Source organism: Phyllobates terribilis, unplaced genomic scaffold (genome assembly GCF_046119375.1).
Source record: "Phyllobates terribilis strain yellow unplaced genomic scaffold, ASM4611937v1 Scaffold_342__1_contigs__length_2020279, whole genome shotgun sequence".
Lineage (NCBI taxonomy): Eukaryota > Metazoa > Chordata > Amphibia > Anura > Dendrobatidae > Phyllobates > Phyllobates terribilis.
Window position 1 is genome coordinate 986,436 of NW_027363102.1, and position 72,089 is coordinate 1,058,524.

A 72,089-nucleotide genomic window follows, 5' to 3' on the forward strand; every position below is an offset into this window, starting at 1 on the left:
AGCTGGTCAGAGAGGAAGGGTCAAGGGAGGGCTTTTTGAGGATGGGTGTGATTGCGGCATGTTTGAAACATGAGGGGAAGACTCCGGTTGTTAGTGATAGATTGAAGAGGTGGGTTAGGGTTGGGATGAAGACTGAGGTGAGGTTAGTGATGAGGTGGGATGGGATTGGGTCAAGTTCGCAGGTGGTGAGGTGTGATTTGGAGAGTAAAGAGGAGACTTGACCTTCTGTAATGGTGGAGAAGTGGGGTTTGGAGGAGGATGGTTGAGAAGATATGAGGAGGGGTTGTGTGGACTTCAGGCCAAAGTTTTGTCTGATGGTGTCAATCTTCTGTTTGAAGAATGAGGCAAAGTCGTCGGCTGAGATGAGAGAAGAGGGAGGAGGTGCTGGGGGACGAAGGAGAGAGTTGAAAGTGTTAAATAGCTGTTTAGGGTTGTGAGATAGGGAGGATATGAGAGATAAGAAGTAGGTTTGTTTTGCTGTAGTGAGTGCGGACTTGAAATTAGTGAGGGATTGCTTGAATGCGATGAAGTGCTCGATGGAGTGAGACCTTTTCCATCTCCGCTCCGCAACCCTGGAGGCCCGGCGCAGTTCTTTGGTAAGTTTAGTGTGCCAGGGTTGCCTGTTGAATGTGCGAGGTGTGGTGTGTGTGAGAGGGGCGATCGAGTCTAGAGCTGCAGCTATTGTGGTGTTATATGAAGCAGCAGCAACGTCTGCATCGTGCAAGGAATTTATGTCTGTGAGAGGAAGGAGGGATTCAGAGAGAGAGTGTAGGTCAAGGTGTTTGAGATTTCTGCGAGGGTGTGTGAGTTTGTGGAGTGGGGACTGGTCCCCACCTTATAATGCCCCATGCAGGCTGTCACCCCTCCTCATTATAATGCCCCAAGCAGGAATCCCCCCCTCTTTATAATGCCCCATGCAGGCTGTCACCCCTCCTCTTTATAATGCCCCATGCAGGCTGTCACCCCTCCTCTTTATAATGCCCCATGCAGGCTGTCACCCCTCCTCTTTATAATGCCCCATGCAGGCTGTCACCCCTCCTCTTTATAATGCCCCATGCAGGCTGTCACCCCTCCTCTTTATAATGCCCCATTCAGGCTGTCACCCCTCCTCTTTATAATGCCCCATGCAGGCTGTCACCCCTCCTCTTTATACTGCCCCATGCAGGCTGTCACCCCTCCTCTTTATAATGCCCCATGCAGGATGTCCCCCCCTCTCTTTATAATGCCCCGTGCAGGCTGTTCCCCACCTTATAATGCCCCATGCAGGCTGTTCCCCACCTTATAATGCCCCATGCAGGCTGTCACCCCTCCTCATTATAATGCCCCAAGCAGGCTGTCACCCCTCCTCATTATAATGCCCCAAGCAGGAATCCCCCCCTCTTTATAATGCCCCATGCAGGCTGTCACCCCTCCTCTTTATAATGCCCCATGCAGGCTGTCACCCCTCCTCATTATAATGCCCCAAGCAGGAATCCCCCCCTCTTTATAATGCCCCATGCAGGATGCCCCCCCTCCCCTCTTTATAATGCCCCATGCCTCCATACATTAAAAAAAAAAAAAAAAAAATCAAATACTCACCTCCCTTCTCCTCACCTGCTACCTGCTGCCCGCTGCCTGCCGCTCGCTGCTCGGCTCCGAACTCCAGCGTTGTCGTTTCTTCCCGCTCAGCGCTCCCTGTGACGGCTCAGGGGAGGGCGCGGTGTAAAGACGTCACCGCGCCCTCTGACCTGAGACGTCACAGGGAGCGCAGAGCAGGAAGACAGCTGATCTGCGGAGGCACGGGGAGAGGTAAGTATCGGGCTGCCGGGGCCCTAAGCAAGCGGCGGAGAAGGGCGGGCGCTGACACCGCTCTCCTCCGCCCATAGCCCAGCGGGGTGCGCGACCGCCAGTGGGCCCCTCTGCCTGCTCAGAGCCCCGGCATTTGCCCGGGTGCTGACGCCGGCCCTGGTCAGTGGCGCCGCGGACCGGCTGAAAAACCCCAACGGCCCGGTCCTGGTCCGCGGACCGGCGGTTGGGGACCTCTGGTGTAGGGTACTCGTTATTGACAGATTTCAATTAATTCCTACATTTCCAGGAATGATAAAAGAGGAATGGAACGCTGCTGAGTTGCACTAAAATATGCTGCAGAATTGTTTTTCCATAGGGAATACATGTGGCCTCTGTGTTGCACTGTTAATTGCCGGCTGCAGAATGAGTTAAGTGAGATACTGTCAGTGAACTCGTTTTTGCTGGCTGACGGGGAGTTTGTAAATGTTTTATCTGTCTTTTTCTGAGCTCCTCTCAGTTTATTTATGACCACAGACCTCATCAAAATTGAATGTGCAGGGAATCAAAAAGCCGGTGAAAGCCAAGCGATGCAACGTTTTTAATAAAACCCAATTGTTAAAATGATTTTTAGCCTAAAATACATGTGTTTAAGTTAAAAATCAAAACTGTCCCATAAGATGAACAAGCTACGTGTTTAACAACTATAGTTTTGACACTTTTGCACAGATGAGATCTAACAAGCCAGGAACAGTAATGTGCAGAAATTATTTGCAAGTCTCTGTCTGCTACTATAAAATCATACAGCTCTAATTTTTGTGATCCAAATGCTTCTCGGTAAGATGGTAATGCTATCCTATACGAGATGTAAAGCGACCAACAGTTCAGAACTTACAAGAATATCTTCATTTTCATGTGGGAATTTCAGCTTCAGATTGCCAGCAGCGGTCAGCACAGCCTTTACTGCACGCATCCCATAATCATAATGGAACTGGGACGAGAGCGGCTCCGAGCACAGCCGGTAAGTCATTACCATCTTCACCGAGAGAGGTTTAGCGTGCGGAAAACCGTAAGAATAAAGGCAGATCTCCGCAATCAGAGCATAGTTGGGGACCATCATTGCTACAGTCCGGAAAAGAACCTGAAATGCGCAAACCAGATGGGTCAGTCAACAAATGAAACTAAATTACTGTAAACTAGGCATAGAGCCGGGGAACCCATTATGTCCATTTACACTATCCTCCACCCCAGACCTAAAAGTGATGTGTCTATTCCACATCAGAGGAAAGTCAGTCAAAGTGTGGTTAAAGGGGTATTCCCATCTCCAAGATCCTGTCCCAATATGTAATAGGTGTAATAATAATAATGTTTGCAAATATCTCCAATTAGAAATGTAGTATAGTTCTTCTGATTAGCTATGTTGCTTAAACCCATGCGCAGGACATTGCAGTAGCTTAGGTATCCATGGTTACGACCACTCATAGTAACAGTTAGTTACTTGCTAGTGGTCGTAACCATGGATACCTAAGCTACTGCTATGCCCTGCACATGGGTTAAGCGACATAGCTAATCAGAAGAACTATACTACATTTCCAATTGGAGGTATTTGCTATTAATATTATTATTACACCTATTACATATTGGGATAGAATCTTGGAGATGGGAATACTCCTTTAACACTTTCCAAATCTCTCTCCACACCTCTACTGTGTCCATTTTGGAAAATAGGAGAACGGGACATCAATATTAAGGAGCTTGCAGAAATGAGGGCATCAGGTGTTGTGATTATACATAGGAAATGTACAATCTCATATAGGTTTGGGGGAGAATAATCCCTTTGATGAAATCTTATGTTTCTTTTGTAAACCTAGTATTTACTTGAAAGTTTGTGAACCCCTCAAAAATTTCTGTATTACTGCATAAATTTGACTTAAAGCTACATCAGTCTGTGAGGTCACAAAGGAACTCAAGGTAACCTCTAAGCAACTAAAGGCCTCTCCTCAGATTAGCTAATGTAATTGTTCATGAGTCCACCATCAGAAGGACAATGAACAACAATGGCGAGCATGGCAGGATTGCAAGGAGAAAGGCAATGCGATTTAAAATGTCACTGCTAAAACTCACCTGGGCACATCAATAGGTAACTGGAATAATGCTTTGTGGAAGGATGAGGCCAAGATAGAGATTTTAAGTGAGAAGCTATATGTTTGCAGAAAGAAAATACTGCATTACAGCATAAGAACCTCCTATCATCTATGAAACACAAAGATGGTAATCGTAACATGCTTTGGGCCTGTTTTGCTGCACTTGGCCAAGGACGGCTGCCATCATTGATGGAACAATGAATTCTAAAATCTATCAGCAAATGCTAAAGGAAAATATCAGGATATCAGTTCATGTACTGAATCTCAAGAAAACGTGGGTCATGCAGCAAGACAATGGCCCAAAGACACAAGTCGTTCTACAAAAGAATGGTTGAATAAACATAAAGTTTTGGAATGGCCGAGTCATAGTCCTGAGCTTAATCCTATAGAAATGTTGTGGAGGGGCCCGATGCAAGGCACTGGGACTCTTTACCTTGAGGTTATCCGGCAGCTCAGAACGTCCCGCGGAGCCAGGATTCATGGTAATGGCTACGAAGCAATTTGGGTTAAACTTCAGTTCTGTTCCTTCGAAGTTGAACATGTCCATCTTCGTCTGGATGGCTCTCTGGATGCGGAGAATCTGTTGGGCCACCACGGACAACACCTCCAGCTCAATACGGTTAAACTCATCAAAACACGCCCATGCTCCCGATGATGCCAGCCCTTGGAAAAACTAAAAAAAAGTATATACAGTACAGACCAAAAGTTTGGACACACCTTCTCATTTAAAGATTTTCTGTATTTTCATGACTATGAAAATTGTACATTCACACTGAAGGCATCAAACTATGAATTAACACATGTGGAATTATATACTTAACAAAAAAGTGTGAAACAACTGAAAATATGTTTTATATTCTAGGTTCTTCAAAGTAGCCACCTTTTGCTTTGATGACTGCTTTGCACACTCTTGGCATTCTCTTGATGAGCTTCAAGAGGTAGTCACCGGAAATGGTCTTCCAACAATCTTGAAGGAGTTCCCAGAGATGCTTAGCACTTGTTGGCCCTTTTGCCTTCACTCTGCGGTCCAGCTCACCCCAAACCATCTCGATTGGGTTCAGGTCTGGTGACTGTGGAGGCCAGGTCATCTGGCGTAGCCCCCCATCACTCTCCTTCTTGGTCAAATAGCCCTTACACAGCCTGGAGGTGTGTTGGGGTCATTGTCCTTTTGAAAAATAAATGATGGTCCAACTAAACGCAGACCGGATGGAATAGCATGCCGCTGCAAGATGCTGTGGTAGCCATGCTGGTTCAGTATGCCTTCAATTTTGAATAAATCCCAAACAGTGTCACCAGCAAAGCACCCCCACACCATCACACCTCCTCCTCCATGCTTCATGGTGGGAACAAGGCATGTAGAGTCCATCCGTTCACCTTTTCTGCGTCGCACAAAGACACGGTGGTTGGAACCAAAGATCTCAAATTTGGACTCATCAGACCAAAGCACAGATTTCCACTGGTCTAATGTCCATTCCTTGTGTTCTTTAGCCCAAACAAGTCTCTTCTGCTTGTTGCCTGTCCTTAGCAGTGGTTTCCTAGCAGCTATTTTACCATGAAGGCCTGCTGCACAAAGTCTCCTCTTAACAGTTGTTGTAGAGATGTGTCTGCTGCTAGAACTCTGTGTGGCATTGACCTGGTCTCTAATCTGAGCTGCTGTTAACCTGCGACTTTTAAGAACCAAGAATATAAGACATATTTTCAGTTGTTTCACACTTTTTTGTTAAGTATATAATTCCACATGTGTTAATTCATAGTTTTGATGCCTTCAGTGCGAATGTACAATTTTCATAGTCATGAAAATACGGAAAAATCTTTAAGTGAGAAGGTGTGTCCAAACTTTTGGTCTGTACTATATAATCAAAAGATGTCAGCAGAACATCGGTTGGAGTCAGTTTATTATCTGCAATGGAGCAGCTTAACATTGTATGTACCTTTGACATTGCTATGTAGTCCAAACCATCAGAGCAGTTAAAGACCACACACTGCACGGCCAGCGCCTTGGCCAAATCTTTGGTGGTCTCAGTTTTTCCTGTGCCGGCCGGACCTTCTGGAGCTCCACCAAGATTTAGATAAAAAGCACCGATCTACCAATGAAACATGAAAGAAATGGTATGAAATATCAATAAACTTTCTAATAAGTTTCATGCATCATACAAAAGTCAAAAAGATTTCTGAGCATAACCCATCACATCATAGCAGAGTCCGCTAGCATCTGTCAGTGAGCGGAGTGATGACCAGGCGTGGGGAGTCGCCCAGGTACTCATAGGCGGACTTCACATTGCAGTTGATGATTCGCGCTCTCGCATTCTCATTCTCCCAGTAATAGCGGAGTTGGGCAAGCCACTGGAAGTCTGTTCATGAGAAACTCCTGAGCAATGTAGGAAAAGATAGTCAACCTCTAAGACACTGCAGAATCACAAGGGAGAGTTTCTAAAGGGAAGGCAAATGCACATACATTATAGGACAAAACTCCTAGTCACCGAATTCTGCTTTTTTCATTTAGTCCCATTGCCCACGGTGTATAACATCCGGACTCTCAGCCCCCAGTTTATAAAATCCGGCCTCTCGCCTCCCCCGGTGTATAACATCCGCCCCTCGCCCCTAGTTTAGTATAACATCCGCCCCTCGCCCCTAGTTTAGTATAACATCCGTCCCCTTGCCCCCCCGCCAGTGTATAAAATCCATCCCCTCAACCCCACTGTATAACATCCAACCCCAAGCCCTCCTTTGCATAACATCCGTCCCCCAGGGTATAATATCCGGCCCCCAGCCCCGGAGTAAAACATCCGTCCCCTCGCCCCCGGTGTATAATAGCCGTCCCCTCGCCCCCGGTGTATAATAGCCGTCCCCTCGCCCCCGGTGTATAATAGCCGTCCCCTCGCCCCCGGTGTATAATAGCCGTCCCCTCGCCCCCGGTGTATAATAGCCGTCCCCTCGCCCCCGGTGTATAATAGCCGTCCCCTCGCCCCCGGTGTATAATAGCCGTCCCCTCGCCCCCGGTGTATAATAGCCGTCCCCTCGCCCCCGGTGTATAATAGCCGTCCCCTCGCCCCCGGTGTATAATAGCCGTCCCCTCGCCCCCGGTGTATAATAGCCGTCCCCTCGCCCCCGGTGTATAATATCCGTCCCCTCGCCCCCGGTGTATAATATCCGTCCCCTCGCCCCCGGTGTATAATATCCGTCCCCTCGCCCCCGGTGTATAATATCCGTCCCCTCGCCCCCGGTGTATAATATCCGTCCCCTCGCCCCCGGTGTATAATATCCGTCCCCTCGCCCATGGTGTATAATATCCGTCCCCTCGCCCATGGTGTATAATATCCGTCCCCTCGCCCATGGTGTATAATATCCGTCCCCTCGCCCCTGGTGTATAATATCCGTCCCCTCGCCCCCGGTGTATAATATCCGTCCCCTCGCCCCCGGTGTATAATATCCGTCCCCTCGCCCATGGTGTATAATATCCGTCCCCTCGCCCCTGGTGTATAATATAAGTCCCCTCGCCCCTGGTGTATAATATCCGTCCCCTCGCCCCTGGTGTATAATATCCGTCCCCTCGCCCCTGGTGTATAATATCCGTCCCCTCACCCCGGTGTATAACATCCGCCCTCCCATGCTGTGTGCTGTTACTAACATATGACAGAACGGCTGGTGGTGCAGAGCTCTCTGATACCAGCGCGGTCCTGTAATAGGAGCCTCCGGGGTAACAAGTCTGGATATTACATTTCTTCCCTCCTAAATCTTCCTCCATCACATGTGAGTGATATTATTAAGGAGTAGAAGGAACTGCAGCAACTCAGGAGACCCCGGAACATTACAGAGCGGGGTCACTGAGTGCTGAGGAGCAGAGGGCAGAACGCTTTCCTGACTCCATTGGTAACAACATCACCACAAACACTGCGCCCCCGCCAGGAGCTTCATGGCCGAGCAGCTGCATGCAGCCTTACATCACCAAGCACGATGCCGAGCGTCAGATGGAGTGGTGTGAAGCCGCCTCCACAGGACTCTGGAGGAGACCTGTTCTGTGCAGTGACGGATCACACTTCTCTATCTGGCATCTGATGGACGAGTCTGGATTTGGTGAATGCCAGGAGAACGTTACCCTATTAACTGCATTGTGCCCGCTGTACAGTTTGCTGGTGGAGGTATGGCCTTGTTTTTAGGGGTTGGTCTAGGCCCCTTAGTTCCAGTGAAAAGATATCTTAATGCGTCAGCACAAGACATTTTAAACAATTGTAGCTTCCAACCCTAAGGGAATAGAAGAGCAGAACTGTTTCACACACGTTCTCAACCTCAACCCCACTAAACACTTTTAGGATGATTAATTAGAAAAACTACTGCACAATGGCAGCATAAATATGTCACCGCAACATAGGGAAGAACAATGTCAGTCACACATCAATTACATTGCCATATGTCTGCTCAGGCTTAGAATGGCTGACCATTCAGAGAATTACATAATACCTACAAAGAAACCGAACAAAAGGTCATTAAAGGAATTGACATAAAACCCCTTTATTAGTACATCCATGGTTATGGAAGGACACCGCACAGAGGAGGGCACACACACCATTGATAGAAAATATTACACACCGCACCTAGGCCATCCAAAACACTGACTATAAAGAATATCAATTGTGGCAATGAGTCATATACAGGGGATGCCGACACATACAGATGCAAAAACATTCCTATACAGTTATATGAAAAAGTTTGGGCACCCCTATTAATCTTAAGCTTATTGTTTTATAAAAATTGGTGTTTTTGCAACAGCTATTTCAGTTTGATATATGTAATAACTGTTGGACACAGTAATGTTTCTGCCTTGAAATGAGGTTTATTGTACTAACAGAAAATGTGCAATCTGCATTCAAACAAAATTTGACAGGTGCATAAGTATGGGCACCCTTATCATTTTCTTGTTTTAAATCCTCCTACCTACTTTTTACTGACTTACTAAAGCACTTTTTTTGGTTTTGTAACCTCATTGAGCTTTGAAGTTTATAGCCAGGTGTATGCAATCATGAGAAAAGCTACTTAAAGTGGCCACTTGCAAGTTGTTCTCCTGTTTGAATCTCCTCTGAAGAGTGGCATCATGGGCTCCTCAAAACAACTGTCAAATGATCTGAAAACAAAGATTATTCAACATAGCTGTTCAGGGGAAGGATACAAAAAGTTGTCTCAGAGATTTAACCTGTCAGTTTCCACTGTGAGGAACATAGTAAGGAAATGGAAGAACACAGGGACAGTTCTTGTTAAGGCCAGAAGTGGCAGGCCAAGAAAAACATCAGAAAGGCAGAGAAGAAGAATGGTGAGATCAGTCAAGGACAATCCTCAGACCACCTCCAGAGAGCTGCAGCATCAACTTGCTGCAGATGGTGTCACTGTGCATCGGTCAACTATACAACGCACTTTGCACAAGGAGAAGCTGTATGGGAGAGTGATGCGAAAGAAGTCGTTTCTGCAAGCACGCCACAAACAGAGTCGGCTGAGGTATGCAAAAGCACATTTGGAGAAGCCAATTTCCTTTTGGAAGAAGGTCCTGTGGACTGATGAAACCAAGATTGAGTTGTTTGGTCATACAAAAAGGCGTTATGCATGGCGGCAAAAAAACACAGCATTCCAAGAAAAACACTTGCTACCCACAGTAAAATTTGGTGGAGGTTCCATCGTGCTTTGGGGCTGTGTGGCCAATGCTGGCACCGGGAATCTTGTTAAAGTCGAAGGACGCATGGATTCCACTCAGTATCAGCAGATTCTTGACAATAATGTTCAAGAATCAGTGACAAAGTTGAAGTTACGCAGGGGATGGATCTTTCAGCAAGACAATGATCCAAAACACCGCTCCAAATCTACTCAGGCATTCATGCAGAGGAACAATTACAATGTTCTGGAATGGCCATCCCAGTCCCCAGACCTGAATATCATTGAACATCTGTGGGATCATTTGAAGAGGGCTGTCCATGCTCAGCGACCATCAAACTTAACTGAACTGGAATTGTTTTGTAAAGAGGAATGGTCAAAAATACCTTCATCCAGGATCCAGGAACTCATTAAAAGCTACAGGAAGCGACTAGAGGCTGTTATTTTTGCAAAAGGAGGATCTACTAAGTATTAATGTCACTTTTCTGGTGAGGTGCCCATACTTATGCACCTGTCAAATTTTGTTTGAATGCAGATTGCACATTTTCTGTTAGTACAATAAACCTCATTTCAAGGCAGAAACATTACTGTGTCCAACAGTTATTACATATATCAAACTGAAATAGCTGTTGCAAAAACACCAATTTTTATAAAACATTAAGCTTAAGATTAATAGGGGTGCCCAAACTTTTTCATATAACTGTATAGTGACCACCATCTCAATATGCAGAAATGACTACTGCCCCATAGACGTCATTGTAAGTACACCCCAAGATTGCTTTACTGTGACAAGATCAATTGTGTCCTATGAAAACTCAAAGAAAAGAGGGGGGAATATAACATCGATATGGAAAGAACATAGGAATGGGGTGAAATGTATGAAGGTGCTCGGCATATTGAGCTGTGATATCTGTAGAGGGACGGACTCCATATTAACATCCTGTATATGGATTTAGAATAGGAGGCCATAAAAGCCCCTGTAGGTGTAATGTGGAGGGGGCACAATACCTTTCTCCATGTAGTGTATGATAAATAGAACATGGTATTGGAAAGTTTGGTGCCAGCCATGATGTTTGCACAAACCTGTTTGGATCATTTCCATGCCCACGTCACGAGCGTGCCCCTCTATGGTGACGAGAGCCCCCAATGTGGTGCGAGTCTGCTGGGACAATTTGCCTCCTCGCACAAGCTCCACAATATCATTTAGCTGGAGCTGCAGATTATCATAGGAGTTTTTCAGGCCCTACAAGAAGGATGTAACGGTGAAATCATCTGCAGAAACATTCATAGAACATACATATTGCAAGGGGGCTGAAATCTATACAGATTATAAGCTGCAGACTAGATTGAGAACTCCACAATATGCAGGCACTTTTTAATGTACACAACAATTTTACAACATATCTTTATAGAAGTTGGAGATCTGGATTGAACCCAGAGCTCCAAATACCCAGATGTACCTCTATAAAACCCTGCCACAAACAGCATGGAAAACTCAATGCAGATGGATTCATTTTATGCTGGTATTATGGGAAATCCCATACAATGTCTTCCCTTATTGGTAGATATGACGAGAGTAGAGATGAGCGAATGGATTTGCAGGACTCTGGTCCAACAGTCGGGTCAGTATTCCACGGCCGCAGGACCGGAGCTCCATGAACCGGCATCTCCGGCTCCTCTTTTGATGTCGATGTCATAGTTGTGGTGTGAGGCACAAATGACATCACGCCTGGCCGGCTAATCAAAAGAGGAGCCAGGGATGCCTGCATGTAAGAGGCGTTTAGCAAGGCTCTCATCCAACAGCCACAGACTACTAACCTGCTCTCTTAGACCAAGGTCCTGCAAATTTAGTTGCTCATCTCTAGACAAGATGCATGAATCAATGCAAAATCCCAACAATACTATGGAGCCTTTCGGGTACCTTCAAGATATTGAGCCGCTGTACAACTGCAACCCCCAGGAGAAGACCCCTGGGCAAGAACAGTACATGGGCTCTTTGCAGTCTAATAACGTACTGTGAAATAAGCTACTTGCATCTTTTGATGTGAATGTGGGTCCCCTTACCTCTGTTGCACCAATGGTATATCCGCCCCTGGAAACTCCTATAAGCTGCGTCCCTGGGTATGACAGTCTATTAGCAGGAGAACACATGAAGTCTGTCTATGAATGTATATATATGTATTTCTCCCAGAAAATTAATACAATTACACATGTTTTGTTGTTCACATGTTTATTTAATTTGTGTGTATTGGAACAACACAAAAAGAAGATATTGGTCAACAATTTTGGTTCTCAAGTCCTCAGACAGTTCTCTTTTCCTCTTTCTGTTCTCCCTACTTAGTGTGGCACGTAACAACGCAAAGATTGAGTCAACTTTTCCCCTTTGTATCGGGTTTCAGGTGTGATTTTCATATTGCCCACACCTGTTACTTGCCACAGGTGAGTTTGAATGAGCATCACAAGCTTGAAACAAAATTGTTTACCCACAATTTTGGAAAGATGCCAACAATTTTGTCCGGCCCATTTTTGGGGTTTTGTGTGAAATTATATCCAATTTGCCTTTTTTTCTCTGTTTTTTTTGTGTTGTTCCAATACACACAAAGGAAATAAACATGTGTATAACAAAAAATACACACGCAATTGCAATAATTTTATGGAAAATACTTCAAGGGTGCCAACACTTCCGGCCATGACTGTTTCTAGTGAAGCAACCTTGATCAGTAAAGGAGCTTATGCCGTACCTCTGGGCCACTGCCGATAGCTTCATGCCCTTCACTGGTCCAGAACATCTGAGACACACAGAGCACGACCTGTCCCGGCCATTCCCTCACCCAGTCTTTTCTTGCAGTCTCGGGGTATGCCTTTTAAAAAACAAAGTTAAATTACATTGACAGAAGCATTTAAGAGAGGGACAACCTTACTAGTATTATCTAGCAAATTCATTTCTACCGATTGCTGGTAGAAGATCTGCTACCTGGCTCTATAGCAAGAGATACATCATCCACAAATCATTCACTGCTGCCAAATAATCTTATACAAATATAAAAGTACTAGATTAGTTCCAATTAATGCTTTTGGTCTGTAGGTAGATCCGTACCATTCGTGACCGAGCAATAACATCATGCACGCTCCTTAACATGACATCTTCCCCTTGGATGAGCCACTTCTCCACGGCCCCCCGAGCCTCGGAGGTGGAGATGGTCTGGATGAGCTCTACGCGTTCCCCCTCGGTGCTGTACATGGCTTTGATGTCCAGGTTAGGAAGGAACTCCAGCTTTGCGATGCCTTCAAAGCCCTTCTTTAGATGTGGTTGGACCCGCAGAGGATCTTTAGTCTCAGAGAGAATTTCTAGTATTTCGTCGTTGGACAGGAAGAAAAAGCTAAAGCGAAAATGCACAATATGATAAAGATGTCATTAAAGTATTGGGTCAGGAGCCATTTGTATTAGTGTCTATGTGAGAAAATAGAAAAGCAAAGCTTTAAAGTAAAGATTCAGTCCCCATACACATTGGATTAAAATAGTTTAAACCTGACGATTGCAGCAGGACCGGCCTACCCACTGATGTGTATGGGGGTCTCCTGACTCTCCCCCGATAGAGGATGTCAGGGCCAGAAGGATCGGGCAGATGGGATTTCAATACCCGGTCTTTTAGTTCTCAGGGGAGATAACCCGCTGCCGGAGGTGTCCAGTACCGACTTTCTCCTCTCTCCCCATTAAAAACACATGACTGTTCAGCAGAATATGTGGGAGTCAGGAGAAGTAGCCAAATAACCATTCAGACCACGGGTATCTCATATCTCATGCGTATGGCTAGCTTAAAGGGGCTATCCAGCTTTGGGAACTTTTTTTATTTAACTGAAATGTGTATTCCCATCTCCAGGATTCTACCTCAATATGTAGTAGGCGTCATAATAATAATATTAGCAAATACCTCCAATTAGAAGTGTAGTATAGTTCTTCTGATTTGCTTTGTCGCTTATCCCATGTGCAGGGCATTGCAGTAGCTTAGGTTACGACCACTAGCAAATAACTGTCACTATATGAGTGGTCGTAACCATGGATACCAAAGCTACTGCAATGCCTTGCACATGGGGAAAGCGACAAAGCGAATCAGAAGAACTATACTACACTTCTAATTGGAGGTATTTGCTAATATTATTACTACGCCTACTACATATTGGAATAGGATCTTGGAGATGGGAATACCCATTTAATTGCGAGTATTTGCGACAATTCAGTTTCATTAAAAATGTTGCACCGTTAGGCTTTTTGTTTCCTGCACATTCAGCTTTGATGTGATCTGTGGTCATAAATCGGCTAAGAGGAGCTGAAAAAAGACAGATTAAAAATAAGTCCAATAGCCAGCGCAACACAGAGCCAATAGAAGGCAAACAGTGCAAAATTATTAATGAAATCCAATTACAAAAATGATTTCAATGCGTTTAAATAAGAAAAAAAAAATTCTTTAAGGAGTATATAGAATCATTGCAACAAGTGAAAGGACTATACCGTGGGAAAAAAGCCTCTTCTTCTCCAGATAGGCATTCAGCCCTTTCATGATTTTATCCAGAAGCACATTGCTGTCCTGAAGTTTCTCCAGAAGTCCGGTCAGAGAAGTGGCGCTTAAAGCCTAAAACAAAGTAGATAGCCCATAAGTAAGATTCCATTATATAGTTATAGAAACTGAAAAAAGGTCACATTCATTGACTATTGTGCCAATAGTTCATATTAAAAAAATAATTACAACATACAGTTATATGAAAAAGTTTGGGCACCCCTATTAATCTTAAGCTTAATGTTTTATAAAAATTGGTGTTTTTGCAACAGCTATTTCAGTTTGATATATGTAATAACTGTTGGACACAGTAATGTTTCTGCCTTGAAATGAGGTTTATTGTACTAACAGAAAATGTGCAATCTGCATTCAAACAAAATTTGACAGGTGCATAAGTATGGGCACCTCACCAGAAAAGTGACATTAATATTTAGTAGATCCTCCTTTTGCAAAAATAACAGCCTCTAGTTGCTTCCTGTAGCTTTTAATGAGTTCCTGGATCCTGGATGAAGGTATTTTTGACCATTCCTCTTTACAAAACAATTCCAGTTCAGTTAAGTTTGATGGTCGCCGAGCATGGACAGCCCTCTTCAAATGATCCCACAGATGTTCAATGATATTCAGGTCTGGGGACTGGGATGGCCATTCCAGAACATTGTAATTGTTCCTCTGCATGAATGCCTGAGTAGATTTGGAACCGTGTTTTGGATCATTGTCTTGCTGAAAGATCCATCCCTTGCGTAACTTCAACTTTATCACTGATTCTTGAACATTATTGTCAAGAATCTGCTGATACTGAGTGGAATCCATGCGTCCCCATCCATCCATCCTGGGTAGGTGTATATGCCCCGCCATCCATCCATCCTGGGTAGGTGTAGATGCCTCTCCATCCATCCATCCTGGGTAGGTGTACATGCCCCTCCATCCATCCTGGGTAGGTGTATATGCTTCTCCATCCATCCTGGGTAGGTGTATATGCCCCGCCATCCATCCATCTTGGGTAGGAGTAGATGCCCCGCCATCCATCCATCTTGGGTAGGAGTAGATGCCCCTCCATCCATCCATCCTGGGTAGGTGTATATGCCCCTCCATCCATCCATTCTGGGTAGGTGTATATGCCCCTCCATTCATCCATTCTGGGTAGGTGTATATGCCCCTCCATTCATCCATTCTGGGTAGGTGTATATGCCCCTCCATCCATCCATCCATCCATCCATTCTGGGTAGGCATAGATGCCCCTCCATCCATCCATTCTGGGTAGGTGTATATGCCCCTCCATCCATCCATTCTGGGTAGGTGTAGATGCCCCTCCATCCATCCATTCTGGGTAGGTGTAGATGCCCCTCCATCCATCAATCCATCCTGGGTAGGTGTAGATGCCCCTCCATCCATCCATCCATAGTAGGTGTAGATACCACTCCATCCATCCATCCTGGGTAGGTGTATATGCCCCTCCATCCATCCTGGGTAGGTGTATATGCCCCTCCATTCATCCTGGGTAGGAGTATTTGCCCCTCCATCCATAGTGGGTAGGTGTATATGCCCCTCCATCCATCCATCCTGGGTAGGTGAATATGCCCTTCCATCCATCCTGGGTAGGTGTATCGGCCTCTCCATCCATCCTGGGTAGCTGTATATGCCCCTCCATCCATCCATCCATCCAGAGTAGGTGTATATGCCCCTCCATCCATCCATCCTGAGTAGGTGTATATGCCCATCCATCCATCCTGGGTAGGTGTATATGCCCCTCCATCCATCCACTCTGGGTAGGTGTAGATGCCTCTCCATCCATTAATCCATCCTGGGTAGGTGTATATGCCCCTCCATCCATCCATTCTGGGTAGGCGTAGATGCCCCTCCATCCATCCATTCTGGGTAGGTGTAGATGCCCCTCCATCCATCCATCCTGGGTAGGTGTAGATGCCCCTCCATCCATCCATTCATCCTGGGTAAGTGTAGATGCCCCTCCATCCATCCATTCATCCTGGGTAAGTGTAGATGCCCCTCCATCCATCCATCCTGGGTAGGGGTAGATGCCCCTCCATCCATCCATTCTGGGTAGGTGTATATGCCCCTCCATCCATCCATTCTGGGTAGGTGTATATGCCCCTCCATCCATCCATCCTGGGTAGGCGTAGATACCTTTCCATCCATCCATCCTGGGTAGGTGTATATGCACCTCCATCCATCCATCCATCCAATCTGGGTAGGTGTATATGCCCCTTCATCCATCCATTCTGGGTTTGCGTAGATGCACCTCCATCCATCCTGGGTAGTCTATTCTGGTAGGTGTATATGCCCCTCCATCCATCCATCCTGGGTAGGAGTATTTGCCCCTTCATCCATCCATCCATCCTGGGTAGGTGTAGATGCCCCTCCATCCATCCACCCATCCTGGGTAGGTGTAGATGCCCTTCCATCCATCCATTCATCCCGAGTAAGTGTAGATGCCCCTCCATCCATCCATCGTGGGTAGGGGTAGATGCCCCTCCATCCATCCATTCTGGGTAGGTGTATATGCCCCTCATTCCATCCATCCTGGGTAGGCGTAGATACCTCTCCATCCATCCATCCTGGGAAGGTGTATATGCACCTCAATCCATCCAATCTGGGTAAGCATAGATGCCCCTCCATCCATCCTGAGCAGTCTATTCTGGTAGGTGTATATGCCCCTCCATCCATCCACTCTGGGTAGGTGTAGATGCCCCTCCATCCATCAATCCATCCTGGGTAGGTGTAGATGCCCCTCCATCCATCCATGGTAGATGCGAATACCCCTCCATCCATTCTTCCATCCATCCATCCTGGGTAGGTGTATATGCCCCTCCATTCATCCTGGGTAGGTGTATATGCCCCTCCATCCATCCAGTGTAGGAGTATTTGCCCCTCCATCCATCCTGGGTAGGTGTATATGCCCCTCCATCCATCCATCCTGGGTAGGTGTATATGCCCATCCATCCATACTGGGTAGGTGTATATGCCCCTCCATCCATCCTGGGTAGGTGTATCGGCCCCTCCATCCATCCATCCATCCTGAGTAGCTGTATATGCCCCTCCAGCCATCCTGGGTAGGTGTATATGCCCCTTCATCCATTCTGGGTAGGTGAATATGCCCCTTCATCCATCCTGGGTAGGTGTATATGCCCCTCCATCCAACCTGGTTAGGTGTAGATGCCCCCTCCATTCATCCATCCTGGTTAGGTGTATATGCCCCTCCATCCATCCTGGTTAGGTGTAGATAACCAGGATGGATGGATGGAGGGGCATCTACACTTAACCAGGATGGATGGATGGAGGGGCAAGTGTAGATGCCCCTCCATCCATCCTGGGTAGGTGTATATGCCCCTTCATCCATCCATCCATCCTGGGTAGGTGTAAATGCCCCTCCATCCATCCTGAGTAGGTGTATTTCCCCCTCCATCCATCCATCCTGGGTGAGTGTGTATGACCCTTCATCCATCCATCCTGGGTAGGTGTATATGCCCCTCCATCCATCCTGGGTAGGTGTATATGCCCCTCCATCCATCCTGGGTAGGTGCATCGGCCCCTCCATCCATCCATCCATCCTGAGTAGCTGTATATGCCCCTCCAGCCATCCTGGGTAGGTGTATATGCCCCTTCATCCATTCTGGGTAGGTGTATATGCCCCTCCATCCATCCTGGGTAGTCTATTCTGGTAGGTGTATATGCCCCTCCATCCAACCTGGTTAGGTGTAGATGCCCCCTCCATTCATCCATCCTGGTTAGGTGTAGATGCCCCTCCATCCATCCTGGGTAGTCTATTCTGCTAGGTGTATATGCCCCTCCATCCATCCTGGTTAGGTGTAGATGCCCCTCCATCCATCCATCCTGGTTAAGTGTAGATGCCCCTCCATCCATCCATCCTGGGTAGGTGTATATGCCCCTTCATCCATCCATCCATCCATCCTGGGTAGGTGTAAATGCCCCTCCATCCATCCACTCTGGGTAGGTGTAGATGCCCCTCCATCCATCCACTCTGGGTAGGTGTAGATGCCCCTCCATCCATCCATGGTAGATGCGAATACCCCTCCCATCCATTCTTCCATCCATCCATCCTGGGTAGGTGTATATGCCCCTCCATCCATCCTGGGTAGGTGTATATGCCCCTCCATCCATCCAGTGTAGGAGTATTTGCCCCTCCATCCATCCTGGGTAGGTGTATATGCCCCTCCATCCATCCATCCATCCTGGGTAGGTGTATATGCCCTTCCATCCTGGGTAGGTGTATATTCCCCTCCATCCATCCATCCTCGGTAGGTGTATATTCCCCTCCATCCATCCATCCATCCTGGGTAGGTGTATCGGCCCCTCCAGCCATCCATCCTGGGTAGGTGTATATGCCCCCTCCATCCATCCAGTGTAGGAGTATTTGCCCCTCCATCCATCCTGGGTAGGTGTATATGCCCCTCCATCCATCCATCCTGGGTAGGTGTATATGCCCTTCCATCCTGGGTAGGTGTATATTACCCTCCATCCATCCTGGGTAGGTGTATATGCCCCTCCATCCATCCTGGGTAGGTGTATATGCCCCTCCATCCATCCTGGGTAGGTGTATCGGCCCCTCCATCCATCCATCCTGGGTAGCTGTATATGCCCCTCCAGCCATCCTGGGTAGGTGTATATGCCCCTTCATCCATTCTGGGTAGGTGTAGATGCTCCTCCATCCATCCTGGGTAGTCTATTCTGGTAGGTGTATATGCCCCTCCATCCAACCTGGTTAGGTGTAGATGCCCCCTCCATTCATCCATCCTGGTTAAGTGTAGATGCCCCTCCATCCATCCATCCTGGGTAGGTGTATATGCCCCTTCATCCATCCATCCTGGGTAGGTGTAAATGCCCCTCCATCCATCCATCCTGGGTAGGTGTAAATGCCCCTCCATCCATCCATGCTGGCTAGGTTTATATTCCCCTGACTAGCCCAGGGGAATGGGTATGACTCGGTACCCGGGCCTTTAGGGATGTCGCGGTGGTCGGCTCCCGGGCCCGTACCCTGGGGTCGCTCCTTTAAAAGGGTTGGTGATTTGTGAAGTTTATAAAAGAGTTTGTGACGCCACCTGTGGTTTCTGGTGAGGATCACCAGCGCTGCGCAGTCCACTGAGGCCGGTGATAAGGCAGCTCGATGGTATAGCTTCCCACAGGTGGAGCTAGGCCTCAGGGCAGCGTATGGACGGGGAAAGCAGGACGGAGAGACCCAGCCGGGTCAGAGCAAGAACAGGGACAGACACGATTGTCACTTCAGTACCTTTTACTGATGGAAATTCAGGCACGTCCCAGAGCACTGTAGGGTGAAAGGTGCACGTCAGGATCCTCCCCAATGAGCGGGTTTTGGGCCTCCTGTTTCTTGCCTCTGCGTAGTAAGTTTCTGACCTTCCTGGAGCAAGGCCTAACTTTGTCTCTGTCCTGCGCTGGCTGACCTTGTGGTAGGGCCTTTTCTTGGATTACACGCTCCCGACTTAAGGGGCCTATGTGTCTCCTGGCTCTATTACGTATCAGCACTTTTGCGATACTGGGACTTGTAGTTCTCCAGGGATTCTGGTTATATCTTACTGGGTCGTGGAGATCCCGGTAAGCTTCGGACCCGATGTCCGGTAACTGCTTCTTCGGGGTGAGCTAGTTAAGCTCCTCTGCCCCCTATGTATTAACTCTCCACTCGCCTTCGGCCTACTCGGGCCCTCACTAGGCTATACACACTAACGGCAGCTTGCCGCGCTTCACCGATCTTATGGCGCCGGCACACCTAAAGCTCACCTCTCTGAGCTACAACTGAGTCTAGAACGTGCTCCACTGCAGACTGACCTCTCTCAGGCTTTTGCACTGCAGGAACTCTCTCAACAGGTTTGCTTTCTGTCGACTCCAGTCTAGACTAACTGCTGCCTGGCTCCACCTTCCCTTATATATCTATCCCTAACGGGCTCCCTCTGATGGTCTGAGGTGGAAGGTGGAGATGTGTGAATGGTTATGGGGGCCTCTTGTGGAGGAATCCATCAATACACCCTGCTAAGATCTGTGATACCAAGCGCAGCTAGGCGTCACACACCCCCCATCCATCCTGGGTAGATGTATATGCCCCTCCATCCATCCATTCTGGGTAAATGCATATGCCCCTTCATCCATCCATCCTGGTTAGGTGTAAATGCCCCTCCATCCATCCCGGTCAGTATATGCCCCCCTCCATCCATCCATCCTGGTGGATATATCCTCCCCTTCATCCTGGTGGGTATATGCCCCCCCTCCATCCATCCTGGTGGGTATATGCCCCCCCTCCATCCATCCTGGTGGGTATATGCCCCCCCTCCATCCATCCTGGTGGGTATATGCCCCCCCCCTCCATCGATCCTGGTGGGTATATGCCCCCCCTCCATCCATCCTGGTGGGTATATGCCCCCCCCCCTCCATCCATCCTGGTGGGTATATGCCCCCCCTCCATCCATCCTGGTGGGTATATGCCCCCCCCCCTCCATCCATCCTGGTGAGTATATGCCCCCCCCCCTCCATCCATCCTGGCGAGTATATGCCCCCCCCCCTCCATCCATCCTGGTGAGTATATGCCCCCCCCCTCCATCCATCCTGGTGGGTATATGCCCCCATATATTCAATGCGAAGGGAAAAAAACCAAAACAAACGCTTCTACTCACCTTCCACGTTCCCACGCAGCGCTGTGTCTGTGTTGCCTGAAGATGTCGGCGGTGATAACAGCTGAGAGGCTGAGATCACCGCACGGCGCCGCTGCAGATACTCACTCGGGACGTCCACTCCTAGGCATTTCCTCCCCGGCAGTTCCTGTCATGGCATGCTCTGACTGAGCAGTGCGTGCGACGACAGGGGGAATGTACAGCTTACACTGCAGGCTCCACAAAGATGGCTGCAATCTCCTCCCACGGCTGCGACCTGAACAGCCAAGGGGGCGTGCCCAGGTCACAGCTAGAGGCAGGAGGAGCGGCCTCTAATGTTAGAGAAAGGGTCGATGACAGACTACTGTCTCTTATGGCCAGGGCTGCCGTAAATGAGGTGTGTAAGAGCGCTTCTTACACACCCCCCAAATAAAAATGGCAGCCCCTAGTGGCCAATGTAAATATAAATAAAAAACTAATAAAGTGGTACATTTAATTTTGTATTAAAAATAATTGATTACATAATTATTAATACAAAACATAAAATCGTGGCCCCTTCCCTGTAAGAATAGCACATGGCTCTTTTCACGTCTGGTTATTTCTCTAGCAGGTAGAATATGCTCCGTTATAGACCGTGGACAGGTTTACAGCTCTATTTATTGTGGACGATTGATCTGCAAATCAGAACTGAGACTGGTCCGATTTTCATCCGATTTGTAGATAAAGATCATCTATTGAAGTCAACGAGTCTGTCAGAAAAATGCCCAGAACCAACCATGTTGCCTGTACTGCTTGTTTTCCAGTGTCTATAGGCCGGGCAAGCGAGGCGAGGAAACCTTTAGCTTTTTACTTTACATATAAAAAAATATGCCCCACTGAGGAGAAAAACTGACACTGACCAAAATCAGATGAAAATTAGAAAAAAAACACTGATTAAAACCTGACATGTGAACGGGGCCTTAATCAGATGTCAGCAGGGTCGGACTGGGGTGTCTGGGGCCCACAGGGGACACTGACTCTAGGGGCCACCTCCAGCAATATGCAGATCTCTCTTCTCTGCTCTCCCTGTTATAGTGGAGCAGTGACCGGCGGCTCCTCACATCTACTCTGCACAGACTACAACAGGGATGGACAATTTCTGTAGTTTACATGAAAGGGCTTCTTTGGTTAAAACAAGTCATCACAGATTCATGGGCTACACAGGATAGGTGATCACTTATTGATTGGAAGAATGGGGAAGTTTTATCCCTGACAGGACACTTATCCCCATTTTAAAATGCAGCGACAGGTGGGACGTCTGACCACAGCCTCATTCTTTCTCTTGGGGGCTTCCAAAAAAGAGCAGCGCTCACAGCCCCTGAGGGAATGAATGGATCAGTGGTCGAGTCGCACATGAGCTCCAGTGTAATGGGGAGAAAAGCTCCACAGTCTGCCGATCGCTGCAGGTCCCAGTAGTCAGACCCCCACCAATCAATAAGTTATCACTTATCCTGTGGAGAGGGGATTACTTGTTCTCCCCGGAGAACCCCTGTGAGTGCATCTCTGACGCTCTGCTCCAAGTATTTCATCTCTAAGGCCACAGCCCCACTATCAGTATTCAGTCAGGATTTTTTCTCAGGAGTGGGAGCCAAAACCAGGAGAGGAACAATCAGAGAAAAGGTAGAATAGAAACAAGTCACCAATTCTGTATTTATCACCCACTCCTGCTTTTGGCTCTCACTACTGAGAAAAAATACTGACCAAATACTGATAGTGAAGCCGTGGCCTCATGGAAAAAAATCTTTTCCTAGTTAATCTCAGCGAGAACAAATGACCGTCATACACAACATAATCCACTATAACACCAATAATATCACATACAAAAGGGACAAATATCACCACACCATGACCAGACCACATATTACCACCACATAGTGACCAAATAATACAATACTGATCAGGAATACAAACCACAATACTAACAACACTGTCACTATACATATGAGCTCTGTATATAGTGTCAGTGTACAGGTAATACAGTGATCCCCAGTGACATTATAAACAGGATCTCTGTATATAGTGTCAGTGTACATGTAATACAGTGATCACCGGTGACATTATACACAGGAGCTCTGTATGTAGTGTACAGGTAATACAGTTATCACGAGTGACATTATACACAGTAGCTCTGTATATAGTGTATAGGTAATACACTGGTCACCAGTGACATACACAGGAGCTCTGTATATACTATATAGTGTAAGTGTACAGTAATACACTGACTCACCAGTGATGTCTCTAGGTGAAGTTCTTCATCTTCGCTTTTCCTCATCTGGCACAGTCCACCATCACTTCTTCCAGCCAGGAATCATCTCTGCAGAAAATAACACACAGTTATCAATAACTGATCTCTTTTAGAGCACATTCCCACTTTTCCCCAGGCTTCTACACTACACCAGTTGAAGAAATAAAGCGACATAGTGGCGCCCTGCACAGTAACAGGACCCCCTTTTGTCCCCTCTTACGTAAAACAGTTTCCTAAAAATAAAATTATATTACAGAAGTAATAATGTCCCTAATTGAACTCTAAAGTAATAATGTTCCCCACTCGCCATCATAAACTAATAAAGTTCCTCAATCTGGCCCCTAAACAGTAATAAAGTCCCTTGTCCAGCGTGGCCCCCCATCTATCCATCCTGACCCCCCCCCATATATCCATTCTGGTCTCCATGTGTCCAGCCTGCCCCCCTTCATATATCCATCCTGTCCCACTCATATATGCATCCCACCCCACCCCATATATCTATCCAGGACCCCATGTGTCCAGCTTGCCGCCCTTCACCTCCATGTGTCCATCCAGGTCCCCATGTGTCCAGCTTGCTGCCCTTCACCTATATTTGTCCATCCAGGTCCCAATGTGTCCAGCTTGCCCCCCTTCACCTCCATGTGTCCATCCAGGTCCCCAACTTGGCCCCCTTCACCACCATGTGTCCCCTTATGCGTCCATCCAGCACCCCCCCCTTCAGCCCCGTGCCTCCATCCATATGTCTCCCCATGCGTCCAACCAGCCCCCCCTTTCAGCCCCATGCCTCCATCCATATGTCTCCCCATGGGTCCAGCCAGCCCCTCCTTCAGCCCCATGTCCCCATACATGTCTCCATGGGTCCAGCCAGCCCCCCCTTCAGCCCCGTGCCTCCATCCATATGTCACCTATGCGTCCAGCCAGCCCCCCCTTCAGCCCCATGTCCCCATGGGTCCAGCCAGCCCCCCCTTCAGCCCCATGTCCCCATCCATGTTCCCATGGGCCCAGCCAGCCCTCTCCCCTTCAGCCCCATGTCCCCATCCATGTCTCCATGGGTCCAGCCAGCCCCCCCTTCAGCCCCGTGCCTCCATCCATATGTCTCCCCATGGGTCTAGCCAGCCCCCCCTTCAGCCCCATGTCCCCATCCATGTTCCCATGGGCCCAGCCAGCCCCCTCCCTTTCAGCCCCATGTCCCCATGGGTCCAGCCAGCCCCCCCTTCAGCCCCATGTCCCCATCCATGTCCTCATGGGTCCATCCAGCCCCCCCTTCAGACCCATGTCCCCATGGGTCCAACCAGCCCCCCCCTTCAGCCCCATGTCCCCATCCATGTCCCCATGTGACCAGCCTGCGACCCCTCCATATATGGATGATGACCAATGCTGGGAACACTCACCCAGAAAAACGTGGATATTGCACTTGACTTGAAGTTGAAGCAGGGAGAGCTGTAGCCAGACCTGCAGCCTTGTTTCCAGGGTTATGGTGAGAGAGCAGAGTGCTGGTCACCGCATACTCAGCCCAGGAGCCGGCTTAAAAGGCAATAGAGCAGGAGAGAAGAGGGCGGTGCGCGGTGCTGGTGCGGTGTTCCATACCCGGACGGGAGCCGGTGTTACAAGGCCAATTCCAAGGGAGCAGGAGCCGGGACTGGAGAGCAGAGCGCGGCGTCGGCGTATCAAAAGCCGGCAGGGGAGCAGGGAGAGGAGAGCGCGACGTCAGCGTGTCACCTGACAACACACCACTGCCAGCCACCAGCGGCAAAGCAGAGCGCGGTGCGTGTCACCGCCCACCAAGAACACGTCCTCAGTCATGTGACTATGCGCGTCACCCGCTGTCACCACTGAATAGTATGAGCGCCGCACGCGACGCTACATTTCCTTCGGCTGCGCTTTTAAAGGGCCCGCACTTTTTAAGAGCCTCCGCTACCAATTCTCTCACTCTCTCATCGGGCCCACCGGGAATTTTTCCAGCTATCACACCAGGCCGGTCCTACCCTGCGCGCTGGCATCGGGGCCCCCTCCTCAAATACTTACCTCTCCCGTTCCCAGCAACTCCTGTGTCTTCAGCGTCTTCGGAGTCTGTCGTCACTACCGTGCGCCCTCTGTCTTATCTAGCAATCCATAAGTATAATGCAAACTATGGGGCCATTCTACTTATGGAGCAATCTATGGGGGCCATTACAGCATGGAGCAATCTATGGGGGCCATTATACAGCATGGAGCAATCTATGGGGGCCATTATACAGCATGGAGCAATCTATGGGGGCCATTATACAGCATGGAGCAATCTATGGGGGCCATTATACAGCATGGAGCAATCTATGGGGGCCATTATACAGCATGGAGCAATCTATGGGGGCCATTATACAGCATGGAGCAATCTATGGGGGCCATTATACAGCATGGAGCAATCTATGGGGGCCATTATACAGCATGGAGCAATCTATGGGGGCCATTATACAGCATGGAGCAATCTATGGGGGCCATTATACAGCATGGAGCAATCTATGGGGGCCATTATACAGCATGGAGCAATCTATGGGGGCCATTATACAGCATGGAGCAATCTATGGGGGCCATTATACAGCATGGAGCAATCTATGGGGGCCATTATACAGCATGGAGCAATCTATGGGGGCCATTATACAGCATGGAGCAATCTATGGGGGCCATTATACAGCATGGAGCAATCTATGGGGGCCATTATACAGCATGGAGCAATCTATGGGGGCCATTATACAGCATGGAGCAATCTATGGGGGCCATTATACAGCATGGAGCAATCTATGGGGGCCATTATACAGCATGGAGCAATCTATGGGGGCCATTATACAGCATGGAGCAATCTATGGGGGCCATTATACAGCATGGAGCAATCTATGGGGGCCATTATACAGCATGGAGCAATCTATGGGGGCCATTATACAGCATGGAGCAATCTATGGGGGCCATTATACAGCATGGAGCAATCTATGGGGGCCATTATACAGCATGGAGCAATCTATGGGGGCCATTATACAGCATGGAGCAATCTATGGGGGCCATTATACAGCATGGAGCAATCTATGGGGGCCATTATACAGCATGGAGCAATCTATGGGGGCCATTATACAGCATGGAGCAATCTATGGGGGCCATTATACAGCATGGAGCAATCTATGGGGGCCATTATACAGCATGGAGCAATCTATGGGGCCATTATACAGCATGGAGCAATCTATGGGGCCATTATACAGTATGAAGCAAACTATGGGGCCATTACAGCATGGAGCAATCCATAGGGCCATTACAGCATGCAGCAATATATGGGGCCATTATACAGTATGGAGCAGTCTATGGGGCCATTATACAGTAGGGAGCAATATATGGGGCCATTATACAGCATGGAGCAATCTATGGGGCCATTATACTTATGGAGCAATCTATAGGGCCATTACAGCATGGAGCAATATATGAGGCCATTATACAGTATGGAGCAGTCTATGGGGCCATTATACAGTAGGGAGCAATCTATGGGGCAATCTATGGGGCCATTATACAGCATGGAGCAATCTATGGGGCCATTACAGCATGGAGCAATCTATGGGGGCCATTATACAGCATGGAGCAATCTATGGGGGCCATTATACAGCATGGAGCAATCTACGGGGGCCATTATACAGCATGGAGCAATCTATGGGGGCCATTATACAGCATGGAGCAATCTATGGGGGCCATTATACAGCATGGAGCAATCTATGGGGGCCATTATACAGCATGGAGCAATCTATGGGGCCATTACAGCATGGAGCAATCTATGGGGGCCATTACAGCATGGAGCAATCTATGGGGGCCATTACAGCATGGAGCAATCTATGGGGGCCATTATACAGCATGGAGCAATCTATGGGGCCATTATACAGCATGGAGCAATCTATGGGGCCATTATACTTGTGGAGCAATCTATAGGGCCATTACAGCATGGAGCAATCTATGGGGACATTATACTTATGGAGCAATCTATAGGGCCATTACATCATGGAGCAATCTATGGGGCCATTATACTTATGGAGCAATCTATAGGGCCATTATAATTATGGAGCAATCTGTAGGGCCATTATACTTATGGAGCAATCTATGGGGCCATTACAGCATGGAGCAATCTATGGGGCCATTACCGCATGGAGCAATCTATGGGGCCATTATACAGTATGGAGCAATCTATGGAGCCATTATGCAGTATGGAGCAATCTATGGGGCCATTATGCAGCATGGAGCAATTTATAGGGCCATTACAGCATGGAACAATCTATGGGGCCATTATACTTATGGAGCAATCTATGGGGCCATTCTACAGCATGGAGCAATCTATGGGGCCATTCTACAGCATGGAGCAATCTATGGGGCCATTCTACAGCATGGAGCAATCTATGGGGCCATTCTACAGCATGGAGCAATCTATGGGGCCATTCTACAGCATGGAGCAATCTATGGGGCCATTCTACAGCATGGAGCAATCTATGGGGCCATTCTACAGCATGGAGCAATCTATGGGGCCATTATACAGTAGGGAGCAATCTATGGGGCTATTATACAGCATGGAGCAATCTATGGGGCCATTAGACTAATGGAGCAATCTATAGGGCCATTACAGCATGGAGCAATCTATGGGGCCATTACAGCATGGAGCAATCTATAGGGCCATTACAGCATGGAGCAATCTATGGGGCCATTATACAGCATGGAGCAATCTATAGGGCCATTACGACATGGAGCAATGTATAGGGCCATTACAGCATCGAGCAATCTATGGGGCCATTATACTTATGGAGCAATCTATGGTGCTATTACAACATGGAGCAATCTATGGGGCCATTATACTTATGGAGCAATCTATGGAGCCATTACAACATGGAGCAATCTATGGGGCCATAATACAGCATGGAGCAATCTATGGGGCCATTATCCTTATGGAGCAATCTATGGAGCCATTACAACATGGAGCAATCTATGGGGCCATTATACTTATGGAGCAATCTATGGAGCCATTACAACATGGAGCAATCTATGGGGCCATAATACAGCATGGAGCAATCTATGGGGCCATTATACAGTAGGGAGCAATCTATGGGGCCATTATACAGTAGGGAGCAATCTATGGGGCCATTTCAGCAATCTATGGGGCCATTATACAGTATGGAGAAATCTATGGGGCCATTATACAGCATGGAGCAATCTTTGGGGCCATTATACAGCATGGAGCAATCTATGGGGCCATTATACAGGATGGAGCAATCTATGGGGCCATTATACTTATGGAGCAATCTATAGGACCATTACAGCATGGAGCCAATCTATGGGGCCATTATACAGCATGGAGCAATCTATAGGGCCATTATACTTATGGAGCAATCTATAGGGACATTATACAGTATGGAGCAATCTATGGAGCCATTATGCAGTATGGAGCAATCTATGGGGCCATTATGCAGCAATCTATAGGGCCATTATACTTATGGAGCAATCTATGGGGCCATTACAGCATGGAGCAATCTATGGGGCCATTATACAGCATGGAGCAATCTATGGGGCCATTATCCTTATGGACCAATCTATGGAGCCATTATAACATGGAGCAATCTATGGGGCCATTATACTTATGGAGCAATCTATGGATCCATTACAACATGGAGCAATCTATGGGGCCATAATACAGCATGGAGCAATCTATGGGGCCATTATACAGTAGGGAGCAATCTATGGGGCCATTATACAGTAGGGAGCAATCTATAGGGCCATTTCAGCAATCTATGGGGCCATTATACAGTATGGAGAAATCTATGGGGCCATTATACAGCATGGAGCAATCTATGGGGCCATTATACAGCATGGAGCAATCTATGGGGCCATTATACAGCATGGAGCAATCTATGGGGCCATTATACAGCATGGAGCAATCTATGGGGCCATTATACAGCATGGAGCAATCTATAGGACCATTACAGCATGGAGCCAATCTATGGGGCCATTATACAGCATGGAGCAATCTATGGGGCCATTATACTTATGGAGCAATCTATAGGGACATTATACAGTATGGAGGAATCTATGGAGCCATTATGCAGTATGGAGCAATCTATGGGGCCATTATGCAGCAATCTATAGGGCCATTATACTTATGGAGCAATCTATGGGGCCATTACAGCATGGAGCAATCTATGGGGCCATTATACTTATGGAGCAATCTATGGGGCCATTATACAGCATCGAGCAATCTATGGGTCCATTATACAGCATGGAGCAATCTATGGGGCCATTATCCTTATGGAGCAATCTATGGAGCCATTATAACATGGAGCAATCTATGGGGCCATTATACTTATGGAGCAATCTATGGAGCCATTACAACATGGAGCAATCTATGGGGCCATAATACAGCATGGAGCAATCTATGGGGCCATTATACAGTAGGGAGCAATCTATGGGGCCATTATACAGTAGGGAGCAATCTATAGGGCCATTTCAGCAATCTATGGGGCCATTATACAGTATGGAGAAATCTATGGGGCCATTATACAGCATGGAGCAATCTATGGGGCCATTTTACAGCATGGAGCAATCTATGGGGCCATTATACTTTTTGTTATGTTCTGCTACCAGAGCTAAGGAAAGAGAGGAGATCTGTCCCTACGATAGAACTCAGCTGAATCCCTACGATGTAACAAGGGACCTGATCCTGCGATCAGACCTGCTAAAGTCCTAAGCTAGTCTGTACGGAGACCTATAGATGTGGGGAAGGAATCCCTACAAGTACTAAGGACTGGGAGGAAAATGGACACCTCCTAACAGAAATAGTAGCAGACAGACGAACAAACAACATATATAGAACATAGAGGTCCGTAGACCAAGCAAACTAACAGAGTTAGATACAGAGCACAGGCTAGCTAGAAAGTAGTAATACAATGAAGTCCAGCAAAGCCAGAAGGGCGGAGCAGGATTAAATAGGCCAACAAGGTCATGTGACCAGCAAAGGAAAAAAAAACTAAGAGCAAGGTACTAACAGTACCCCCCCTTCTAAGAGGATCCTCCGGATCCCCTAGGACCAGGCTTTTCAGGAAATCTCCTGTGAAACGCTCTGATAAGTCTGGACGCGGAAACATCATCCGACCTCACCCAAGAGTTATCCTCGGGACCGAGACCTTTCCAGGCCACAAGATACTGCAAACTACCTCTATACACTCTAGAGTTAAGGATGCGAGAAATTTCATATTCCCCGTCCTCCACCACCGGAGGAACAGAGGCAGAGGCGTCACAATCCGATACAACAGCTTTTTTCAACAGAGACCTGAAATACCGGATTAATTCTCCAGGAGGTAGGAACCTCCAACCTAACAGCAGATTGGTTGACAACCTGAAGCACCTTAAAGGGCCCTACAAACTTGGGACCCAATTTCTTTGAAGGAATCCTCAACCGCAGATTCCTAGAGGACAACCAAACCATGTCACCAACAGCGAACAAAACCTCCTGTCGTTTCCTATCAAAGTAGTCTTTAGATTTTCTGTTGGCCTCCTGAAGATTACCGTCCAAACTCTCTCCAAATCACCGGAAAAATTCTCCTCCTCAGGCACGGCAGATCCCAACTTGGAGAACGACCCAAACGACGGATGTCTCCCAGAGCAACAAAAAAAAGGCGAACAACCAGCAGAAGAAGATGTATGATTGTTCAGAGCAAATTCAGCAAGTGGCAGAAACTCAGACCACCCCTCTTGATTGTCTGTCACAAAACAACGCAAGAACTGCTCAACATCCTGGTTTTTCCTTTCTGTCTGGCCATTAGATTCAGGATGATATCCGGACGAGAACGACAAATTAACTCCCAACCTATCACAAAAGGCACGCCAAAAACGAGCCACGAACTGAGGACCCCTATCAGAAACAATGTCAGTAGGAATGCCATGAAGTCTGACAATTTCCTTGACAAAGGCCTTAGCGAGAGTTTTAGCGCAGGGCAGTTTGACGAAAGGAACCAAGTGACACATCTTGCTAAAACGGTCCACGACCACCCAGATGACAGTAAAACCCTCAGAGGGGGGAAGGTCAGTTATAAAGTCCATAGCCAAATGTGTCCAAGGAGCACTGGGAACCTCCAAAGGACAAAGCAACCCCGCAGCAGGAGTATGTGAGGACTTCGATCTAGCACATATAGTACATTGACGCACCCACTTAATGACTTCCTTCTGCCATCCAGGCCACCAAAAACTGCGACCCACCAGTCTCTTGGTCTCAGAGATTCCGGGATGACCTGCCAACCGAGATTCGTGACACTCAAACAAATCTCTCCTAAAGGTCCCAGGCACAAACAACCTCCCATGAGGAGTGTTAGAAGGGGCATTCTCCTGTGCTTTAAGAATCTCATTTTCCAAAACGGAGTCCAAAGCAGCTATCACAACACCTTCTTGTAAAATGTTCTCCTCTTTCTCAGCACCGACTATGGGAGAAAAACTGCGAGACAAGGCATCCGCCTTAACATTCTTAGTACCAGGGATGTAAGTAACGGAGAAATTAAACCGCGAGAAAAACAGTGCCCACCTAGCCTGACGGGCATTCAGGCGCTTGGCAGCATCAAGATATATCAGATTTTTATGATCCGTAAGAACCTGAACGGGAAATTCCGCACCTTCCAAGAAGTGGCGCCAGTGTTCAAATGCGAGTTTAATAGCCAATAATTCCCGATTACCAATATCGTAATTCAGTTCAGTCTCCGAAAATTTTTTTGAAAAAAAGGCACAGGGATGTAATCCATCCCCGTTATCCTGAGACAATACTGCGCCAACCCCCACAGAGGAAGCATCAACCTCAACCAAAAACGGCCTAGTAACATCAGGCTGCATAAGGATGGGAGCAGAGGTGAACCTCTCCTTGAGATACACAAAAGCTTCAATGGCCTCAGAAGACCACTGAACCGCATCAGCACCTTTCCTGGTGAGATCAGTCAGAGGTTTGACAATACTAGAAAACATTTTTATGAATTTTCTATAGTAATTGGCGAAACCCAAAAACCTCTGTATCGATTTCAAACCAATAGGCCTAGGCCATTCCTGCACAGCCTGAACCTTAACCGGATCCATCTCAAAGCCCTCGCTGGAGATAATGTAGCCCAAAAAACTAATTCTCTGTACAGCGAACTCACATTTCTCCAGCTTAGCAAAAAGCAAATTGTCCATTAATAACTGTAATACCTCACGCACGCTCCGCCAATGAGACTCCAGATCCGGCGAATAAATCAAAATGTCATCCAAATACACAACCACATTTTTACCGATCAAAGGTCTAAGGATGTCATTAATAAGATTCTGAAAAAATGCAGGAGCATTAGTAAGACCAAAAGGCATAACCAGATTCTCAAAATGACCCACAGGAGTGTTAAAAGCAGTCTTCCATTCGTCACCCTCCTTCATGCGCAACAGATTGTATGCCCCCTTAAGGTCAATTTTAGAGAACCACTTGGCCCCCATTAACTGGTTAAACAGATCAGGAATCAATGGCAGTGGGTAAGGATTGCGTACAGTAATTTTGTTAATCTCACGAAAATCCAGACAAGGACGTAAACCGCCGTCCTTTTTTTTACAAAAAAAAATCCAACCGCCACAGGAGACTTAGAGGGCCTAATGTGACCGGCGGCCAAACTTGTCTGTATGTATTCCTCCAAAGCCTTCCTCTCAGGAATAGTAAGGTTAAATAAACGACTTTTAGGAAGAGTCGCTCCAGGGACAAATTTAATAGAACAATCAGTCTCTATGGGGAGGCAAAACCTGCGATTCCTTCTCAGAAAAAACTCTCCAAAAATCCTGAATAGGAACACGCAATTCTCCCCTATCCAAAGCTGCAATACGCCCGTTACAACACTTGTCATAACATTTATGGCTCCAGGATTTAATTTCACTGGTAGACCAATCCAGTACAGGATTGTGAAATTTTAACCAGGGCAATCCCAATATTACTGGAGAAGGCAAGTTATTCAACACTACCAAATCCAGTTTCTCATGGTGAACACCATTAATAGTGAGAGGAAATTCACTGACCTTGAGAGTAATATTCTTCAAAGGGGACCCATCCACAGAAACCACAGCAATGGGGGATGATAAAGGTTCAGGTTTTAAATTGAGTCTTTCCACGAATCCCCCATCAATTACATTCAGAGTAGACCCACAATCGACAAACACCCGAAATTCCATTAATTTTTCCTGAGCAATCGTGGAAGCAGCTAAAAATACACCCTTGGAATTTAAACAGGCAATACGGGCGTGACTGACCATTTTTTTTTCTTTCTTCATACGAAGCTCACAGCCTTTAATCAAATGACCAGATTTTCCGCAATAGAAACACAAGCCTTCAAAAAAATCGACGGTCTTTTTCTTGAGAGCGAGGTGCCACCGATCCAATCTCCATCGGTTCACCACTGTTAGTACACACATTCTCATAACCAGAAACTGACATAGCAGAGGATTTGCCCTCATTAACCCTTGCACGCAGTCTTCTATCCACCCGTATAGCTAATTGCATAGCCTGTTGCAAATCTTCAGGTGTAGGATAAGCAATTAGCAGGTCTTTAACCCTTTCACTGAGCCCAGCAAGAAATAGACTTTTCAGAGCAGAATCGTTCCACCCTGTTTGAGTAGACCAACGACGGAAATGAGTACAATATTTTTCCACATTACCTGATCCCTGTTTTAAACGTCTCAACTCAGTCTCAGCTGAAGCGACACGGTCAGGATCATCATATAATAGTCCCAAAGCAGAAAAAAAACTATCCACTGATCTGAAGCATGTATCACTAGGTTGCAAAGAAAAGGCCCACTCCTGAGGCTCTTTGCGCAAAAGTGACATTATGAACCCTACGCGCTGGGATTCATCCCCAGAGGACTTAGGTCTCAAACGAAAATACAATAAGCAAGCATTTTTAAATGAAAAAAATTCTCGGTGTTCACCAAAAAATAAATCCGGCAAACATACCTTAGGCTCCAAAAAATGTGCTCCAGGACAGCTACTCACGTGCTGACGGAGCTCGGCCACCTCCAGAGAGAGTCCCTGCAGGCGATGAGCCAAATCCTGAACCGACACCATGATGGAACAGAAAAATCTTTCCTTAGAGAATTTGCGGGCTGGACTTACTGTTATGTTCTGCTACCAGAGCTAAGGAAAGAGAGGAGATCTGTCCCTACGATAGAACTCAGCTGAATCCCTACGATGTAACAGGGGACCTGATCCTGCGATCAGACCTGCTAAAGTCCTAAGCTAGTCTGTACGGAGACCTATAGATGTGGGGAAGGAATCCCTACAAGTACTAAGGACTGGGAGGAAAATGGACACCTCCTAACAGAAATAGTAGCAGACAGACGAACAAACAACATATATAGAACATAGAGGTCCGTAGACCAAGCAAACTAACAGAGTTAGATACAGAGCACAGGCTAGCTAGAAAGTAGTAATACAATGAAGTCCAGCAAAGCCAGAAGGGCGAAGCAGGATTAAATAGGCCAACAAGGTCATGTGACCAGCAAAGGAAAAAAAACCTAAGAGCAAGGTTCTAACACTTATGGAGCAATCTATGGGGCCATTACAGCATGGATCAATCTATAGGGCCATTATACTTATGGAGCAATCTATAGGGCCATTATACTTATGGAGCAATCTATAGGGTCATTATACTTATGGAGCAATCTATGGGGCCATTATACAGTATGGAGCAATCTATGGAGCCATTATGCAGCATGGAGCAATCTATGGGGCCATTATGAAGCATGGAGCAATCTATGGGGCCATTACAGCATGGAGCAATCTATGGGGCCATTATACTTATGGAGCAATCTATGGGGCCATTATACAGCATGGAACAATCTATGGGGCCATTATACAGCATGGGCCAATCTATGGGGCCGTTATACAGCATGGGCCAATCTATGGGGCCATTATACAGCATGGAGCAATCTATGGGGCCATTATACAGCAATCTATGGGGCCATTATACAGCATGGAACAATCTATGGGGCCATTATACAGCAGGGAGCAATCTAGGGGGCCATTATACAGCATGGGGCAATCTATGGGACCATTATACTTATGGAGCAATCTATAGGGCCATTACAGCATGGAGCAATCTATGGGGCCATTACAGCATGGAGCAATCTATGAGGCCATTATACTTATGGAGCAATCTATAGGGCCATTATACTTATGGAGCAATCTATGGGGCCATTATACAGTATGGAGCAATCTATGGGGCCATTATGCAGCATGGAGCAATCTATGGAGCCATTATGCAGCATGGAGCAATCTATAGGGCCATTACAGCATGGAGCAATCTATAAGGCCATTACAGCATGGAGCAATCTATAGGGCCATTACAGCATGGAGCAATCTCTAGGGCCATTACAGCATGGAGCAATCTCTAGGGCCATTACAGCATGGGGCAATCTATGGGGCCATTATACAGCATGGGGCAATCTATGGGGCCATTACACTTATGGGGCAATCTATGGGGCCATTACACTTATGGGGCAATCTATGGGGCCATTACACTTATGGGGCAATCTAAAGGGCCATTACAGCATGAAGCAATCTATGGGGCCATTATACAGCATGGAGCAATCTATGGGGCCATTATACTTATGGAGCAATCTATAGTGCCATTATACTTATGGAGCAATCTATGGGGCCATTATACAGTATGGAGCAATCTATGGGGCCATTATACAGTATGGAGCAATCTATGGGGCCAATACAGCATGGAGCAATGTATAGGGCCATTACAGCATGGAGCAATCTATGGGGCCATTATACTTATGGAGCAATCTATGGGACCATTACAGCATGGAGCAATCTATGGGGCCATTATACAGCATGGAGCAATCTATGGGGCCATTATACAGCATGGAGCAATCTATGGGGCCATTATACTTATGGAGCAATCTATAGGGCCATTATACTTATGGAGCAATCTATAGGGCCATTATACTTATGGAGCAATCTATGGGGCCATTACAGCTTGGCGCAATCTATGGGGCCATTACCGCATGGAGCAATCTATGGGGCCATTATACAGCATGGAGCAATCTCTAGGGCCATTACAGCATGGAGCAATCTCTAGGGCCATTACAGCATGGAGCAATCTATGGGGCCATTATACAGTATGGAGCAATCTATAGGGCCATTATACTTATGGAGCAATCTATAGGGCCATTATACTTATGGAGCAATCTATGGGGCCATTATACTTATGGAGCAATCTATACGGCCATTATGGAGCATGGAGCAATCTATGGGGCCATTACAGCATGGCGCAATTTATGGGGCCATTACCGCATGGAGCAATCTATGGGGCCATTATACTTATGGAGCAATCTATAGGGCCATTAGACTCATGGAGCAATCTATAGGGCCATTATACTTATGGAGCAATCTATGGGGCCATTACAGCATGGCGCAATCTATGGGGCCATTATACAGCATGGAGCAATCTATGGGGCCATTATACAGGAGGGAGCAATCTATGGGGCCATTATACAGCATGGAGCAATCTATGGGGCCATTACAGCATGGAGCAATCTATGGGGCCATTATACTTATGGAGCAATCTATAGGGCCATTACAGCATGGAGCAATCTATGGGGCCATTACAGCATGGAGCAATCTATGGGGCCATTATACAGAAGGGAGCAATCTATGGGGCCATTATACTTATGGAGCAATCTATAGGGCCATTACAGCATGCATCAATCTATGGGGCCATTATACAGCAGGGAGCAATCTATGGGGCCATTGTACAGCAGGGAGCAATCTATGGGGCCATTATACAGCATGGGGCAATCTATGGGGCCATTATAAAGCATGGAGCAATCTATAGGGCCATTACAGCATGGAGTAATCTATGCAGCCATTATACTTTTGGAGCAAACTATAGGGCCATTATACTTATGGAGCAATCTATGGGGCCATTATACTTATGGAGAAATCTATGGGGCCATTATACAGTATGGAGAAATCTATGGGGCCATTATACAGTATGGAGCAATCTATGGAGCCATTATACAGTATGGAGCAATCTATGGGGCCATTATACAGCATGGAGCAATCTGTGGAGCCATTATACTTACGGAGCAATCTATGGGGCCATTATGGAGCATGGAGCAATCTATAGGGCCATTACAGCATGGAGCAATCTATGGGGCCATTATACTTATGGAGCAATCTATGGGGCCATTATACTTATGGAGCAATCTATGGGGACATTATACAGCATGGAACAATCTATGAGGCCATTATACAGCAGGGAGCAATCTAGGGGGCCATTATACAGCATGGGGCAATCTATGGGGCCATTATTCAGCATGGGGCAATCTATGGGACCATTATACTTATGGAGCAATCTATAGGGCCATTACATCATGGAGCAATCTATGGGGCCATTATACTTATGGAGCAATCTATAGCGCCATTACAGCATGGAGCAATCTATGCGGCCATTACAGCATGGAGCAATCTATGGGGCCATTATACTTATGGAGCAATCTATAGGGCCATTATACTTATGGAGCAATCTATAGGGCCATTATACTTATGGAGCAATCTATAGGGCCATTATACTTATGGAGCAATCTATAGGGCCATTATACTTATGGAGCAATCTATAGGGCCATTATACTTATGGAGCAATCTATGGGGTCATTACAGCATGGCGCAATCTATGGGGCCATTATACAGCATGGAGCAATCTATGGGGTCATTATACAGTAGGGAGCAATCTATGGGGCCATTATACAGTAGGGAGCAATCTATGGGGCCATTATACAGCATGGATCAATCTATGGGGCCATTATCCTTATGGAGCAATCTATAGGGCCATTACAGCATGGAGCAATCTATGGGGCCATTATACTTATGGAGCAATCTATGGGGCCATTACAGCATGGAGCAATCTATGGGGCCATGATACAGCAGGGAGTAATCTATGGGGCCATTATACTTATGGAGCAATCTATAGGGCCATTACAGCATGGAGCAATCTATGGGGCCATTATACAGCATGCAGCAATCTATGGGGCCATTATACAGCATGGAGCAATCTGTGGAGCCATTATGGAGCATGGAGCAATCTATAGGGCCATTACAGCATGGAGCAATCTATGGGGCCATTATACAGCATGGAACAATCTATGGGGCCATTATACAGCAGGGAGCAATCTAGGGGGCCATTATACAGCATGGGGCAATCTATGGGGCCGTTATTCAGCATGGAGCAATCTATGGGGCCATTATACTTATGGAGCAATCTATAGGGCCATTACAGCATGGAGCAATCTATGCGGCCATTATACTTATGGAGCAATCTATAGGGCCATTACACTTATGGAGCAATCTATAGGGCCATTACACTTATGGAGCAATCTATAGGGCCATTACACTTATGGAGAAATCTATGGGGCCACTATACAGTATGGAGCAATCTATGGAGCCATTATGCAGCATGGAGCAATCTATGGGGCCATTATGCAGCATGGAGCAATCTATAGGGCCATTACAGCATGGAGCAATCTATGGGGCCATTATACTTATGGAGCAATCTATGGGGCCATTATACTTATGGAGCAATCTATGGGGCCATTATACTTATGGAGCAATCTATGGGGCCATTATACAGCGTGGAGCAATCTATGGGGCCATTATACAGCATGGAGCAATCTATGGGGCCATTATACAGCATGGAGCAATCTATGGGACCATTACAGCATGGAGCAATCTATGGGGCCATTATACAGCATGGGGCAATATATGGGGCCATTATACAGCATGGAGCAATCTATGGGGCCATTATACACCATGGAGCAATCTATGGGGCCATTATACTCATGGAGCAATCTATAGGGCCATTATACTCATGGAGCAATCTGTGGAGCCATTATACTTATGGAGCAATCTATGGGGCCATTATGGAGCATGGAGCAATCTATAGGGCCATTACAGCATGGAGCAATCTATGGGGCCATTATACTTATGGAGCCATCTATGGGGCCAGTATACAGCAATCTATGGGGCCATTATACAGCATGGAACAATCTATGGGGCCATTATACAGCAGGGAGCAATCTAGGGGGCCATTATACAGCATGGGGCAATCTAGGGGGCCATTATACAGCATGGGGCAATCTATGGGGCCATTATACTTATGGAGCAATCTATAGGGCCATTATACTTATGGAGCAATCTATAGGGCCATTATACTTATGGAGAAATCTATGGGGCCATTATGCAGCATGGAGCAATCTATAGGGCCATTACAGCATGGAGCAATGTATAGGGCCATTACAGCATGGAGCAATGTATAGGGCCATTACAGCATGGAGCAATCTATGGGGCCATTATACTTATGGAGCAATCTATGGGACCATTACAGCGTGGAGCAATCTATGGGGCCATTATAGAGCATGGAGCAATCTATGGGGCCATTATACAGCATGGAGCAATCTATGGGGCCATTATACAGCAATCTATGGGGCCATTATACAGCATGGAACAATCTATGGGGCCATTATACAGCAGGGAGCAATCTAGGGGGCCATTATACAGCATGGGGCAATCTATGGGACCATTATACTTATGGAGCAATCTATAGGGCCATTACAGCATGGAGCAATCTATGGGGCCATTATACTTATGGAGCAATCTATGGGGCCATTACAGCATGGCGCAATCTATGGGGCAATTATACAGCATGGCGCAATCTATGGGGCAATTATACAGCATGGAGCAATCTATGGGGCCATTATACAGCATGGAGCAATCTATAGGGCCATTATACTTATGGAGCAATCTATGGGGCCATTAGAGCATGGCGCAATCTATGGGGCCATTACCGCATGGAGCAATCTATAGGGCCATTAGACTCATGGAGCAATCTATAGGGTCATTATACTTATGGAGCAATCTATAGGGCCATTATACTTATGGAGCAATCTATGGGGCCATTATACAGTATGGAGCAATCTATGGGGCCATTATGCAGTATGGAGCAATCTATGGGGCCATTATGCAGCATGGAGCAATCTATAGGGCCATTACAGCATGGAGCAATCTATAGGGCCATTATACTTATGGAGCAATCTATGGGACCATTACAGCGTGGAGCAATCTATGGGGCCATTATACAGCATGGAGCAATCTATGGGGCCATTATACAGCATGGAGCAATCTCTAGGGCCATTACACAGCATGGAGCAATCTCTAGGGCCATTACACAGCATGGAGCAATCTCTAGGGCCATTACAGCATGGGGCAATCTATGGGGCCATTATACAGCATGGGGCAATCTATGGGGCCATTACACTTATGGGGCAATCTATGGGGCCATTACACTTATGGGGCAATCTATCGGGCCATTACACTTATGGGGCAATCTAAAGGGCCATTACAGCATGGAGCAATCTATGGGGCCATTATACTTATGGAGCAATCTATAGGGCCATTATACTTATGGAGCAATCTATGGGGCCATTATACAGTATGGAGCAATCTATGGGGCCATTATACAGTATGGAGCAATCTATGGGGCCAATACAGCATGGAGCAATGTATAGGGACATTACAGCATGGAGCAATCTATGGGGCCATTATACTTATGGAGTAATCTATGGGACCATTACAGCATGGAGCAATCTATGGGGCCATTATACAGCATGGAGCAATCTATGGGGCCATTATACAGCATGGAGCAATCTATAGGGCCATTACAGCATGGAGCAATCTATGGGGCCATTATACTTATGGAGCAATCTATGGGGCCATTACAGCATGGCGCAATCTATGGGGCAATTATACAGCATGGAGCAATCTATAGGGCCATTATACTTATGGAGCAATCTATCGGGCCATTATACTTATGGAGCAATCTATAGGGCCATTATACTTATGGAGCAATCTATGGGGCCATTAAAGCTTGGCGCAATCTATGGGGCCATTACCGCATGGAGCAATCTATGGGGCCATTATACAGCATGGAGCAATCTCTAGGGCCATTACAGCATGGAGCAATCTCTAGGGCCATTACAGCATGGAGCAATCTATGGGGCCATTATACAGTATGGAGCAATCTATAGGGCCATTATACTTATGGAGCAATCTATAGGGCCATTATACTTATGGAGCAATCTATGGGGCCATTATACAGTATGGAGCAATCTATACGGCCATTATGGAGCATGGAGCAATCTATAGGGCCATTACAGCATGGAGCAATCTATGGGGCCATTATACAGTATGGAGCAATCTATGGGGCCATTATACTTATGGAGCAATCTATGGGGCCATTATACTTATGGAGCAATCTATGGGGCCATTATACTTATGGAGCAATCTATGGGGCCATTATACTTATGGAGCAATCTATGGGGCCATTATACTTATGGAGCAATCTATGGGGCCATTATACTTATGGAGCAATCTATGGGGCCATTACAGCATGGCGCAATTTATGGGGCCATTATACTTATGGAGCAATCTATAGGGCCATTAGACTCATGGAGCAATCTATGGGGCCATTACAGCATGGCGCAATCTATGGGGCCATTATACAGTAGGGAGCAATCTATGGGGCCATTATACAGCATGGAGCAATCTATGGGGCCATTATACAGCATGGAGCAATCTATGGGGCCATTATACTTATGGAGCAATCTATAGGGCCATTACAGCATGGAGCAATCTATGGGGCCATTACAGCATGGAGCAATCTATGGGGCCATTATACAGAAGGGAGCAATCTATGGGGCCATTATACTTATGGAGCAATCTATAGGGCCATTACAGCATGCATCAATCTATGGGGCCATTATACAGCAGGGAGCAATCTATGGGGCCATTGTACAGCAGGGAGCAATCTATGGGGCCATTATACAGCATGGGGCAATCTATGGGGCCATTATAAAGCATGGAGCAATCTATAGGGCCATTACAGCATGGAGTAATCTATGCAGCCATTATACTTTTGGAGCAAACTATAGGGCCATTATACTTATGGAGAAATCTATGGGGCCATTATACAGTATGGAGCAATCTATGGGGCCATTATACTTATGGAGCAATCTATAGGGCCATTATACTTATGGAGCAATCTATGGGGCCATTACAGCATGGAGCAATCTATGGGGCCATTACAGCATGGAGCAATCTATGGGGCCATTATACAGCATGGAGCAATCTATAGGGCCATTACAGCAGGGAGCAATCTATGGGTCCATAATACTTATGGAGCAATCTATGGGGCCATAATACTTATGGAGAAATCTATTGGGCCATTATACAGCATGGGGCAATCTATGGGGCCATTATACAGCATGGGGCAATCTATGGGGCCATTATACAGCATGGGGCAATCTATGGGGCCATTATACAGCATGGGGCAATCTATGGGGCCATTATCCTTATGGAGCAATCTATAGGGCCATTACAACATGGAGCAATCTATGGGGCCATTATACAGTATGGAACAATCTTTGGGGCCATTTTACAGTAGGGAGCAATCTATAGGGCCATTACACTTATGGAGCAATCTATAGGGCCATTACACTTATGGAGAAATCTATGGGGCCACTATACAGTATGGAGCAATCTATGGAGCCATTATGCAGCATGGAGCAATCTATGGGGCCATTATGCAGCATGGAGCAATCTATAGGGCCATTACAGCATGGAGCAATCTATGGGGCCATTATACTTATGGAGCAATCTATGGGGCCATTATACTTATGGAGCAATCTATGGGGCCATTATACTTATGGAGCAATCTATGGGGCCATTATACAGCGTGGAGCAATCTATGGGGCCATTATACAGCATGGAGCAATCTATGGGGCCATTATACAGCATGGAGCAATCTATGGGACCATTACAGCATGGAGCAATCTATGGGGCCATTATACAGCATGGGGCAATATATGGGGCCATTATACAGCATGGAGCAATCTATGGGGCCATTATACACCATGGAGCAATCTATGGGGCCATTATACTCATGGAGCAATCTATAGGGCCATTATACTCATGGAGCAATCTGTGGAGCCATTATACTTATGGAGCAATCTATGGGGCCATTATGGAGCATGGAGCAATCTATAGGGCCATTACAGCATGGAGCAATCTATGGGGCCATTATACTTATGGAGCCATCTATGGGGCCAGTATACAGCAATCTATGGGGCCATTATACAGCATGGAACAATCTATGGGGCCATTATACAGCAGGGAGCAATCTAGGGGGCCATTATACAGCATGGGGCAATCTAGGGGGCCATTATACAGCATGGGGCAATCTATGGGGCCATTATACTTATGGAGCAATCTATAGGGCCATTATACTTATGGAGCAATCTATAGGGCCATTATACTTATGGAGAAATCTATGGGGCCATTATGCAGCATGGAGCAATCTATAGGGCCATTACAGCATGGAGCAATGTATAGGGCCATTACAGCATGGAGCAATGTATAGGGCCATTACAGCATGGAGCAATCTATGGGGCCATTATACTTATGGAGCAATCTATGGGACCATTACAGCGTGGAGCAATCTATGGGGCCATTATAGAGCATGGAGCAATCTATGGGGCCATTATACAGCATGGAGCAATCTATGGGGCCATTATACAGCAATCTATGGGGCCATTATACAGCATGGAACAATCTATGGGGCCATTATACAGCAGGGAGCAATCTAGGGGGCCATTATACAGCATGGGGCAATCTATGGGACCATTATACTTATGGAGCAATCTATAGGGCCATTACAGCATGGAGCAATCTATGGGGCCATTATACTTATGGAGCAATCTATGGGGCCATTACAGCATGGCGCAATCTATGGGGCAATTATACAGCATGGCGCAATCTATGGGGCAATTATACAGCATGGAGCAATCTATGGGGCCATTATACAGCATGGAGCAATCTATAGGGCCATTATACTTATGGAGCAATCTATGGGGCCATTAGAGCATGGCGCAATCTATGGGGCCATTACCGCATGGAGCAATCTATAGGGCCATTAGACTCATGGAGCAATCTATAGGGTCATTATACTTATGGAGCAATCTATAGGGCCATTATACTTATGGAGCAATCTATGGGGCCATTATACAGTATGGAGCAATCTATGGGGCCATTATGCAGTATGGAGCAATCTATGGGGCCATTATGCAGCATGGAGCAATCTATAGGGCCATTACAGCATGGAGCAATCTATAGGGCCATTATACTTATGGAGCAATCTATGGGACCATTACAGCGTGGAGCAATCTATGGGGCCATTATACAGCATGGAGCAATCTATGGGGCCATTATACAGCATGGAGCAATCTCTAGGGCCATTACACAGCATGGAGCAATCTCTAGGGCCATTACACAGCATGGAGCAATCTCTAGGGCCATTACAGCATGGGGCAATCTATGGGGCCATTATACAGCATGGGGCAATCTATGGGGCCATTACACTTATGGGGCAATCTATGGGGCCATTACACTTATGGGGCAATCTATCGGGCCATTACACTTATGGGGCAATCTAAAGGGCCATTACAGCATGGAGCAATCTATGGGGCCATTATACTTATGGAGCAATCTATAGGGCCATTATACTTATGGAGCAATCTATGGGGCCATTATACAGTATGGAGCAATCTATGGGGCCATTATACAGTATGGAGCAATCTATGGGGCCAATACAGCATGGAGCAATGTATAGGGACATTACAGCATGGAGCAATCTATGGGGCCATTATACTTATGGAGTAATCTATGGGACCATTACAGCATGGAGCAATCTATGGGGCCATTATACAGCATGGAGCAATCTATGGGGCCATTATACAGCATGGAGCAATCTATAGGGCCATTACAGCATGGAGCAATCTATGGGGCCATTATACTTATGGAGCAATCTATGGGGCCATTACAGCATGGCGCAATCTATGGGGCAATTATACAGCATGGAGCAATCTATAGGGCCATTATACTTATGGAGCAATCTATCGGGCCATTATACTTATGGAGCAATCTATAGGGCCATTATACTTATGGAGCAATCTATGGGGCCATTAAAGCTTGGCGCAATCTATGGGGCCATTACCGCATGGAGCAATCTATGGGGCCATTATACAGCATGGAGCAATCTCTAGGGCCATTACAGCATGGAGCAATCTCTAGGGCCATTACAGCATGGAGCAATCTATGGGGCCATTATACAGTATGGAGCAATCTATAGGGCCATTATACTTATGGAGCAATCTATAGGGCCATTATACTTATGGAGCAATCTATGGGGCCATTATACAGTATGGAGCAATCTATACGGCCATTATGGAGCATGGAGCAATCTATAGGGCCATTACAGCATGGAGCAATCTATGGGGCCATTATACAGTATGGAGCAATCTATGGGGCCATTATACTTATGGAGCAATCTATGGGGCCATTATACTTATGGAGCAATCTATGGGGCCATTATACTTATGGAGCAATCTATGGGGCCATTATACTTATGGAGCAATCTATGGGGCCATTATACTTATGGAGCAATCTATGGGGCCATTATACTTATGGAGCAATCTATGGGGCCATTACAGCATGGCGCAATTTATGGGGCCATTATACTTATGGAGCAATCTATAGGGCCATTAGACTCATGGAGCAATCTATGGGGCCATTACAGCATGGCGCAATCTATGGGGCCATTATACAGTAGGGAGCAATCTATGGGGCCATTATACAGCATGGAGCAATCTATGGGGCCATTATACAGCATGGAGCAATCTATGGGGCCATTATACTTATGGAGCAATCTATAGGGCCATTACAGCATGGAGCAATCTATGGGGCCATTACAGCATGGAGCAATCTATGGGGCCATTATACAGAAGGGAGCAATCTATGGGGCCATTATACTTATGGAGCAATCTATAGGGCCATTACAGCATGCATCAATCTATGGGGCCATTATACAGCAGGGAGCAATCTATGGGGCCATTGTACAGCAGGGAGCAATCTATGGGGCCATTATACAGCATGGGGCAATCTATGGGGCCATTATAAAGCATGGAGCAATCTATAGGGCCATTACAGCATGGAGTAATCTATGCAGCCATTATACTTTTGGAGCAAACTATAGGGCCATTATACTTATGGAGAAATCTATGGGGCCATTATACAGTATGGAGCAATCTATGGGGCCATTATACTTATGGAGCAATCTATAGGGCCATTATACTTATGGAGCAATCTATGGGGCCATTACAGCATGGAGCAATCTATGGGGCCATTACAGCATGGAGCAATCTATGGGGCCATTATACAGCATGGAGCAATCTATAGGGCCATTACAGCAGGGAGCAATCTATGGGTCCATAATACTTATGGAGCAATCTATGGGGCCATAATACTTATGGAGAAATCTATTGGGCCATTATACAGCATGGGGCAATCTATGGGGCCATTATACAGCATGGGGCAATCTATGGGGCCATTATACAGCATGGGGCAATCTATGGGGCCATTATACAGCATGGGGCAATCTATGGGGCCATTATCCTTATGGAGCAATCTATAGGGCCATTACAACATGGAGCAATCTATGGGGCCATTATACAGTATGGAACAATCTTTGGGGCCATTTTACAGTAGGGAGCAATCTATGGGGCCATTATGCAGCATGAAGCAATCTATGGGGCCATTACAGCATGGAGCAATATATGGGGCCATTATACAGTATGGAGCAGTCTATGGGGCCATTATACAGTAGGGAGCAATCTATGGGGCCATTATACAGCATGGGGCAATCTATGGGGCCATTATACTTATGGAGCAATCTATAGGGCCATTACAGCATGGAGCAATCTATGGGGCCATTATACTTATGGAGCAATCTATAGGGCCATTATACTTATGGAGCAATCTATAGGGCCATTATACTTATGGAGCAATCTATGGGGCCATTACAGCATGGAGCAATCTATGGAGCGATTACGGCATGGAGCAATCTATGGAGCCATTATACTTATGGAGCAATCTATGGAGCCATTATACTTATGGAGCAATCTATAGGGCCATTATACTTATGGAGCAATCTATAGGGCCATTATACTTATGGAGCAATCTATGGGGCCATTACAGCATGGAGCAATCTATGGGGCCATTATACAACATGGAGCAATCTATGGGGCCATTATACAGCATGGAGCAATCTATGGGGCCATAATACTTATGGAGCAATCTATGGGGCCATTACAGCATGGAGAAATCTATTGGGCCATTATACAGCATGGAGCAATCTATGGGGCCATTATACAGTAGGGAGCAATCTATGGGGCCATTATACAGCATGGGGCAATCTATGGGGCCATTATACAGCATGGGGCAATCTATGGGTCCATTATACAGCATGGGGCAATCTATGGGGCCATTATACAGTATGGAGCAATCTATGGGGCCATTATACTTATGGAGCAATCTATAGGGCCATTATACTTATGGAGCAATCTATAGGGTCATTATACTTATGGAGCAATCTATGGGGCCATTATACAGTATGGAGCAATCTATGGAGCCATTATGCAGCATGGAGCAATCTATGGAGCCATTATGCAGCATGGAGCAATCTATGGGACCATTATACAGCATGGGGCAATCTATGGGGCCATTATACAGCATGGAGCAATCTATGGGGCCATTATACAGTATGGAGCAGTCTATGGGACCATTACAGCATGGAGCAATCTATGGGGCCATTATACTTGTGGAGCAATCTATAGGGCCATTACAGCATGGAGCAATATATGGGGCCATTATACAGTATGGAGCAGTCTATGGGGCCATTATACAAGAGGGAGCAATCTATGGGGTCATTACACAGTATGGGGTAATCTATGGGGCCATTACAGTATGGAACAATCTATGGGGCCATTACAGGATGGAGCAATCTATGGGGCCAGTATACTTATGGAGCAATCTATAGGGCCATTACAGCATGGAGCAATCTATAGGGCCATTATACTTATGGAGCAATCTATAGGGCCATTACAGCATGGAGCAATCTATAGGGCCATTACAGCATGGAGCAATCTATAGGGCCATTATAGCATTGAGCAATCTATAGGGCCATTACAGCATGGAGCAATGTATGGAGCCACTATACAGTATGGAGCAATATATGGGGCCATTATACAGTATGGAGCAATATATGAGGCCATTATACAGTATGGAGCACTATATGGGGCCATTATACATTATGCAGCAGCATGTGGGGGCATTATACAGTATGGAGTTATATATGCGGCCATTATACAGTTTGCAGCAGCATCATGTGGGGCCATTATGCAGCATGGAGCAATCTATGGGGCCATTATGCAGCATGGAGCAATATATGAGGCAATTAATGTATGGAGCAATCTATGGGGCCATTACAGTATGGAGCAATCTATGGGGCTTTTATACAATATGGAGCAATCTATTGGGCCATTATTCAGCATGGAGCAATCTAGGGGGCCATTATACTTATGGAGCAATCTAGGGGGCCATTATACTTATGGAGCAATCTAGGGGGCCATTACAGCATGGAGCAAGCTATAGGGCCATTACAGCATGGAGCAAGCTATAGGGCCATTACAGCATGGAGCAAGCTATAGGGCCATTACAGCATGGAGCAAGCTATGGGGCCATTATACAGTATGGAGCAATCTATGGGGCCATTATGCAGCATGGAACAATCTATGGGGTCATTATACAGTATGGAGCAATCTATGGGGCCATTATACAGTATGGAGCAATCTATGGGGCCATTACAGCATGGAGCAATCTATGGGGCCATTATAGCATGGAGCCATTATACAGTATGGAGCAATCTATGGGGCCATTATGCAGTATGGAGCCATTATACAGTATGGAGCAATCTATGGGGCCATTATGCAGCATGGAGCAATCTATGAGGCCATTATGTTGCATGGAACAATCTATGAGGCAATTAATGTATGGAGCAATCTATGGGGCCATTACAGTATGGAGCAATCTAGGGGCTATTATACAATATGGAGCAATCTATGGGGCCATTACAGTATGGAGCAATCTAGGGGCTATTATACAATATGGAGCAATCTATGGAGCCATTATACAGTATGGAGCAATCTATGGGGCCATTACAGCATGGAGCAATCTATGGGGTCATTATGCAGCATGGAGCAATCTATGGGGTCATTATGCAGCATGGAGCAATCTATGGGGTCATTATGCAGCATGGAGCAATCTATGGGGTCATTATGCAGCATGGAGCAATCTATGGAGCCATTATGCAGTATGGAGCAATATATGGGGCCATTATACAGTATGCAGCACTATATGGGGCCATTATACAGTATGCAGCACTATATGGGGCCATTATACAGTATGCAGCATCATGTGGGGCCATTATACAGTATGGAGTTATATATGGGGCCATTATACAGTATGCAGCATCATGTGGGGCCATTATAGTATGGAGCAATCTAGGGGGCCATTATACAGTAGGGAGCAATGTATGGGGCCATTACAGTGTGGAGCAATCTATGGGGCCATTATGCAGCATGGAGCAATCTATGAGGCCATTATGTTGCATGGAACAATCTATGAGGCAATTAATGTATGGAGCAATCTATGGGGCCATTACAGTATGGAGCAATCTAGGGGCTATTATACAATATGGAGCAATCTATGGGGCCATTACAGTATGGAGCAATCTAGGGGCTATTATACAATATGGAGCAATCTATGGAGCCATTATACAGTATGGAGCAATCTATGGGGCCATTACAGCATGGAACAATCTATGGGGCCATTACAGCATGGAACAATCTATGGGGCCATTATACTTATGGAGCAATCTATAGGGCCATTATACTTATGGAGCAATCTATAGGGCCATTATACAGTATGGAGCAATCTATGGAGCCATTATGCAGCATGGAGCAATCTATGGAGCCATTATGCAGCATGGAGCAATCTATGGGACCATTATACAGCATGGGGCAATCTATGGGGCCATTATACAGCATGGAGCAATCTATGGGGCCATTATACTTGTGGAGCAATCTATAGGGCCATTACAGCATGGAGCAATATATGGGGCCATTATACAGTATGGAGCAGTCTATGGGGCCATTATACAAGAGGGAGCAATCTATGGGGTCATTACACAGTATGGGGTAATCTATGGGGCCATTACAGTATGGAACAATCTATGGGGCCATTACAGGATGGAGCAATCTATGGGGCCAGTATACTTATGGAGCAATCTATAGGGCCATTACAGCATGGAGCAATCTATAGGGCCATTATACTTATGGAGCAATCTATAGGGCCATTACAGCATGGAGCAATCTATAGGGCCATTACAGCATGGAGCAATCTATAGGGCCATTATAGCATTGAGCAATCTATAGGGCCATTACAGCATGGAGCAATGTATGGAGCCACTATACAGTATGGAGCAATATATGGGGCCATTATACAGTATGGAGCAATATATGAGGCCATGATACAGTATGGAGCACTATATGGGGCCATTATACATTATGCAGCAGCATGTGGGGGCATTATACAGTATGGAGTTATATATGCGGCCATTATACAGTTTGCAGCAGCATCATGTGGGGCCATTATGCAGCATGGAGCAATCTATGAGGCCATTATGTTGCATGGAGCAATCTATGGGGCCATTATACAGCATGGAGCAATCTATGAGGCAATTAATGTATGGAACAATCTATGGGGCCATTACAGTATGGAGCAATCTATGGGGCTTTTATACAATATGGAGCAATCTATTGGGCCATTATACAATATGGAGCAATCTATTGGGCCATTATGCAGCATGGAGCAATCTAGGGGGCCATTATACTTATGGAGCAATCTAGGGGGCCATTATACTTATGGAGCAATCTAGGGGGCCATTATACTTATGGAGCAATCTAGGGGGCCATTACAGCATGGAGCAAGCTATAGGGCCATTACAGCATGGAGCAAGCTATAGGGCCATTACAGCATGGAGCAATCTATGGGGCCATTATACAGTATGGAGCAATCTATGGGGCCATTATACAGTATGGAGCAATCTATGGGGCCATTATACAGTATGGAGCAATCTATGGGGCCATTATGCAGCATGGAACAATCTATGGGGCCATTATGCAGCATGGAACAATCTATGGGGTCATTATACAGTATGGAGCAATCTATGGGGCCATTATACAGTATGGAGCAATCTATGGGGCCATTACAGCATGGAGCAATCTATGGGGCCATTACAGCATGGAGCCATTATACAGTATGGAGCAATCTATGGGGCCATTATGCAGTATGGAGCCATTATACAGTATGGAGCAATCTATGGGGCCATTATGCAGCATGGAGCAATCTATGGGGTCATTATGCAGCATGGAGCAATCTATGGGGCCATTATGCAGCATGGAGCAATCTATGGGGTCATTATGCAGCATGGAGCAATCTATGGGGTCATTATGCAGCATGGAGCAATCTATGGGGTCATTATGCAGCATGGAGCAATCTATGGGGTCATTATGCAGCATGGAGCAATCTATGGGGTCATTATGCAGTATGGAGCAATATATGGGGCCATTATACAGTATGCAGCACTATATGGGGCCATTATACAGTATGCAGCACTATATGGGGCCATTATACAGTATGCAGCACTATATGGGGCCATTATACAGTATGCAGCATCATGTGGGGCCATTATACAGTATGGAGTTATATATGGGGCCATTATACAGTATGCAGCATCATGTGGGGCCATTATAGTATGGAGCAATCTAGGGGGCCATTATACAGTAGGGAGCAATGTATGGGGCCATTACAGTGTGGAGCAATCTATGGGGCCATTATGCAGCATGGAGCAATCTATGAGGCCATTATGTTGCATGGAACAATCTATGAGGCAATTAATGTATGGAGCAATCTATGGGGCCATTACAGTATGGAGCAATCTAGGGGCTATTATACAATATGGAGCAATCTATGGGGCCATTATACAGTATGGAGCAATCTATGGGGCCATTACAGCATGCAACAATCTATGGGGCCATTATACTTATGGAGCAATCTATAGGGCCATTATACTTATGGAGCAATCTATAGGGCCATTATACTTATGGAGCAATCTATAGGGTCATTATACTTATGGAGCAATCTATGGGGCCATTATACAGTATGGAGCAATCTATGGAGCCATTATGCAGCATGGAGCAATCTATGGGACCATTATACAGCATGGGGCAATCTATGGGGCCATTATACAGCATGGAGCAATCTATGGGGCCATTATACTTGTGGAGCAATCTATAGGGCCATTACAGCATGGAGCAATATATGGGGCCATTATACAGTATGGAGCAGTCTATGGGGCCATTATACAAGAGGGAGCAATCTATGGGGTCATTACACAGTATGCGGTAATCTATGGGGCCATTACAGTATGGAACAATCTATGGGGCCATTACAGGATGGAGCAATCTATGGGGCCAGTATACTTATGGAGCAATCTATAGGGCCATTACAGCATGGAGCAATCTATAGGGCCATTATACTTATGGAGCAATCTATAGGGCCATTACAGCATGGAGCAATCTATAGGGCCATTACAGCATGGAGCAATCTATAGGGCCATTATAGCATTGAGCAATCTATAGGGCCATTACAGCATGGAGCAATGTATGGAGCCACTATACAGTATGGAGCAATATATGGGGCCATTATACAGTATGGAGCAATATATGAGGCCATTATACAGTATGGAGCACTATATGGGGCCATTATACATTATGCAGCAGCATGTGGGGGCATTATACAGTATGGAGTTATATATGCGGCCATTATACAGTTTGCAGCAGCATCATGTGGGGCCATTATGCAGCATGGAGCAATCTATGAGGCAATTAATGTATGGAGCAATCTATGGGGCCATTACAGTATGGAGCAATCTATGGGGCTTTTATACAATATGGAGCAATCTATTGGGCCATTATGCAGCATGGAGCAATCTAGGGGGCCATTATACTTATGGAGCAATCTAGGGGGCCATTATACTTATGGAGCAATCTAGGGGGCCATTATACTTATGGAGCAATCTAGGGGGCCATTACAGCATGGAGCAAGCTATAGGGCCATTACAGCATGGAGCAAGCTATAGGGCCATTACAGCATGGAGCAATCTATGGGGCCATTATACAGTATGGAGCAATCTATGGGGCCATTATACAGTATGGAGCAATCTATGGGGCCATTATGCAGCATGGAACAATCTATGGGGTCATTATACAGTATGGAGCAATCTATGGGGCCATTATACAGTATGGAGCAATCTATGGGGCCATTACAGCATGGAGCAATCTATGGGGCCATTACAGCATGGAGCCATTATACAGTATGGAGCAATCTATGGGGCCATTATGCAGTATGGAGCCATTATGCAGCATGGAGCAATCTATGGGGCCATTATGCAGCATGGAGCAATCTATGGGGCCATTATGCAGCATGGAGCAATCTATGGGGCCATTATGCAGCATGGAGCAATCTATGGGGCCATTATGCAGCATGGAGCAATCTATGGGGCCATTATGCAGCATGGAGCAATCTATGGGGTCATTATGCAGCATGGAGCAATCTATGGGGTCATTATGCAGCATGGAGCAATCTATGGGGTCATTATGCAGCATGGAGCAATCTATGGGGTCATTATGCAGCATGGAGCAATCTATGGGGTCATTATGCAGTATGGAGCAATATATGGGGCCATTATACAGTATGCAGCACTATATGGGGCCATTATACAGTATGCAGCACTATATGGGGCCATTATACAGTATGCAGCACTATATGGGGCCATTATACAGTATGCAGCATCATGTGGGGCCATTATACAGTATGGAGTTATATATGGGGCCATTATACAGTATGCAGCATCATGTGGGGCCATTATAGTATGGAGCAATCTAGGGGGCCATTATACAGTAGGGAGCAATGTATGGGGCCATTACAGTGTGGAGCAATCTATGGGGCCATTATGCAGCATGGAGCAATCTATGAGGCCATTATGTTGCATGGAACAATCTATGAGGCAATTAATGTATGGAGCAATCTATGGGGCCATTACAGTATGGAGCAATCTAGGGGCTATTATACAATATGGAGCAATCTATGGGGCCATTACAGTATGGAGCAATCTAGGGGCTATTATACAATATGGAGCAATCTATGGAGCCATTATACAGTATGGAGCAATCTATGGGGCCATTACAGCATGGAACAATCTATGGGGCCATTATACAGTATGGAGCAATCTATGGGGCCATTACAGCATGGAACAATCTATGTGGCCATTATACAGTATGGAGCCATTATACAGTATGGAGCAATCTATGGGGCCATTATGCAGTATGGAGCCATTATACAGTATGGAGCAATCTATGGGGCCATTATGCAGCATGGAGCAATCTATGGGGCCATTATGCAGCATGGAACAATCTATGAGGCCATTATGCAGCATGGAACAATCTATGAGGCCATTATGTTGCATGGAACAATCTATGAGGCAATTAATGTATGGAGCAATCTATGGGGCCATTACAGTATGGAGCAATCTAGGGGCTATTATACAATATGGAGCAATCTATGGGGCCATTACAGTATGGAGCAATCTAGGGGCTATTATACAATATGGAGCAATCTATGGGGCCATTATGCAGCATGGAGCAATCTATGGGGCCATTTCAGTATGGAACAATCTATGGGGCCCATTATACTGTATGGAGGTTTATGTGGGGCCCATTATTCTGTATGGAGGACTATGTGGGGCCATTATTCTGTATAGAGGACTATGTAGGGCCCATTACATTTTATAGAGGACTTTGTGGTGCCCATAATTCTGTATGGGGGACTATGTGGGGGCCGGGAATTGGATGTTTCGCCCCCAGCAGTTCGCCCCCAGCAATTCGCCCCCGGGTACATTTCGCCCCCGCACAGTTCGCCCCCAGGATGTTTCGCCCCGAACATTTCGCCCCCAGGATGTTTCGCCCCGAACATTTCGCCCCCAGCATTTCATCCCTGGATGTTTTGTCTCTAGCAATTTGCTCCTGGATCTTTCGCATACGGGAAAGACCTGCCTGAACTGAACTTTGGCAGGTTTGCTTATCACTAATAATACACCATATGAGTCTAAGATATAGAATTCTGATCAAATGAGTTTTTTTTATTCTAAAACATTGTTTTCTAGATAAGTCATTTTACAAACAGACAGGAAAATAGTAGGATTTCATTGGTTACTAAGGAGGTCGTGCCCCCTTGGTAGCAGAACGGATCCTGGCTCCCTGTGATACATTCAGGGCTGCTTGTTCACAGCCCTCTGCAAAGCTCCCCTTCACCCTCCGCTCATGTGCTCTGTCCTTGACAAGAGGAGGGCTCCCCCCCCGCCTGTGTAAAGCCGTTACAGGACGGAACACATAGGGGGGGCTCTGCAGAAGGCTGTAAACCAGCAGCCCTTTATACATCATAGGGAATCTATTGTTACGGTAGTTGCATGCTCCTGTGCAGCCACAGCCTCTAGAATCCATCCACAAGTTCTGCTACTAAGGAGAAACAACCTCCTTAGCCACCACTGAAATCCTGCAGCACATGGAGCTTTAACTTGGAGGAGACTTTTCACACAGAAGTGAAGCTGCTGGAAGGTCTCCTTTGGAAATGAATATCATGGGCACAGGTACTATAACAGAACTTATGTTTTTTGGAGAGTTATGCTTTAACTGTATATATCAAAACTGTTGTAACAAGAAACATAAAAAGGTATAGAGGGGAAGGATTAGAGAAAAAGAGAAAAGACAAATTACAGGTTATAATGCTTGAATGATTTTACAGCTAAAAACACTGCTCTCAAAACATACAATATGTGACCATGAACTAAAATCCAAAGCTGTAGGCAATGCCTCTCAGATAATCCATCACGCTTCTATTATTGAAATCTTGCTCGATACGTTTAACCCTTGCTGAAATTGCAGCATACTTTTTGTTTCTTGCAGCGATGGGATTTCCTGCTATTATCTGAATAATTTCAAAACTATGGAGCTCTTGCTGATGTTTCAGACAGTTAATGAACCGGTATATATTTTGGAAAAGAGTACCACATGTTTCTGGAAAGCTACGGTGCCATCCTTCGACATCATTATTTGTTCGCTGTTGATCATTCAATGTTCGTTCATACACATTCCAGAGTTGAACTGGAAACAAAGGTGCTTGACGTCCTCTGCGATTCATTCGACCGATATTAGCTGTCTTCAAAATAGTTGGCGATAGGTATTGCTTCTCGTGGAAAGTCAGGATCTTCCACCAATTCTTCAAATGATTGCACAACATTCTGTGGTGGTATAAAGGCCAGGGCAGGTATCATGCGTATCCAACGGGCAAATTCATGGTCACCTTGGTATTGCATCTTGAGTCCTTCATTTTGAAATTTACGCCAAACCGACTGTGATAGGTGGAAAAAGCAACCAGTCTTCTCAAGGTTGGGGAATTCACTTTCAAATGCCTGTATTGCAGCTAGTTCAAAATCCAACATCAGGTTGTGTGGCTGCCGTCCAGGCTGCAAGTTCTTCAGCTTTTGCAGCAACCTCTGGTATGTAGAACAGCTCTGGTCTGTCAGCAAGGTGCACACTAGCGGAACAACAAGGCCGCTATGGACTACATGGATTGTGTAAAGCTGCTTAAACAAGGCTGGTGTAGTGAAAAACATGCCATCAGCAAACCACTCTTTAGTTTGTGCCAGTAGATGGAGATTGTCTCTTGTTCCAAATATCAACATACGGCTGTGTCCATTTCCTAATTTAAAATGAAAGTATTAGTAGAGGAAATAACAGAAAAAGTGTAACAAGCATCAAACAGATAATTTTGGGATGAATTCACAAAAAAAAATATCCTAATCAGAAGCCTCTGTTCATATCTCACATTAAAAACTCACATTTTGCTCCAGATTTTCTGATTTCATAACTGAAGCAAAATCTAGTGTAAAGGGGCCAACCAATACTTTTTGACAACATATATTGTCCCAGTGGAAAATGATATATTTTTATTTAAAAAAAAATTATGCATAATGGAATTGTTTTAATACAATGTTAAATAGTTAAGTAGCTTACCAGAGTCATGCAGAAGGTACTGCTGCTGGACACCATCAATACTGATCTCCTGAAACTCCTGGGGGATAGCAAGTTGATCAAGGTTTTGAGGGAACCTTGGAATATTGCCAAGCTGCCTTGCTAATCGTATTGTTCTCTTCAGTGATGCTTTCCTTGGGAGAAGTGCTACAACATTAGAATGGGCTCCTGAAACGACATCTGTGAGAATCTGTTGTGGTGTCTCCCGTGTTGTCCTTGCCCTGGTGACTGCCACATTAACAAGTCGGATTGCTTCAGGTCTTGCAGCTTGTGCTGCGTGACTGTGAAGATTGACTACTTTCACAACTTTGCCAGATTCTTCATTGGTCCAAACACGTCCCATGCAAGTCGACCGTTTTTCACATACCCAGATGGAATGGACATCATCAGCGGTTCGTTTGGAAAATAAGTAAATGTGATTCTCATGGACCAACTTCCTCCTTCCACGTTTGGACAGAACTGAATTCATAGTTGTAGAAAGTGAATTGCTGTGGAAGCGGACTGATTTTTTGTGGCTGTACACTTCTCTCTTTGTGGAGATTTCAGACACTGCTATATTCTGATGTACAAATGGAATAAAAGCTAGTCTAATGTAACTTGCAGGACACCTGACCTGCTACTTGTTACATCTGCAACAAAACTTGCAACAAAGCAGGCCCGTGCTGGGTCAGGTAAAAGTTGAAAATTGTTTTGATTTTAGGCCTCTTGCACACTGTAATTTTAGAGTGGTTTCACACTTGTGTTTGGGGCCGCCAGAGGTCGATCCGCTCTGGATCTGACATCCAGCTGACCCCGGGGCAATGCTGGCATTCTGCTTGCATTGCCCATAGATGTGAACGGCTGGGTTCCGCGATCTGCAGCCGCCCGTTCGCTTTCGTAATACCGCATTCCGCTATCAGTGTCAGAACAAAAAGAAAAGCATTTTCTTCTTTTCATTCCGCTGCAGGTTAGCGGAACGGCGGCATTACAGAAGCGAACGGGAGGCCTGTAGTACATATGTAGTGGAAGTGTGAAAGCACCCTTATGCTGCCACTGTTTTAGAACTCCAAAGCACGTGCTTTACTAGCATTTTTGAGAGCACTTTTGTGAGCGCTCTCGGTAATGACCCATAAGATACAGGCTATTGATGAACGCTAAGTGCTCAAAAATAGCTCCTGTAATAAAATAAAAAGAGCTGGCCGAAACACCTCGCTTTTCCAGCCATTGACTTATATATTCAAAATTGGCAATCTTCTTAGCAATTTTCCAGTGCTTAGCACTTGGGAAAGTGCCTACTGTGAAAGAGGTCATAGGGCTAAAACACAAGGCCGAAATTCCCTGCCTAATTTGGGGCCAAAACATCTGGGGGCAAAAAGCTGGGGGCGAAATGTTCGGGGGCGAAACATCCTGGGGGTAAAATGCTGGGGGCGAAATGTGCGGGGGCAAACTGCTGGGGGCGAAACTTCCTAGAACCGTTTGAGGGTACCGTTGAATCGCTCACACAAACCATTGGTTTGGGGATGATACGTGCTCGATACCAGATGCTGCACCTGCATTTTCTTACATAGGGCCTCCATTAAGCAACACATGAACTGGGTCCCCTGGTCGGTAAGCATCTCACTGGGGAAGCCTACTCGCGAAAAGATGGCCAAGAGGGCGTCTGACACCTTATCCGCCCTAATTGAGGACAGGGCTACTGCCTCCGGATACTGGGTAGCATAGTCTATCACAGTAAGGATGAAACGTTTTCCAGAGCTGCTGGGTATGGCCAGTGGTCCCACAATGTCCACAACAATCCTCTGGAAAGGCTCCTCTATCACTGGCAAAGATATCAGGGGGGGCATTGGGAGCCGGCCCTGACTTTCCCACTCTGACACGTGGTACAGGAGTGACAGTAGTTCACCACATCTGTCCTCATTTTGGGCCAATAAAAGTAGTGAGACAGCCGGGCCTTGGTTTTGCTGACCCCCAAGTGTCCAGCAAGTGGAATCTCATGGGCGATCTGCAACAACTCACCCCTGAATTGGTAGGGGACGACCAGCTGTCTTCCCCTCAGCCACTCCTGTTGGGGTGTACAGGGAACTGTCTCCCAGTACAACCTCCTATGGTCCCACAATACCCTCTCCTTATCCGACTCGGAGGTGGGTTTCTCAGCGAGGCTCCTTAACGCCTCTAGGCTAGCATCTGAGTGCAGAGCTGCTTGAAACTCCTGGCTGGAGGAAGCCAGAAGTGAGGTTAAGGCCACGTCCTCACTGGGACCGGCTCTGGGTCCCTAACTGATTCCGTTATTCCTCTGTCCGAGGAGGGTCCAGAAGGCAGGGCGTTACTTGCGTTCTGGGCACTCTGACTGCGGGTAACAGCGGCTATATAGGCCGTCTCCCCGGGGAATAACACCGTCCCATCAGCCTGCGCGGCTATGCGTGCCACTTCCCCATCCTCCCCCATTACCTCAGGCGCAGTGCTACTTATGGGGCAGCTACCATCAGCCAGATCACCGTCTGTTGTGACACTGGTCGCTGGCACAGCACCACCTGCTTCATGGTCCCCGTGCCTCTCTCCATTACCCATAGCACTGACACTTGCTCCTGCTAGGGGATCTTCAGCAATATCACCCTTCAGCGTGACATGGCTGAGTTCTCCTGTACCTTCAAATACATCATCATCAGGTAAAGCTTTGACATTCACATTATCAGCATTAACCTTAACAACTGTATCAGATCGGTGACAGTCAGGGTCTTTCCTGGAATAAGCTCTTCAGCGGACTCCATTTCGGGTCGGATGAGGGTTCGTTCGGCCCCAGTGTCCTTGAGGCCTACAGTGACAGTATCCACCACAGTGACAGACTGCAAGTTTTCACAGGCCCTCCCAACCGGCCCACCCACCAAAAGAATTGATGCATTAGGCCCTGGGACCTTGGATGGGGGGTTCTTCCTCTGCTTCTCTGGGCAAGTGGCGCTGAAATGACAAGTCTGGTTGCAGAAATAACACTTGCGGGCATCAGATGCAGGCCGGGCGTTGGTAACGGGGACAAGGCCTCCAGAAGGTCGGATGCTGGGGCAGGGATGGCGGTTGATGGCTTACCCCCTTTCCAGCTGGCAACGCCCGGCTTCCGCACCTCCGGTTGGCCTTGTAGGTGTCTGCGATCTGCGCTGCTTTATTGGCATCTGGTGGCTCCCGATCCATTACCTCAGTCGGACACAGATGCAGGAACTGGTCTTTCACCATCAGGTCCTTTAACTGCTCAAAGGTGGTCGCTGACAGTCCTTGGATCCACTGCTTGAAGTTGGTTCTGAGCCCATGCACCACATCGCTGTAACTGTCGTGCGGTCCACGTTGGAGGTTCCGGAACTTTTTACAGTACACCTCAGGAGTCAGTTGGAACCTCTGGATTAGGGCCTGCTTAATGGCATCATAGTTCCCATCTAGGCCCTGAGGAAGAGCCACAAACACATCCAGAGCTTTGCCTCGCAGCCCTGCAGTTAAGTACCGGGCCCACTGGTCCACAGGCAGCTGGTACTGTCTGCAAGTCTTTTCAAAACCCCTCAGAAAGGTGTCGAGGTCGCTGTCCTTTAACATCACAGGAAAATGCTCTGGACGGGGTTTAAACAGGGTCGCATTGTTGGTCTCACCGTTCCGTGAGGTGGATGGTGAGATCCTGAGCTGGGCCATCTGCAGTTCATGGGCCTTCTGAGCTTGGGCCTGCCGCTCGGCCTCTCGCTCGGCTCGGGCCTCCGCTCGTCAGCCTCCTGGTGCTGCTGAATTACTTTCAGCCGTCCTTCATGATCCTCTGCAGGAAGTTGCTGTAGAGCCATCTGCAGATAAGGGTCCAGGCTGCCCTGGTCGCTGACGCGGCATGCGTCTACAGGTGGGACCCCTGCAGCAGTACTGTCCATATCTTGGCTGACCCCTGGCCCTGCTGAGGTCTGGAGAAGGGCTTGCTCTGCCTCCAGTTGCGCCAGCGCAGCAGCCATTTGTTCTTTGTTTTTGCCGAGGGGGTCCATGCCTTTGGTTATACATATTCCAATAAGAGCGTCCATTTTCTGCTGGCTGTACCAGAACTCCCCAACAATGACCTTGATCACCAAAATACAAATAGAAAGAAAAAACGAAGAAGGGTAGGGGTGACTGCTGCACATACAGTATTGTCTCAGATCTAATAAACACTGAGTTCAATCTTCAAAACTTTTGTGCAGGGTCCAGGTAAGAACCGTGCAAGTTTTTAGTGAGAGGAATGATTGCTCAAACCAGATCACTAATGTCCTATGATCCCACCGCTTGCCACCAATTGTCAGGAAAACTTGGTCAGACCTTGCAGCACTCTGGCGCCCCCTTATCCTGCTGGTGAAACACGGTATTGACCGAGGATAAGCAACAGGGCGCAGCTGCTCTCATTTATGTCGACTATTGCGGCACGTGATGTGACAGGATGTATATATACCACCAGTTCCGTCCAGGAACGTATATATACCTCAATTCCACCACCCTCAACCACAATATCACATAAATACACCGTATGCTGCCACCACCGATCTCTTAACAGGTGGATCGGGTACCCGTTCGGTAACGTGAATTAGCGGGTGAGGAACGGGTTTGCTCAACATAGGACAAGAAGAACGAAGCTAGTAAATAATAATTTACTCCTGAAAGTTGGCAGTGTTTGCAAAAGATATACAAGATATTATAAAAGACAATTTACATATATGCACAAAACAGTTATTAAAATAAAAGGGGTAAATAATAGCAAAACCTGCGCCACGAGGTGATGGTCTCAGATTCTGTGGGGGGGACGGCTCCCCGGAAATTAGGTGTGATTCCTCCACACAGCTAGGAGTGCTTGCATCTGACGTCCCTGGGTCGGAATGAGCCAACATGGACGTTCTGGTTTTTAGTAAGGAGGCAAAACACTAGGACACACCCATGTTGTTTACCTCACACGGGGGCTCGGTTTTGTGAACCCACCCAGCTGCACAAGACATAAATCCTTCATCTTCCATATCTTGGTATGGGGGGGCCCACATCCAAGATGGATACATCATGTTTGCCGTCACCAATATTCACGGAGATTGATATCAAATTTGATATTTCTATGATGTTCAGAAGCTCAGAACCCATTTCCTAGGTTTCTGGTGGTTTCCCAGTTATGAAAGATACATCATAACTGGAAAAAGGTGAGCATCCCAAAAATGTGGTCCATGTGTTTGTGACAGTCATGTGCATAGTTAACCCCTTAACATTTTACGTACTAATACGCGTCTGTGCCCTGGGACTTAAGAGCCAGACCCGTATTAGTACGTCATGGCGATCGCGCGCGCATACAGGCTGTGCGGGCACGATCGCCGCCGGGTGTCAACTGATTGTCACAGCTGACACCCGGTACTATGTGCAGGGAGCGGTCACGCACCGCTCCCAGCACATTAACCCCCGCGATGCTGCGATCGAAGTCGATCGCAGCATTGCGGTGGCAAGGGGAGGTGATCGCAGATACTCACCTCCTCTTCCGGCTTCCAGCGCTGTCTGCCGTGGCTTCCAGGATGTTGCCATGATGACCCGATGTTGTCATGACAACATCCGGGTCACCAGACAGCAGGAAGATTTTTTGGACATGCGCAGTGCATCTCCAAAAATCTTCTCCCTGTCCAGCGCTGACAGCCTGCATGACACAGGGATGGTGCTGCATTCCTGTGCCATGCAGGCGATCAGAGAAAAAAAAGTGAAAGTCCCATAGTGGGACAAAGTAATAAAGTATAAAAACTATCAGAAAGTGAAAAAAAAAATAAAAAAAATTGTAAAAATATATATATAAAAAAATAAAAATAAAAAAAAATAATCCACCAAAAATAAAAATATAATGTACCCATCAATGAATATTATTATATATATAAAAAAAAAACAAAAAAAACAAAAGTACAAATATTTGGTATCGCCACGTCCGGAACAACCTGACCTATAAAACTGTCCCACTAGTTAACCCCTTCAGTGAACACGTTAAATAAAAAACGAAGCAAAAAACAATGCTTTATCACCATACCGCCAAACAAAAAATGGAATAACACGCGATCAAAAAGACAAATATAAATAAAAATGGTACCGCTGAAAAAGTCATCTCGTCCCGCAAAAAACAAGCTGCCATACAGCTCCATCAGCCAAAAAATAAAAAAGTTATAGCTCTCAGAATAAAGCTATGCTAAAAAATATTTTTTTCTATAAAATTGCTTTTATTATGTAAAAGTACAAAACATAGAAATACGATATAAATGTGGTACCGCTGTAAACGTACTGACCCGAAGAATAAAGCTGCCTTATCAATTTTACCACACGCGGAACAGAATAAAAAAAAAAACAAAAAAAAGAATTCCTGAATTGTTGGTTTTTGTTTATTCTGCCTCCAAAAATCAGAATAGAAAGCGATCAAAAAATGTCACGTGCCTGAAAATGGCACCAATAACAACGTCAACTCATCCCGCAAAAAAAAAGCCGTCAAATGACTGTCTGCCAAAATCTGGAAAAATTATAGCTCTCAAAATATGGCGATGCAAAAACTAGATTTTACAAAAAATGCGTCTTTTAGTGTGTGACAGCTGTCAGTCATAAAAACCCCATATGATTCTGGTATCTCTGTAATCACACCGACCTGAAGAATAAGGTCATCTAATCACTTATACCGCATGAGGAACGGCGTAAAAAATAAACTCTCGAGTTGTGCTAGGGTTAGGGTTGTGCTACGGTTAGGGTTAGGACTGGGGTTGGGATTTTTTTCAAAAGTAAGAAAAAAAGATGACGATATGGCGACTAGTGTTGAGTGCAAGTGCTCGCTACTTGAGTTTGCATCGGGTGTTCTGGTATGCATTGAGTATCGTGGGTATTTGAGTGAAAACTCGAGTCTCCGCCCCATATGCTTCACGGCCCAAAAAACTTTGCGGGGATTGCCTGCCATGCACGAGCGATCCCTGCATGTTTTTTTTGGGTGTCTAATAACCGTGAAACATCCGGGCGGGGACTCGAGCATTTCACTCAAGCACACGCAGTACATGGTGCATACCTGAGTACCCGATGCAAACTCAAGTAGCGAGCACTTGCGCTCAAGACTAATGACAACTTATTCAATATGATGACCTAATGTTATCAAATTCTGTGTCGTACCTCCAAATGCAACATGGTGTCCACTAACAAATTGTCGGCTCAAATTGTTAGCGGACACCATGTTGCATTTGGAGAGTCCCTGTGTGCCCAAACATTGGAGCTCCCCCACAAGTGACCCCATTTTGGAAACTAGACCCCCCAAGGCACCTATCTAGATGCATAGTGAGCACTTGGAACCCTTAGGTGCTTCACAAATTGATTCATAAAAATGGAAAAGTATTTTTTTTCCACTTTTTCATTTTTACGAATCAATTTGTGAAGCACCTGGGGGTTCCAACTGCTCACTATGCATCTAGATAGGTGCCTTGGGGGGTCTAGTTTCCAAAATGGGGTCACTTTGTGGGGGAGCTCCAATGTTTGGGCACATCAGGGGCTCTCCAAACACAATATGGCGTCCGCTAATTATTCAAGCAAATTTTACAATCAAAAAGTCAAATGGCGCTCCTTCCCTTCCGAGCCCTGCCGTGAGCCCAAACAGTGTTTTTTCCCCACATATGGGGTATCTGCGTGCCCAGGGGAAATTGCACAACAAATTTTATGTAGATACAAGTCTGTACATCAGTACAGGGGAGAACACAAGAGCGGTGTATGATCCGAGCTGCGGTAATACATTATACCTGTATAACAATTGGCGCAGGCTTTGGCACTTTCCGGTCTCCTTTCAGAGGCTGCCCGTTCTTCTGGGTCATTACTTGCTTGTTGCCATTTCCTAGAGCTTTTCTTGATGTTTTCCCACATGATACAGAACCGCGCACTTTGTCCTGGTGGCTTTTGACAAGTGACTTTACTTTAGGGAAATATAGATCATGTGAGGACGGTTCCTGAGCCAACCATGTGGAGCATCAATGGGCATGAAAGTGAAAGATTGCCAACACCAAAGCTGCAGAGGCAAAAGTCTTCCAATACACAAGGAACAGAATTATGCCCACCTGGATGCCAGGTGTACTAGTAATCCCAGCACCCAACCCTCATGCCCAAAAGGACTACGTCATTTCTGCACTAAAAGTATTTCACGTGTCAAAACCCCACTGAAGTGGCACTTTAACCCCTTACCAACATGATTTGCAGTTACATCATATGCCAGCTCTGACTTCTTGCCTGGAAGATGATGGCTGTGATATTTAGCCATCATCTGCCTTTAATAGCCACATGTAGAGCAGAGCTCCACCTGTTAGAGATGGACAGCAGCATTAACAGCGAACTGAGAAGGGAGTCATGCCATGTGCCCAACTGTGCCCCTGTAACACGATCGTGGGATGCCATCACTGCCAGGAAGGAGTCTGCTGAAAAGACCCATGCCTGTCATGACAGATCTGTGAATGCTGGCTATATACTGCAGTATTGCTGTACATAACACAAGAAACCAGATGATTGCATGTTCACGTCCCCTAAGGCTGTGTGCCCACGATGCAGAAATGCTCCGGATTTTTCCTGAGCCTTTCTGCATCTCTCCTGGCAGACAAAACGCATGCGGATTGTACATGCGTTTTTCCTGCCAGGGACATGCGGATGTGAAGCGTTCTTCACATGCATTTCTGCATGCGGGTTGACAAGCGCTTTTCAAGCGATTTTAGCATCACTTGGAAAGTGCTTGTCAACTTGGTCACACTATATAAATCCATGCAAATGGAGTGTGACCCGAGAGAATGTCAAAAAAATAAAAAATAAATCTATACTTACCTTGCGATGGCGCCCGGAGTCTTGCTTCACTCGGTGCTGACTGCCGGCAGATCGCGGTACAGTGCACTGAAGGACCTGCCGACGTCAGCGTCGCGTGACCAGTCACAAGAATATGACGTCAGCGCAGGTCCTTCAGTCCATCGTGATTTGCCGGCATGAGAGGAGGAGCGCAACGGGGGCCGCCAGAAGGTAAGTATCATATTTATTTTTTATTTTATTCTTTTTTTCACAGTTTCTATGGTACCTGGGTCTGGAGGAGAGTCTCCTCTCCTCTAGACCTGGGTACCATCCGCACATTGGAACATGTGGATTGCGCATCTACATATACAGTGATGCGTAGTCCATGCGTTCTAATGCAAGTCAATGGCGTATAGCAAATGTGGTGCCAATATTCAAAAAGGGGACAAAAACTGAACTTGGAAATTATAGGCCAGTAAGCTTAACCTCTACTGTGGGTAAAATCCTGGAGGGTTTCCTAAGATATGCTATGATAGAGTATCTGAAGAAGAATAACCTCATGACCCAATATCAACATGGGTTTATGAGGGACCGTTCCTGTCAAACTAATCTGATCAGTTTTTATGAGGAGGCAAGTTCTGGACTGGACCAAGGAAATGCAGTGAATGTTGTGTATATGGACTTTTCAAAAGCTTTTGATACGGTTCCACACAAAAGGTTGATACATAAAATGAGAACATTGGGGATAGGGGAAAATATATGTATGTGGGTTAAGAATTGGCTCAGTGATAGGAAACAAAGGGTGGTTATTAATGGAAAACACTCAGACTGGGTCTCAGTTAACAGTGGGGTACCACAGGGGTCAGTATTGGGCCCCCTTCTTTTTAACATTTATTAATGACCTTGTAGGGGGCATACAGAGTAATATTTCAATATTTGCAGATGACACTAAACTCTGCAGGGTAATCAATACAGAGGAGGACAATTTTATATTACAGGAGGATCTATGTAAACTAGAAGCTTGGGCTGATAAATGGCAAATGAGCTTTAATGGGGATAAATGTAAGGTAATGCACTTGGGCAGAGGAAATAAAATGTATAATTATATACTTAATTGTAAAACACTGTGCAAAACTGGAACTGAAAAAGACCTGGGTGTATTGGTGGACGACAAGCTCACGTTTAGTGGCCAGTGTCAGACAGCTGCTGCAAAGGCAAATAAAATAATGGGATGCATTAAAAGAGGCATAGATGCTCATGAGGAGAACATAATTTTACCTCTATACAAGTCACTAGTGCGACCACACTTAGAATACTGTGTACAGTTCTGGTCTCCGGTATATAAGAAAGACATGGCTGAACTAGAGCGTGTGCAGAGAAGAGCGACCAAGGTTATTAGAGGACTGGGGGGTCTGCAATACCAAGACAAGTTATTACACTTGGGGTTATTTACTGTGGAAAAAAGAAGGCTTAGAGGTGATCTTATTACTATGTACAAGTATATGAGGGGACAGTACAAAGACCTTTCTACTGATCTTTTTACTCTGAGGCCTGAGACGGGGACAAGGGGGCATCTTCTACGTCTGGAGGAAAGAAGGTTTAATCATAATCACAGACGGGGATTCTTTACTGTAAGAGCAGTGAGACTATGGAGCTCTCTGCCGCATGATGATGTAATGAGTGATTCACTGTTAAAATTTAAGAAGGGCATGGATGCCTTTCTTGAAAAGTATAATATTGCAGGTTATAAATATTAGATTCCTTGATAGGGCGTTGATCCAGGGAACTAGTCTGATTGTCGTATGGAGTCGGGAAGGAATTTTTTTCCCCAATGTGGAGCTTGGTGTTTGCCACATGGGTTTTTTTTGCCTTCCTCTGGATCAAGATGTTAGGCTATGGGTTGAACTAGATGGACTTAGTCTTCCTTCAACCTTAAAAACTATGTTACTATATAATGGTGGCGAAAACGCAGCACTTCCGCAAAATAATTGGTAGTGCTGTTTTTTTTTCCGCAATGATAATTCGCAGCGGAAATTTCCACAGCATGTGCACAGCACATGCGGATCATCATTGGGGAACATGGCAGGCCTTCTACCATGTGTTTTTTAAGCATTTCTGCAGCGTTTTTGCCGCTGCGGAAACACTTAAAAAGGAATCGTGGGCACACAGCCTAAGGGGACAAAAAGGAAAAAGTTTAATCTGAACATTCAAATCACTCCTGCCCCTCTATGACCCATTTTAAAATAAAACATATGGGCGTTATCCAATCAAAATATAAAAATAATTAACCTGATCAGTGAACGGCATAAAAACAAAAACCCTCATATGGCTGTATTGACAGAAAAATAAAGCTACTGCTCTTAGAAGAATAAGAAAAATGCAGAGCCGGGAAATAACATGGTCAGGAAGGGGTTAAATTCTGCCACTTCTATAGAAAATTGAACCCATTTCGCTGACTGCCTTCAATGGCAGCCAAATAAGGCAGAGGGTTAGAGGAATACCGACCTTATATTGTAGACTTCTAGGATGCTTAAGAAGTGGACAATCCCTTTAAGCTACATTGTGCAGACAAAGCCATGGCAGTGTAGAAGGCCGACAAGATCTCAGTGGAAAGGCTGCAGGTTTGCGTCTGCATTAGGCAAGTTATAGAGGTAGAAGTGTTGGGACCTTGTTGCTGTGCAGGTAGAATCTGGAGCCTCGGCACCGTCCTGCGGAGCCCATACTACAGGGAGGAGGAGCAGCGCCATGTGTAGTAATCTGAGCAGGATAGTCAGTGTTCAGCCAGCACTGATGGAGACTGACACCCCAACTCATTACCCAATACATGACCGGCTTAAAGACCCTCTCCCATCAGAGCTTATCCTCTTACTATATTGTAATCAGATTATACAGCACTGTACTTACAGCTGCTCATTATACCTTTCTACTGGGCTAATTATTCTCTTTTCTCTGCTCTCTGTAGAATTAGCTGGGTCCCCTCCTGACCCAGCTGCTCTCATCCCCCTGCCAGGGACTTTTGCAGGGACTTATGACTCCTACAAGGAAAACTGACCTCCTGTTTCTACATACAGCTTATAAATATTAGCAAAAATGTCCAATCACATTGTAAATATAACGACATCCAAAAATGTGTGCGTCCAATGGACATTCCACACGGACAGTGTAGAGCAGGGGTCTCAAACTCGGCTGGGTATATGGGCCGCATATGGAAAAAATTGGAATTTGGGGGGCCGCATTCTTTGCAGGTCAAAGTGACATTTTTAGTGATGCCATTTTTTTTGTATACACCGTCTGAACATTTTTGCTGTGTTTATTTTATTTTTTTATAGCTTGGGTCGTTACGGATGTGGCGATAATAAATGTGCACTTTTTGGGTTTACTTTAGTTTATATATTTAGTTTATATATAAAGCAGCATTTTTAGTGGCAAAATATTTTTTCATGCTTTATTTTTACAGTTTTGTTTCCCTCTTTTGGCCACATAGAGTAATATAGTTTCAGAATTAGCACCATATATAGTAATTCTGGCAAACATCTAGTAATTTGCCCCATCCTGGTCCCCACCTTGTAGTAATATGCCCCATCCTGGTGGTCCCCATCTTGAAGTAACGTGCCCCATCCTGGTGGTCCCCATCTTGAAGTAACGTGCCCCATCCTGGTGGTCCCCATCTTGCAGTAATGTGGCCCCCATCTTGCAGTAATGTGGTCCCCATCTTGCAGTAATGTGGCCCATCCTGGTGGTCCCCATCTTGCAGTAATGTGGCCCATCCTGGTGGTCCCCATCTTGCAGTAATGTGCCCCATCCTGGTGGTCCCCATCTTGCAGTAATGTGGCCCCCATCTTGCAGTAATGTGGCCCATCCTGGTGGTCCCCATCTTGCAGTAATGTGGCCCATCCTGGTGGTCCCCATCTTGCAGTAATGTGCCCCATCCTGGTGGTCCCCATCTTGCAGTAATGTGCCCCATCCTGGTGGTCCCCATCTTGCAGTAATGTGGCCCCCATCTTGCAGTAATGTGGCCCATCCTGGTAGTCCCCATCTTGCAGTAATATGCCCATCCTGGTGGTCCCCATCTTGCAGTAATGTGCCCCATCCTGGTGGTCCCCATCTTGCAGTAATGTGGCCCCCATCTTGCAGTAATGTGGCCCATCCTGGTGGTCCCCATCTTGCAGTAATGTGGCCCATCCTGGTGGTCCCCATCTTGCAGTAATGTGGCCCATTCTTGTCCCCACCTTGTAGTAATGTGCCCCATCCTAGTGGTCCCCATCTTGTAGTAATGTGCCCCATCCTGGTGGTCCCCATCTTGTAGTAATATGCCCCATCCTGGTGGTCCCCATCTTGTAGTAATATGCCCCATCCTGGTGGTCCCCATCTTGCAGTAATATGCCCCATCCTGGTGGTCCCCATCTTGTAGTAATATGCCCCATCCTGGTGGTCCTCATCTTGCAGTAATATGCCCCATCCTGGTGGTCCCCATCTTGTAGTAATATGCCCCATCCTGGTGGTCCCCATCTTGCAGTAATATGCCCCATCCTTGTGGTCCCCATCTTGCAGTAATATGCCCCATCCTTGTGGTCCCCATCTTGCAGTAATATGCCCCATCCTTGTGGTCCCCATCTTGCAGTAATATGCCCCATCCTGGTGGTCCCCATCTTGTAGTAATATGCCCCATCCTGGTGGTCCCCATCTTGCAGTAATGGGCCCCATCCTGGCTGTCCCCATCTTGTAGTAATATGCCCCATCCTGGTGGTCCCCATCTTGTAGTAATATGCCCCATCCTGGTGGTCCCCATCTTGCAGTAATGGGCCCCATCCAGGTCCCCATCTAGTAGAATTGTCCTCTGCGCTGTTCTTCACACACAAAGTAAAAAAAAAAAAAAAAAAAAAAAAAAAAAAAGATTCCTTTCACCTGTCATCCGTTCCCTCTGCTTCCTTTGTGCACATGTGGCCCGCGGGCCGCATGTTTGAGACCTGTGGTGTAGACTGTTATGTAAAAGAATGGGAAGCCACTAGGTGGCAGCACAACGTCACATAACAGGATTTTTTATCCAGATGGCTGTGAATCTACTAGTCATTAGGTTACCTGACTCAAGTAATCATTCATAGATCTCCACAGCCTGATGTAGATGTATTGAAGTAGAACAGTGAGAGCAGAACCAGTTAGGCTTGTATTTTACCATGGAGATTCAAAAACACAATTTAAACTTCCTTGACATTACAATAATAAATACCAACCAAGGCCGGTTACCACAACACTGAAAACTGACAGCCACAAGTGGGTTACTATCCTGGCAGAGCTACCATCCGGCTCCCCTACGTAGAGGAATACCGAAAAGCCAATATATACGCCTAAGGAGAAATTGCTCAACGGTGAATGAGTACATGATAAAATCGAGGGAATTACAAAAACGCTTCCTACAAAAGGGATGTCCTAAAAAAGTGCTAGGCCAACGCCCTTACAAGAGACAGAAATTCTCTATTGACCCCTAAAGCACGAGAACAACAAGATAATGAGATCCATCTAATAGGAACCTACGACGACCGAAATCAGGGGGTGATGAACATACTCTATGATCTTTGGGCAATTTTGAGATCAGATAAAGATCTGCAAGATGTGGTCCCTGAGAGCCCCAGGGTCACATACAGGAGAGGCAGGAACCTTAGAGATCACCTTGTGCGCAGCCACTTTGTGGAGGACAACACGGGCAAAACAACGTGGCTGAGCAGTGACACCACGGGGACTTATAGATGTGGTGACTGCAAAGCCTGCAAATACATCTGTAAAAGCAAGAAATGTATCAGTGCCACAACCAAACTAGAAGACCAAAATCACGAATTCACAAACTGCAAGACGCAAGGAGTAATCTATATGGCAACTCGCCAATGTCCGATGAACTACATCGGCAAAACCAAAAGAGTTCTGGAGACGGATATTGGACCATATCGGTTATGTCAGACGTAAGGAGGACACAACTCTCTCGAGACACATGCTTGAGAAACACACCTTGGACCCGTTTTCTTTATACTTTCAAGCCATCGAAGTAGTACACCCCCCGAGAGGAGGT